Source organism: Helicoverpa armigera, chromosome 10, assembly GCF_030705265.1.
Source record: "Helicoverpa armigera isolate CAAS_96S chromosome 10, ASM3070526v1, whole genome shotgun sequence".
NCBI lineage: Eukaryota > Metazoa > Arthropoda > Insecta > Lepidoptera > Noctuidae > Helicoverpa > Helicoverpa armigera.
The window spans coordinates 7,968,121-8,032,872 of record NC_087129.1 but is presented as its reverse complement, the minus strand read 5'-3'; the positions used below and the strand labels follow the sequence as shown (position 1 = coordinate 8,032,872).

General features: G+C 37.8%; 4 protein-coding genes across 13 annotated transcripts; 1 reads left to right on the top strand and 3 right to left on the bottom strand.

Annotated features, from left to right (window-relative positions):
- Positions 1-30,834: 30,834 nt before the first annotated feature.
- LOC110378446 (splicing factor YJU2) lies at positions 30,835-33,828 on the bottom strand. Its single transcript, XM_021337705.3, has 5 exons — positions 33,701-33,828; positions 33,404-33,616; positions 32,955-33,129; positions 31,855-32,032; positions 30,835-31,224 (listed from the first exon to the last, which is right to left on the bottom strand). Exons 1-5 carry the CDS (start codon positions 33,722-33,724, stop codon positions 30,882-30,884), a joined length of 933 nt encoding a protein of 310 aa, XP_021193380.3. The 5' UTR covers positions 33,725-33,828; the 3' UTR covers positions 30,835-30,881.
- A 1,726-nt stretch (positions 33,829-35,554) lies between these two features.
- On the bottom strand, positions 35,555-44,222 carry LOC110383216 (trichohyalin). 4 transcript variants are annotated; one of them, XM_064036593.1, is made up of 21 exons: positions 44,048-44,222; positions 43,531-43,664; positions 43,257-43,319; positions 43,147-43,182; positions 42,826-42,964; positions 40,091-40,183; positions 39,666-40,018; positions 39,308-39,527; positions 39,034-39,164; positions 38,823-38,953; positions 38,570-38,723; positions 38,310-38,492; positions 38,109-38,224; positions 37,782-38,020; positions 37,575-37,711; positions 37,275-37,393; positions 37,077-37,194; positions 36,825-36,941; positions 36,308-36,415; positions 35,890-36,098; positions 35,555-35,712 (listed from the first exon to the last, which is right to left on the bottom strand). In XM_064036593.1, the coding sequence occupies exons 1-21, from the start codon at positions 44,082-44,084 to the stop codon at positions 35,694-35,696; spliced, it is 2,856 nt and encodes a 951-aa protein (XP_063892663.1). In that variant the 5' UTR covers positions 44,085-44,222; the 3' UTR covers positions 35,555-35,693. The 4 variants fall into 4 exon arrangements, 3 of the variants coding, with proteins under 3 accessions (XP_063892663.1, XP_021199652.3, XP_063892664.1); XM_021343977.3 differs by having other exon boundaries at positions 36,810-36,941; positions 44,048-44,215; XM_064036594.1 differs by lacking the exon at positions 36,308-36,415 and having other exon boundaries at positions 36,810-36,941.
- A 135-nt stretch (positions 44,223-44,357) lies between these two features.
- LOC110383214 (cilia- and flagella-associated protein 58) lies at positions 44,358-51,337 on the top strand. Of its 3 annotated transcripts, none has more exons than XM_021343969.3 (20): positions 44,358-44,556; positions 44,821-44,927; positions 45,982-46,053; positions 46,395-46,508; positions 46,626-46,718; positions 46,939-46,980; positions 47,090-47,159; positions 47,262-47,365; positions 47,461-47,647; positions 47,732-47,880; positions 47,954-48,084; positions 48,176-48,326; positions 48,467-48,649; positions 48,738-48,853; positions 48,936-49,183; positions 49,262-49,386; positions 49,463-49,584; positions 49,852-49,963; positions 50,152-50,391; positions 50,600-51,337. In XM_021343969.3, the coding sequence occupies exons 1-20, from the start codon at positions 44,523-44,525 to the stop codon at positions 51,335-51,337; spliced, it is 3,138 nt and encodes a 1,045-aa protein (XP_021199644.1). In that variant the 5' UTR covers positions 44,358-44,522. The 3 variants fall into 3 exon arrangements, with proteins under 3 accessions (XP_021199644.1, XP_021199643.1, XP_063892662.1); XM_021343968.3 differs by having other exon boundaries at positions 45,952-46,053; XM_064036592.1 differs by lacking the exon at positions 45,982-46,053.
- A 74-nt stretch (positions 51,338-51,411) lies between these two features.
- LOC110383215 (myosin-7) lies at positions 51,412-62,396 on the bottom strand. 5 transcript variants are annotated; one of them, XM_049840880.2, is made up of 20 exons: positions 62,240-62,395; positions 61,053-61,169; positions 60,551-60,636; positions 59,217-59,282; positions 58,838-58,934; positions 58,439-58,545; positions 58,050-58,233; positions 57,745-57,893; positions 57,474-57,595; positions 55,205-55,361; positions 54,855-55,037; positions 54,534-54,649; positions 54,345-54,453; positions 54,101-54,263; positions 53,869-54,008; positions 53,602-53,720; positions 53,313-53,430; positions 52,530-52,736; positions 51,783-52,023; positions 51,412-51,536 (listed from the first exon to the last, which is right to left on the bottom strand). In XM_049840880.2, the coding sequence occupies exons 1-20, from the start codon at positions 62,376-62,378 to the stop codon at positions 51,514-51,516; spliced, it is 2,643 nt and encodes an 880-aa protein (XP_049696837.2). In that variant the 5' UTR covers positions 62,379-62,395; the 3' UTR covers positions 51,412-51,513. The 5 variants fall into 5 exon arrangements, with proteins under 5 accessions (XP_049696837.2, XP_021199649.3, XP_021199647.3 ...); XM_021343974.3 differs by having other exon boundaries at positions 51,436-51,536; positions 51,778-52,023; XM_021343972.3 differs by lacking the exon at positions 51,412-51,536 and having other exon boundaries at positions 51,579-52,023; positions 54,101-54,251; positions 54,357-54,453; positions 62,240-62,396.
- Between the last annotated feature and the right edge of the window lie 2,356 nt (positions 62,397-64,752).

Genomic DNA, 64,752 nt, shown 5'->3' with positions numbered 1-64,752 from the left:
GGTTTCTATGAAGTATTCGACCGATTAGGCACGTAATAAAGTTCTTTGTTTGGACGTGGACGGACGGCGAGCTAACGGGAGAGTAACGTCCTATGGGAGGTACGTTATGGCATGGCGCAGGTAAGGCACTGGACACTGGTACATCCACATAGTTGCGGCCAGATCACGGTGGATCACACACTTTTTGCCGGGCGGCCGGCGGCGAAGGTCGGTCGAGGCGAGCCACGAGCGATCTAGCATTCCAACCGCTATGAATGAATAGTCGCTCGACTGGTCGGCTGGCGCATACTAAGTAACTTCAGATTAATTTGACAACAAACATTTAAGTTGGCAAAAACCGGAATGTTTGCCGGCAAGGCACCCGCCCCGTGGGAACCGCCGGCGAGCCGAAACGTTTGTCTCCGATGATTGTCCGATTAATAAGTACCTGCCCATTTAACGTTCCGTTTATTTCTCGCTTTTCATAGCGTGATGTGAGGCCAATTTGCCTTACGATTTTCTGACACGACAACGTATTCGGACACGCAACTCGGCTGGTTTTAGCAGGATATTTTTGTCCTTCGTTGAATTGCATGTTTCTCTGTTCAATAGATTCAAATATCTTTGCGGTTCATTATATATACATACATACATACCTACTTATACAAAAAGATGTGGGTCTAATTGAAATTCTATCTAAAGTAACTCAAGAATGTCGTGCTGTTAGCGGTGAGCTTACAGCAGCGATACCATCGCAGAACGCTAAACTTTTGAAAATGTTTAGCTATGTTGTGTAGTGTGCAAACTGCATTAGATCTTCTTCAGCGTGAGTTCACAACTGGTCTGGAGTTATTATCGGAGAGAGGGGCACACTAAACTGTAGGAATGTGTGAGCACGAGCGCGGCGGCCGCGGGTCCTACATTGACGCCCGCCCACGTCTCACAACACTGATGAGTTTTATTGCTACATCTGAATAATTGAAACACCCAAATAGGATTTCCGTTGAAAAGTACATACACTGCTTTAATAAGATGTGCCTAGGTAATGAAATACATCTCAAGTAGTAAGTTCGTAATGTACTCGTTATGTCGCGACTACAACGACCAGACAGGCTCCAAATAACGCCATTTTGAGGCTACTTTGAAATGTAGTCCAATGTAATCCAACGAGCTAGCTTATTCTTAGTATAATATCCTTGATCAGTATGTTGATCGTAAGATTGTAAGATTAGTGCGTGAGTTACCTCCACTGCTGACTGTTTTACGACATCCAGAGAAGCCATTGTTACGATGGTGATCCAAATGGATACATTTTATGATTGAGACAAGGACACGACATTGGTACACCACAACTTTAAAATAACTTATGGCAAACGAAAGTCCGTAAGTATTTAAAAAGATCTGCTATTTGAATAAATATACCGTTAAAAAGTCTAGAAGAATTTTTTATAATTTCTAAGCTAATCTAAGTAGTAAAATTATAAATGCTAAGTTTGAAGTTGAGGATCTTTAGGCAGATAAAAATATATTTCTTAGAGATGTATCACATTCTAATCGCCAAAAGACCTTCAAGCGATATCTTTAAATTGCCGAAAATTTTCCAGAATCGATATAAGTACATGGCTTCATTAATTGCCATATATCGTGACTTTGAGTTCATAAATATCTATTGATCGTCCTAAAGCGTAATCAGATACATGTCTACCGGAAGCGAATGGTTATAACTTATAAATTCCTCATATCATGTCAGTAGGTACAGCCTTGATGTGTATGGTGATTATGTCACGGGCACACCATGACATATTCCGAAGACGTATGCCATAAAAAACTGATGGGACCTTGACAGTTTGCGTTTTCCTGGCTGTAGACGAGATGGGCTAGATTGGAATGTAAATGCTATCTGTGGAGTTTAGGACATTATATTTTTGAAGAGATTACGACTATGCCAACTTTGATGGCAATAACGAACATATGAAACAGGTAACGAAGAGAGCTAGTTAAGTGGACTTTGTTTTTAGCTGAGATTGTTCTTTAAATCAGGCTCTCCTGTTGTATCATCAGGGAAATTCGAGCTTTCCAGCGGCTAAATCAAAGACGAGATTGGATTTGTGGAACATAATTTTCTTTTGTCTCAACTGGAGAATCAATATTATAGGTTTTATGATAGTAAAGGGTTCTAAAATTATTTTTCCCACAATCTAAGCAACTGGTAGAAGAGCAATGCCAGTCGTTACAACCTGTCGTAAGGCTCTACTCGTTATATCGTTGTAGACGGCGCAGGCGCAGGCCGCTGACGTCACTCGCCGTTGGCCGTTAGGGCAGGTTCGAAGTTTAAAACTCGCATAACGTCTGCCTGCACATTCAACGGACCAGTAAAAGCTTTGAGTAACTGTCAAATTCAAACTGAATTGTATCCCATTTTCTTTTAAAGTGATTTTTGTTAAGCTAATAGCAAGTAGGTTTATTTATGAAAGCTTTTGGTTGGCAACGGTGAAGTCAGTTTGTACATCCTAGATAGGTATTTCCACCCTAGCCTACGGATTTTATAGATGTTTGAGATTACGGTTTCTCTTACCTAATCAATTTGGCCAAGGTAATCTCCAAGGATAACAAACAGGTTTAAACCTAATTGCATTTCATCGATAAAAACAATTTTTTTAATCAATACCGAATTCAGTTTACACTGACGTTTTGCCGCACTGGTATCACGATTAGATAACTTTTCAAATGTTTATACCGCGGTATCTATGGTTTACGAGGAGGCGCACCTATTTCACTGCAATTGCATACTGGGCTCTATGCCATTGGTTATTTCCCCGTTGATATGAAAATGCGATAAAAACATAGGGGCTGACGAATTCCGCGAAAATTTCGAGTGGGTCAAGTGGGTGCCGCCTGCACTGACAGACTCAACAACAAACTTGAAATCACTTCGTTTAGCAGTATTTTACATAACATCGTTATTGTACCGTTACACAAATCAATTGGTTTCATCGAATACATAGGTATTTGAATTTTAGTTTAAAAACATGTTAGTAACAAACTTGAATTATTATTTATCAAGGGAAACCACAAGGTTGGTGCATGGTGTTATTGATTAAACATGCCATGAAACAGTATTAGGTAAGTCTATAGGTACACAACAACCATATTTTTAATATACTCGTCTAATTTAATATCCTGTTTAATTTTTAGCATTATCACCTGAAAATTTTGCGTTTTTACCTTCCGGGACGTAACGGTTAGATTAATGGCAAAATTAAGGTACCTGAGCTTTTGGATCACGCCGGTTACCAGGCTTTTTAATCTATCACTGATAATTGATCCCAATCGCTACAAGGAATGGCTTCAATACTTTAAAAACGTAGGAGTGTCGCAAGGCCACACACAATGTTTTTATTCATTTGCCTATATAAGGCGATTTATATCGTTGGCATCTTATATATATATGTCAAATTATATCTATGTTTGTGTCGTAGGTATATGACTATGTTTTGTCGACATTCTTCTAAGATGAACTTGAATTGAGTCAGGGCTAAAATTTGCCGGATTGGTTTTTTCATTACGGTTGCCGGTGAGATTACAGATTTCAAGTAACAATTTGCCAAGCACGTCAGTTATCATCTCCTCGCTGTAATGTTGGTGGTGAATAGTAAAATAAAAGATCCCAACAGCTTTGTTCTGCGATGGATTAGTGTGGATTTGACTTCTTGTGAAAGGAAACGACTATAGTTTTTTAGACCTTCGAACTCCGCCAGTTTCGATGTAAATCTAGTCTAACAACAGCCTTTGTGATTACTGTCTAAAGTTAAGTACCACGACGTACTTTCAGTTTTCAGGCCACGTCGACGCCACACAGCTCAGGGAAAGTAAAGTCACTCTTACATTCTGTTGTAATCTGATATGAAACATGTAACGCGTCATTCCATTTAATTAGAGATATAAATTACATCTCCGATAGCACATCGTGTAATAGTCCAACGAAACTATTTTAGATTATCTGAGTTATGGCAACTGGCAAGCACATGCCTAAATGTTCAACATGTGACGAGGTTCAATGTATGCTGTGATGTGTAATAAAAAGCTCACTTTTTATACTAAAACTTGTTATAAAGAGTCCATATGTTACGAACAAGAGAACATTTACGCAGGATGATTGCTTTACAAAGTGCTTGCCCCCGCGATGCGACCCTGAACCCGCAGGATTGCGTTTATCTGGCGCTGGTATCGAGGAGGGCCACGGTTTCGGCAGATGCCTGTCCAAACACCGCTGATAACTTTATGGGAGTAGGTACAACATTGCTCGTTACCGAAACATTGTGTACAATGTATGTGAGCTACCTAATCTGAATAGCAAACGAGTGTGCACTTTGTCGTGTTCATGGCACCAGGCACGCCCAAGTAAGCGAACGCATTTCTTTCATCTATGAAGTATTTAAGCTCCCTTTTATTATTATTGGCACATTCAAAATTAGACTGAAAAATATCTAATTACATTTGCGTAAATATAGCTCCGATGACGCAGATTTTTATTCAGTAATTTCAGAGAACAATAACACTTTGCTTTTATGGTTCACAATGGGATTTAGAATCGGATTCCCGGAGAAATTCGACAGTTTATTCCAGATTAGACGCCCCGCACCCATCAAACCAGTTCCAATCGGTTCGTTGAATAATAAAAATGGCCTCTATTTTGGGAACGTTGCGCCTTATCGGGCCTCTCTCAAGTTCGCTTCATAGAGAGCGGCGACCCTCGGCCGTCTGGATACCAAGTACCCGCGTCTACGTGACTACCACTTCCTTACCAAATGTAATTAAATAATGCTCACGGAAACTTACTCTCACTAAACTAAACACGATGTTTCTTTAATTTGCGACATTGTGGTACAACTCAAAGTTATTTTCCTTTTAATCTCTTTTCAGGCTCAGCTTCAGGGACACCATGTAGAAACAACAATGGCAACAGTATTTATTTTATTATTTTTCCTCTTTTTTAATAGCTCGGAACAGATTTGATTTGTTCGTGAAATGTACATAGGTATGAATGTATCACGTAAGTATAGTGTATGATTGTGGAATCCTTTACAGGATTGTTTAGTTTTGATAGTTGATGTTCTCGTCTTCCAGTAAGCAAGTTATGTAATATGTTCCACAAAACACAGATCGAAATTGAGCATTCATGAAACAGATTCAAACTTTTATTATTCGTGTATTCATGCTATTCGCGCACAGTGAACTCGCAAAAAAAGGTTTTGCTTAGTCGTTCATGTTTATTAGTACCGGTGATATAACACGATGTTCTGTGGCATTGGTCTGTGTTAGGTTTGTTGTACCAATCCATTGATTTTGATTCAGAATTGTGTGTGAGTGTAAGTAAGATGGCGTTTAATCGTTTTGTGGAATCCCTAAGGCATGTCATTTAGCGGGCGAGGCGGCGAGGCGGCGAGGCGGGCGTGAGGAGCCGCGTAGCCTCGCGACGTGGCAATGACTCGCGGGCCTTGAGGCGCTGGCAGACAACCGCGGGCCCCACGGTCTGGCTGCGTAGTCGCCTCTCGTCAACCAAGCCGTAATAAACGACGTGAATCGCGCAAGCTTACGAAATCCGGTTTATCTAATCGAGAAAAGCTGGGTCACGTTGCTTATTCTTATTCTGATAGAGTGATGAGAACTATATGGATATGGTTGTTCCAGAAAATTGGGTACCATACTTTATTATTTATCTTAGGTTAATACCTACTTAATAAATTTATGGGACTGTTATCACGAACTATGAATTTACTAATTAATATGCATAACAGTTACATTAATTTCTTTGTGGATGCAATTATGTGTTGAAAGAAAATTCTATAATATGGGATCTGTTGGTGGTGACGCCAACAATTGCCAACAAACCGCCCATTGTAATGTGTCGGCAAAACTCAACACTGAAATACGGCGAACGCTTATCTTGCCGGCAATGTCGGTCAAATACTTCGGCCGAGCATAGGGGCGTTATCGTGAGCATAAATTCGTACTCGCGTTAGCTATATTTATCCAGTCTAATTATTTAATCATATGGCATTTTAAAATTATATATTTTCGGTATATTAAACTTAACTACATTGTTATACATGAGATTTTGTAAACCTTTCTTTGGGTGATTGACGTTTAGCATTGCGATATTAAACGATGGATGGTGGTATTTGGACCAAGATTGAAGTCACATTTCTTCCCATTCTGTGATTGTTATCAAACTCTTCTGTCAGTTAACAAGTTAAACTATGGTTCGCGCAGGGGGTTCACTTAACATAAACTATCTATCCCAACATTTTGAGGCTCGGCCTTGCCCTTCTCGGAATACCCAAACAAAAACAATACTTTACTGATGTTTCGGATCAATAACTTTCAAAATTAAGCGATACAATATGAAATAACCAACAAGGATTTAGTAAGAAACTTTGTAAGGTCCCAATGTCATTGTATAAAAACAATACACGTTTATTTAACTTGGGAAACTGACCGATGTAGCTAGCCGTGGCATTTTCATGTGAAGTGTGCTAAATTACATTAAATATCGCTAGCTATTTACAATGGAATGTACAAGCTGCTGTATTTGGATGTGTTTTCATCTGCCTCGTACTGCGATAGCCCGCAAAAAATTAAGTTTCTATAAGATAATTCATGCAAGGTAATTAATTAAGAGCTATTAATTGTGGATTCTCCTTAAACATACTGAGAACTGGACTACGTGGCGGAGCTGAATGTCTGAGAATGCGCTTTCGAAATCGTGCTCTTCGATTTATGATATTGATTCCGTTGTTGGCGTATCCCTCAAAGGTGACATTGCACGAGAAAATACCGTAGAAATCGTCGACGTGCGCTCATGCTGCTGCCATGTAGACACATTCAAGTTCACACGTTACCACCGCACGATGCTACACCTTCGTGACAGAAACGACAGCTCGTTAATTTAATACGTTGAATTGGAGGAGCAAAAGCTTAATTAAAATAATTTTATAGAGGCTCTTGTCAATGCTACGGGCAATAAAAAAGGAACAGAACATTTAAAACATCTGATTATCAATGAACATATTATGATGTCATCGTCATGCAACTAAAGCCCGAGTACCATATCGAGTAAACCTCCGTTTAAGCTGATAAGACTTCCTATATTACCGGGACTGATTGTAATATCATCGGTGATCGTTATCAGTAGTTGTATCATCTGTGTTCCTGATGCGGAGACTACGGCGACGCGAGCCCTAGGTTTATTGACCTAAGATTAGGAGTTAGGCAAGGAGTGTTTCCTGTGGGGTTAAGAGTGCGGGCGCCAGGCGCGTCCCGGGGCCCGGAGAGCGGGGGCCCGGCGCGCGGGCACGCGGCTCCGCGCTCGGTTCGCACGCCCCTGCAATGAGTTTTAATTGAGTTTGACCGCAGGAAGCAACGGTTACGGTCTACGCATAGGGTGACATTTCTTTACGACCTATTGTAGTACAAGCTCGTTAACAACATTTTTTAAGTATTTAAAGACTTTATTGTATTCTTTCATTTGTATTTCAAAGACATTATCAAAGTTTAATGTTGTCGTTTTTATTCCTACGAAGTAATGAATTGATTCAAACGACTGCTTTTGTTTAATTCTTCTTTGTGTTCACTGGCATTGAAACTTGTGCTCGCCACAAGTTAAATAGACGATCTTATATTTAGTAAAAATAAAAAACTTAGATTGCGGCGCGCTGTTTTTTTGTTGTAATGATACAGTTTTTATTTATTTTGTTGTGTCTGTTAAAATAACGAGTGTTAAAGTAAGTCTAGTTATGTCGAGTCACGGTCTATTCGCAGGCGGCATGGTCACCGCAGCGCGGGTGTGGACGTCAGGCGTGCGCTTGCGTCGCTTCTGTCACCGCCAACAAATTGCTTTGTTTATGGGCTGTTATTGAAATGTGCCTAATACAAACTGCACGAGGTGGAGGCCTCGAGATCTGGACCGGACCTTCCTTTAGACACACGTTTCACATGAGGCCTTGTAACGCTTGCAAAGGCCCGATTTGAAATTCATTGCTTACTTAACTAAATATTCGTAAGATAGATACGGAGTCAGTGGCCCGTTGATCACATATTTTTTTACATATATAGTAATATTGCACTACTTGCGTCAGCAATATTATTATATTTCATGTAATGAAATTTTTATTATGCATTAGCTTATTTAAACTTTTATGCATTAGCTTCATCCAGCGATAGCGAGCTCCCCGAGGGAACTAATTCCCACATCCGGAGAAAAATGTAACCTATATTTTATTCTGATACATAAACTATATTAGGTATTGCAATTTTCATAAAAACCCATTCAGTATGTTTTTTCGTGAAAAAGGATCCAGACATCCAATCGTATAAACTTTCGCACTTGAATAGAAACCTTATTTTTATGTACCTACTCGGTATGATATAAGTAGTACCTAAGTACACGTGTAACTAATAGTTACTAACTAAGTACTGAATCGTTATAAGTTAAATTAATTTCCCATTTTTAATTAAATATTTCGATAAACCAGGCCAGATAGGAGTTAGTGCCAAGCTACGATTAGATATGAACTTTCCATACATATTAATGTTAACAACTGAATACCTAAAACTAGAATATAATCATAGAGAAGACGAAATCCTACATTGATGCGTTCTTTACGTTCGCGATGAGTAACTTTTTTATACATTTGCCTCTTAAGGTAGGTAATACCGTATTTTTTCTCACTTGTTTGCAGAAGAGGTACTGTTAGTCAAGTATAACCGCAATTACGCTGTAGCTACACAAAATCAAGGTAGGAGAGGAGGAAAGAACAAAATCTTCACTCCCTGTTCAACCAACTGCAAAGAAGGTTTGTTTCGAAGTCGAATAAATCATATTCATTTATTTGCATTCCATAATGTGTGTTACAGGTGGCATACAAGGCTTAAGTCAAGTAGGGCTTTACAAATACGCAACTGCGACAGGATGGATGTATTGTACCTCTGAAATAGGAAATTTCTAGTAGCAGCTCTCTCCCAACGAAGTACTTACCTAGTAACTTTTCAGCAAAGTTCTTCAGAAATATTAGGTGATACAGCAGTTTTCCTTCCGATGTTACGTCACTAAAGCGATTCAAAGCCTGCAACCATATGTGGCTGTAACAAGCTGGAGTATGACTAACATACGAACATAAATATTGCTAGCCTTCAGTGTTCAGGACAATGAACCGTGACCAGATGACAGATGGCGTCCAGAAGTAAATACCTCCTCCTAGTGTGTATAAACATATTGTACTTATTAAGAAGCAAGTACTTAAACATGTAGCTCACAATATATTTATGGGCGCCATGGGACCTCTTCTGGGTGTGCGGTGGGTGTATGCTATTAAATCATAGTGTGGAGCGTTTTTTGCGGCTGTAATTGGATAATATTGAACAGACATTTCTGCTAAGCGCCTCTTACATAATCCCACTGGTAGACGTGACTGGACTGGACTGGAGTGACGCAAGGAGCAGAGTTTATTCGAAGTTGCCAATCAAAGATTTTCATTTTCAAATTCCAGATATAGGATTATCAACAAACGAATTGACATTTTAGTGGTATTTCTTGTATTCACTGTGAAAAATCAGAAACCTTAATTTATATAATACCTATCATTATCATGCCCCTATTTGCTCACTTAATTTTCTCATAATTGAACTGTCTCTATGTATAGAAAAGGCATATCGAACTTGCATGGATTTGAACTCGTCACGGCAAATCAACTAGGCCTTAACTCAACTAAGACACGACATCATTGTTCCAGTTTTCGCAAATTCCAGGAATCTACACGACCAGTAATTTACAGTCGCAAAAGGACAACCGCTCTTTGATTTAGATTATTTGTTAATTGTATAATATTTGTTGGACGATATCATCTAAAACGTCTAAGAGCAATGTATTGGGTATTATTCCTGACCAGGAGTAGGTCAGTTATACTTTCCTAAATTAAAACAGATAAGACTTGAACTTATAACCCTTGGATAGAGATGGTATCAACATGCCATTGTCACATTTGTCACTAAAAGTAATTTGTTCAGATACAGAAATTGCGATGTAAATAATTTATTTTTTGTGGTGTTATATTGAATAACCGTTGCGTTATCTGGATGTTATTTGGTATAAACAGTGGAGGCTGATGTCTGATATGGTTGTTGCGCGATTTGGGCGCGCGTTGTGCGAGCGCGGGGCCCCGGGCGGCGGCCAGTGCGCCGGCCCCGAGTCGTGACAGCCGTTTGTTAAACTAATGGCGCACAAAAAGAAAACCGCCTTCCATTCTTCCATTAACTCTGTCCAAGTGTGCGACTGTTGACTCGGCCAATTTGCACGCGCGAATAGAATTTGTCTAAGTACCTATTTCTATTGTACCACTTGTTATTTCCGTCTCAAATAAGCGTTGTCATTCGCTTGTTCCACGGTCTCTTAATGACCTTTACAACATTATCCGGCTTCATTACTGAATAGACGACTCTATTCGTTGATTAATTGGTGTTAAGTTTTTATAGAGCCACTTAGTTTCATGATGAAGAAATTAGCGAGAGATGGCGCCATGTGCTACGTCGCGGGGGTCGAGGGTTCTGCACATGTAGCCCACGCGACACATCGCTCGAAAAATGGAGCCGCGATAAAAAGCAGTCGGTGTCGGCGGGCGTGAGAACGACGACACGTGGCCTCGCACAGGCGCGAGCTCATTCATGCATTTGATTCATAAATTGTATGCGTGTTTTAAGGGCACACACGACAGCTCGACACCAATCCGCTTTACGACGTTTGATGAAGTCAAGAGACAGTGTCCAAGTGTCTGGGCCGCACAAACCTGTAGGTCGAAAGTATAATAAAATAATAACAAAGGGAAGATTCCTCAATAATCATGCCGACTGAGCATTTATGGTTATTGGTGTGGGGAATGCAATCGTTCGCGGCCGATCAGCGGCTGCCGCGGCGCCCCGCTTGCTATAAATCAGGGCCGATTGAGGTCGAGCCGGACGCGAGTTATTTTTAAAATTGCGTGCACAATATTATGTGTTTAGGTGGAATATGATAATTGCGTCGGCGAGAGAGGCGCCGTAAGCCGACACCGACGATGGGATTACAGAGCGCACGCCGCGACCGCCGGCCGAGGCGAGCCCGCGGCCGCCTGCCTCGGGCCGCCCGCCTCGCGTCAACACGCCTCGTTACAGCCCAGGCAACACATATCAATATAGCCTTCATTATTTACCTGCGAACCATTGCTTCAGGATTCTAATACGGTTGTAAGGAGTGTTTTTGCTGAACACAGCGCACGTCAAATGCTGCGCAGTGTGTACACACTGCTTATGAATCAAAATTGATTGAGGCAACGTCTATAATTTATGTTGGTAGCTTTAAATTCTACTTACATATTCTTTTGTTATGTACAACAAGACAAGCATGAAACTGTAATTTTCACAAATGGTTAATATTGAAAAGTGGTGTAAAAAGCCCCGCCGCTGATAAATTGGTACAAAGGAATCTTACCGAATAATCATAACAAAGCTATTATAACAACTATGAATAATGGTCTGATATTACAAATTAACATAATATTTTTTGTCGCCTCCTTTGGTGGTGGCCGCGGACAGGTACAAGCTATGAGGGTGCAGAATTCTTTGAATGGGCATTCTGGTTAGCCCAACTGTAAAGGATTTTGGACCGTCTACTCGTTAGAATAAGACTTGGAGTATCTTGAACCCAAATAATCTTATTTAGGAAGAATAGAATGTGTCGATCTATTTGGTATTGAAACTTGAACTTTAAGCTTAAGGTGCATTTTAGAATGCAGCGAACGAGGTGCGAAGGTCGACTAAGCTACTATCAATCAGCAAGGCGCCATTGAGGGTTGGTCGAGGCTCGTGAGAAACCGTAAACACTTACCCGCTTTATCTGATAGAGATTTTTTTCGCTCAGCTGCAGGTCCAGTCAATTAATGGATTGCGCCGTTATTTGGTTTATTTTTGTTACCGACGCTGCTTAGCATTAGGACACGAGACTAATTTATCTGGAAGGGTTTGACAGGTAAGGCATTACCTCGATGCAGATCAGACGCAGGACCTCATCGGATGGAATTAACGTCTTATCACTGATTTTATAATAAATGGAACGCATATCCTTCTTACGTGCTTCGTTATTGTGTGCGGCCCTTTTGATACATTGTTAACGAGGCATCGCAGGCCTCGTAATGAGACGAGGAAGCAATTCACTTAGGAGTGTAAGGAAAACGTGCTCCCATGGATTGAATTGTTCACTTTTATTGATTTGTAGAGCCGTGAGGTTCTAAGCGTTTTAGAATTGAAGACAAATATTTGTCGGGGTTGTGGTCTGGGCGGTCTGTCGACGCACATGTGCGCATAAAAAACTGTGTGATGTGTGCAGTGTGTTCGGTGCTGTGTGTTGACAGTGCGCATAGCTGCGACAAAGCGCTGCGCCCGCGCCGCCGCCGCCGCGCGACCACCCTCCCCGAAGAATCCCTCGTTATCATTTGAATAACTTTAAGTATCCAACGTAACATTAAATGAGACAAACAACAGCCTGAAATGAGCCGAAGTTTTAATATCTATCTTTTAATATTATTCAAAATAAAATATTCTAAGGCTGTGTAATTATTCAAAGGATTTACGAGTCGCCGCATGCACTATTGTTTAATGATATTGCTACAGGAATGTTTAGGAACCGGTTCATGAAAAAAACTTGATGGCACTGCGATAGTAGAAGCCGTGAGAGAAAGGGTTATCTAGTCTTCCATTCCATTAAATATTTATTTTGGTAGGAAAATGCGCCATTATTTGTCCCAGTACGGAGACAGTGATGCTGTAAACATTCTTAGATGAGATACCGATGTAGTGCACAAGCAAATCAGTAAACTATGGTTAGATGCAATTCCTCGGTGATATCTACACTGAAAATAGCGTTGAAGTGTACATAATTAACTTTTTGATTTCTAGTTTTTTGATGAATTTTCACGAATACTAATTACTGTTCGTTTTTGTTGGTACATGGACCACTCCGTTCGAGAAAGCTTTATGGGCTTAAATCCTAACTTTTCCCAATAGTTCCATGTGAAATATTCTGAACTGTTATTATTTACTAATAAATTAGGTATCGTGTGCAGGGGTGTAGATGGCGGTACACAAACGCACTAATATTGTTTACCTAATGAGATGTGTCGGCTGCACGCGATCCATTCTCACGACCCAACGTGGAAGAAAAAAAGAAATTCCCAAAATTTTAACGCAATAGATACATTGTCTCTACATAAACAACGGTTAAATTTCACCGAAAAAACATTCGGCTGTCCTAGTGTGGAGACGGATTACAAAAGATTTTGTTATTGTTGCTCAGCTGAGAAGCACGACTTCTGAAGGCTAAGTGCACTGGTCATTACAGTAAAAACATAAAGCGATTAACTTGGGTAAAAAGATGAGAGATAAGCAAATTTAGTTTTTCCAAAAATAAGTTTTTGAGTCAAACAACATTTGTTTGTTTAGTACCTGATCATGAAATTCTAAGAAACTTCTGTTGTAGCTCTTTTTGTAAAACGTAATTATTATATTCGGCAGTAGACACACATAAGGACATTGTTAGTAGCAAGTAAATCTATTTAATATTGTGTTCACACAAGCCGTCTCCATAGCATCTCTGCCACCATTATCTATGGAATGTTCATTCGTGGACGCACCGCACTTTACGCCTTCCCTCAAAATTGATTGCTTATTCTCCTTTTGGCTGCCTTTTAACAACTATAAGGCCAAATTGTTGTGTAAGTTATTAATTAGCCTCTATCCCAATTGATGGGAATGCTACAAGTCATACATTTGAAATTGTTAATTGGACATTGTAATTTTTGTTGGGCGATGTGACCTGAATTGTACAAAGCTGGGACACATGAATGAGTCAGCGTGATACTATTAAATTGTCATGGTATGTCCGACTGTCGGCACGATATTTCATGTCGTCTAATTGATAACTGTCTTATTACTCTTTGAGCCTACACATTTATCATTGTTATTAAAAAAGGTCGCACGCATTCGGAGTCGTAAAACCCCGTTTTGCTGGTGTTAATTGAAATACGTATGAAGAAATTTCAACTTTGCTTTCTCTTTATTATTAGAGTACAAATAATTTTGAAGGATTCGAAGTTATAAAGACTGAATTAACTGCTGTTGTTTACATTATTAGCTTGTATGCAATGATAGTGACTTTAATCTGAAATAAACATTAAAAGGGCTATGTCGTGCTAATCTGCATCTGCGATATTGTCGCTGGGCCGAGACAAAGCGGGTACGATTTCGCTCGCCTCCCAGCTTCGTGCGTAATGCGGCAAAAATGTCGCCGCCTTGTAATTAGCACTAGGCTCCCAAGACACTACACAAATAGAATTGCTCTCTTTATGTTTCTCGTTACTTGTCACACCAAAGGGGCAATGTACTGAATGAAAACTGGGTACCCCGGCCGAGACGGGCGCGCTGTGCCGTGAAGTGTGGGTCCCGGCACCGGCCGGCCACCGCAATTATGTGTGCTGACGGACAAATTACGTGAAGTGAGTCGACCGATACTGTGTTTATCCAACAACTATTAGTTTCATTATGAAAGCTGCGGTAAAGTGTCTGTCTACGCGGATGCGCCCGGTTAACACGACGTTGTCGTGTAAGCTCCCACTTTCTCAGACCAAACATCCTTCGCTATGAGCAATGTTTATTTATTTACGAACGCAGTGGTTCACAATAACGGCACAAGTAAGATCAATAAATAAATCCATTCCTTGTAATTCTCACAGTTGGGTCGCGTCTCCAGTGCTGAACCTCATTCCATTGAGCAGGCGTCACGCTCGCGCGCGCGCTCGCGCACGTAAGCGCGTCTCCTTCGGCGGCTTTGTGTGGAACCGCCCTCGACACACACTTCTGAGAATCGAGCTCGTGGCATTTTTTAGAACGCATAATAATTTGATCGGGAAATATTTATGGAAGGGGTGGCCGGACGCGGACTAGTCCGACGAGTCAATTATCAGCCACTCGCACCATCGTCGGTCGCCTGAAAGCCGCGCAATGGGTGGCTAGGCTGAGGTTAACCGATGTTAACTTACAATTTATGACGTAGATAGACGAAGGGTGGAATTTCACATGATTTCATTCCCTTTTTTTGTTAATGCCCTATATCATTATTATCGCGTATAAATAAAGTTTTTATACATCCGTCAGTGAGAATATTTTTTGTGCGCTAACTCTAGCTACGTTGGTACCTACCTCGATTTTAGGTTCCTTGATATAGAGTGCGAACCTACAACTTTTAAATAGAAAGAGTTAGCTAATTTAAAAACTTAACTAACTATAAAGTCGCTACATATTCTATGAATTCATATCCTCCAGGCAAAACAATGTCCTCCTAGATTATTATCAGTAACTTTGTATCCCACCCAAAACAAAAATGTGAAAGACTGCCAAGTTCGATAATATGGGAATGCTTCGCCTATAAAAGAAGTGAGATCTGAATAAGTACCAAGTTCCATACACATACCTCAGTTAAAAATAGTTACTTTTTAATGATGTTACTTGGCAAGTTTTCATACACCTTGTTATAAACCTACTAAACGCAATGAATCAAGTATTTAATTTTCTATTAAAACTTGCCAAGTAATCATCATTAAAAAGTAACTATTTTTAACTGAGGTATGTGTATGGAACTTGGTACTTATCAGATTCATTCTTTATAGGCATTCCTTTATCGTTCAGTCACTATTTCATGTAAATTTTCTATTGAAGTTTCATTTATCTATCTTTTATATTATATGTTTCTTACAAAGAAATGAACTAGATCATGACTAGACGTTGACATGTTATCATATATTATGTTCGTTAAAGTTACACATTCGAAAGTGATTCACACTTGGCCGTTTTCAGATTTTTACTTTACTTTGACTAAATACAAACCTTTGTACCATTCGAAGATATATTATATAAATATAGATAAATTTAGTTCGTTTTAGTTCCTTAGGGGTATAAATTTACACCGGGTATAAAACACCTTCATTATTTTGAAACCGACTCACACTTGGCCATTTTCAGATTTTTCCCTTTACCTTGACATAAAGACCTACCTCCATGCCAAATTTCAAGTCAATACGACCATTGGAAGTGGTCTAGGTTTTTGATGAGTGAGTCAGTGAATAAGTGAATCAGTGTATAGTAAAAATAGCGATTTTCTGACGTCAATATCTCAAGACCTACAATAGGTATATTAATGAAATTTTGTATTTTAGATCAGTGAGGGGGTCTCAACAGATACTAGAAATTTGATATGCGTAAATAAAATAGATTTTGAGTTACAGGGGGGTCGAATTTGGCCCGAAATGGTTCGTGTAATATAACCCACGGCCGGTGTGTCGCCTTTTTTGCTCGAACTTGGCGGACACACTGCCGTGTGTCTAGATCAACGAAGTCCGAACGGTTTCGTAGCACGAGTGCTACGAACTTTTGCTACGAGATTCGTAGCACTTTGTTAGCACGAGTCTCGTAGGCCATCAGAAGAAATGAGAATCGCATGAAACACACTTGATTGACACAACCAAAAGGGTTTGTTAATGATTTATTTGTTTAGTAAGTAATTAATTAACTGAAATACTCGACCCTCAGAACGTCTCTCCATGAGTATACTATCTAGCATCTACCGTCCTAAATATATCAAATTGTGGGTATGTGTGGGCAAAGTCTTAAGAGTACTATCATAATAAAATCATACTTGCATTCCCTGTAAAAAAATAGGGAGGAGTAGGACACATGTTAAAACTGACATGAACTTAATCTAAGTCAATTTTAGTACTTGTTTATGTGTATCTATTTACTTGTGGCATTTTGTAACAGACATCAATGCAAACACAGTTGCACTAAATAATATATGTACTTAATATGTATTGACAAGCTAATTGTTATTCATAGTTCTTTATTTTAAGGGTCATACGACTTGAACTCGTCAACTAATAACATTTAACTACCAACATTACTGGAACTTACAATAGGTAATTCAAAATGTTAATGCCACTACCTAACCTAAACTACTGCCACCTTCATTCAAAGGGGATGAAGGTAAACTGCAGAAAAGATGGCTCTAAAGATAAACTCGGTCATTATTGAAATACAATAGAATATTACAAGATAACTATCTTTTTGTATTCATCGTGAAAGCATTAAAATAAAAATGAAGCCGAAGCTAAGTTAACAAAGTAATTAAAAAGGGTGCAACAATAAAACAATGGGTGCGCATGTTATGATGCACATTACAATCGTTTCTGCTAATTTGTCGCGGAGGCGGGCGCGGGGAGGTTTCCGGTGCATATGCAAGACAATGCTGAATGGACCCATTAATAGCACAAGTGAATGAGAGCGTAAGCACATGTGCCGCCGGGGACCCCACGGAGCCCACCACATGCCGCAAGACATTGTCTTATGCAAAGGACATTACGTTTCATTCAATAATTTGTGACTTGTGACCGATTTCGAGGAAACCACGTTTTATGCACCGAAATGTTTCCTCGAACCGTTCCGTTTCCTTCCGTTGTTTTTGTGCTTCGAACGGTTTTTTTCAAAATGGCACCACTGTTGAACTTTTAGCATGTGTGACGTTTTAGTTTATTAAGAATACATGACATAAATGTATCCATTGTTTATTTATAGGGAATTCTTTAGTCTGTCTGAAGCTTATCTTATCAATAGGATGTTTACAAATCGGTCTAGCAGTAGCAATGCTATCTAGTGGTTAACTGCATCTAAGTATAAATTGTATCTTGAAATTGTAGAGGTAAGTAGCTGTCTGTTTGAGACTACTGGGGGAATAACCACTACCAATATCGAGATCTGCTCTCATGGATATTTGCGAAAAAGTGGTTATATTCAAGATTTCACGTGATGGAAAAAGACACTTCAGTGTTTCTATTAAGTATAACAATATTCCATAGGGATCACCAACCACTATTTATAGTCATAACAAAACCCTTTGAGCTACTAAACTCTGTACGTGTATGAACGTGTTACTTTAGGATTATTGTTCTGTTCACTCGAAGATGGTTTCGCTTCCTGTGCTTTTCACTTTTTGTTTGTCTAAAGCATAACGCGCGGACGATACCTGCAGGACAATAGTCAGGTACCGAGCCGTGGACAATTCGTCAGCTCACTTACGGACAGTTATATTTTTGTTGGTACTACGACTCGTTGGCGCCAGATCTCCCATTCTATTGTACTGTCGACTATTATGAAAGACTGGACCAAAGATGATGGTCAATTGTCACAGGTACTTCCTGGGAGGCATTTTTGTAAACACTGTGAATTGGGAATTCCGCACGTTTTGTTTCGGTGGCGCTTCATTTAACTTGGATTTCACGGTTCCGAGTTTGAGACATGAGTCCGCAAAACTGTCCTATTATAGCAAACACTTGTTGCAGATGCATTGTGTTCAAAACTGAATTGGTTGTTTTCCTGCGTTGGATATCTTGATAACATGACAATTCACATTATGTTTGCACATATTTCGTATTGAGTTTATCAATGCATCGGTGGCCGGATACGCACCGTCGCGCCGCCTTCTCGACTCTTATCTAAGTACACTCAATCAGCTCTATTAATATTTAATAATGTCTACATTTTCTGTAGCGGCTAATAATTGGCGAATATTTCACAATGTGCGAGACCCGCATCGCTAGGGTTGCTACATAATGACTTAATTGGGTTGTAAATAAGGTCAATGCAATGATCGGTGGTGATATTTTTATGCCAGCAAATAGTGGTCACGTGTCGGGAATTCGCTACAATTGCCTGTCGTGCGGCACCCTAATCAACTGAATGGGGCCTGGAATGATGTGATTATTATGTTACATATATCTGTAACACAAAACTGTTTAATGTTATAGGGGTGACATTCACACGATCGTCAAAGTTAACTGGAGGATATTGTGTTACAGTTTTCGACATTGGGTCTATTATTCGATTTATTTATTTTATTTATTTATTGTTTAATCAATAAGCGAAGTCACCAGAATAAGTTAGCGACCAAATGGCGCCCCTTCCTTGAAGGAGCGCATTAACTAAACGGCTATGCGCAATTCAGATTGCCGTATCGTGGGAACATCGCGGCGTATTGACAGTGATACGTGAAACTGACAAATATATGGCGGGTCAGAGTCTCCTTGAAAGCATCCATCGTCTGTATTCAGTAATATGTATGTATTTTAACATTGATTACGCCGACATTGATATCATTATATTATCGACAAAATAAGTTGTCACCTCATGAGCGTTTCACATCACCTAGTTCCCATGGACGCAGTGTTGCTTTTCCCATGTAGTTATCATTGGGCCGTCACTCCATAGGTCAGTGTTTCGATAAACAAGTGAACCCTATGCATTATGTGCGTGCATCATGTTTAGATATTGAGTTAATATGGTGCTGGTGACGTAACCACCGGACCCAGATATGTGTCATCGGCATCACGCAACACGACATGGCGAACATTTTATCATTTGACCATTTTCGTAATTGTACTTGAATTCATTTGTATCTTATAATTTATTATCAACAAACGATTAACTACCTACTTACCAAAGTTTAATGGGTCATTAGATCTTTCATAAAACTTAACCAACGTATGAGACGAATAAGTGTATATGTATCATCAATATCCATATATATAAAGTTGTGTCTAGGTTTAAACTTCAGTCATAAGTTCAGCGTCTGCGAGAAAAACAACAGGAGCAGTCTCCCGGTGGTGGATGCGCACACGCATACAAACACGTAACGAAATAAAACGTTGGAGACAACATTCCCGACAAGTGGCGCGGCGTATTACATGTATATTTGTGTTATAAATTTTATGGGCCACGCACGACAACTGTTTGCATAGTCACTTGGAATTTTGTGAGCTGAACCTCACCTATGTTCTATTTGATACATCCTAAATACATAAATTAAATTATCAAGCCAAGCCAAACACGCACAACACAAGCCTTTTATGGAACAGAAGTTATCAGCCAACTGATTCTTTTTATTTTATTGTTAGAATATCTTGAGAGAGTTGTTCATTATGTTTAATTAAATAATGGTTGTTGCAGGGTGATTCTGGCTGCATAAATAAACACTAGCTCTGCAGGAGGTCCCTCGTTGATCATTTTTCATAGAATTAGTCGAAGTTTACGTGTACATGTGAGCTGACTGCTCTCTAGTTCAATAACTAATAAGTTTACACCACAACCTGAATTTATAATCTAAATATGTAAATAAGTAGGCAAGTTCATGTGTTTTATCTCGCCTCGTTAATAATATGAATTTATTTTCGATTTGCGAACACGTATTATTATTTATCTTACATAAGAAGTAGGACCGGATGCTTTTTAGAACATATGTACTTATATCTGCTCAGCTAAACTTTTGAGTCTTGGCTAAGGACATTAATTGAAACGCAATCATACTTATATATATGTTGAAATAGTTACATTTATACTACGAAGAAGAAAATCTTCATCAATTTAATATACCTACCTAATAAAGGACCCGGATATCACCAAAAGGCCACAATTTAAGTGATTGGAAATTAACATGTTGTAGTGTACACCTTTGTGTGTAGTATTATATTATGTTTTTTACGAAAATACAGTATTTACATAATTTATAAATAAAAAAATAATGAGTACCTAATTCCTAATAAACACTCCATGTTTTGCCACTTATGTCCCTGAATGTGAAGGCGTAAATAAAGCATTGCTAAAGGGACACTTACGTGATGTAATTGGTTTCATTTACCTTTACGCCCATCGAATCGTGGGCTATTGAGGTAAAGGAACCACCCCGCCGCACAATTGAGCGTGGGAGCAGTCGCGGTGGCATTCACTAATGGACGCTCCAAATCATCTTATTACTTTTGTATAATTGTCCACAATTTTTTGCACTCCGTACGACAATGAGATTACCCGTGCCACACAAAGGCGACGTCAATACAATCTTTGCACTTTTTGCCGACTCAGAAGACATTTTTGGGATAAGTATATTTATTGCTAGCAAATGATACTTTTTATATTATCCTTGTGGCATTGTAGAGGTCACTCCTGTTTCTTATTCCAACTTTTCTATGAAAACACTACAAGATCAATATTCTCTCAGTATATTTTGGCATAATAAGAAGCTCCCCCTGTTTGCATGGAAGTATGCCAACGCAGAGGTTTTCCTCCGTTCTTTGTTATCAGAAAAGTTGGTAGAGTGAGAAGAGTGGAGGGCAGTGTGGGGCGGGAGCGCCACCGAGGCGGCGCCCAGGGCGAGGGTGCAGGCCACGGCACCAGGAATGCGAGTTCGCCAAGTATCACACGCCCAACATGAGTTGGATCTTTTTTAAAAGGGCGCAATTCCTGGAAGCGTCTCTCGAGCGGCCGGAGGCTGGCGCTCGGCGGCCATTGTGGCGCGGCCGGCTAGTTTTGATCTTATTGTTAATGGGACGCCAAGTTTTTTCAACCGTGTTCGGAAAAAAGGTATCATAAGACCCCAGCGGAAACGTTACGGACCCTTGTGAAGTAAAATGGATATGTTCTACGAAGGAGGTGTTATTTTAATCGTAGGTCGGCTTTGTTGTTCAGGAATGTAGATGGCCTGTCATAATTTTAATGGGCAGTTTCTCAGACATTCTATGAACCTGATGGTGCACACGTCCTGAATATTCATCAGGATTCTATACTGCAACCGAGCTCATACACTGGAATGTAATCATAAGTAACTATCTGAATTACCATTTATTGTAATAACATAGTGCATTATCAAAACATTGAAAGATTATTATGAACCTAATGTTATTAATAAACATATCACGTGAAAGAAGTGTTGAATTTCACGATGATTTAACGTACTCACAATAGCTGCTTTATAAACTTTCACTAGACTAATACTTACGTGACTGTGTAATAAAGAGAGCATCCAAAATATTGAATAATGGTGCGTAGATATGCGGGTCTGAATGTTCACCTTTATTTATTTATCTTTCCCAATTCTGTGATCAATAAACTGGCCTTTTCGTATTATGTGCAGCGAAACAATAATGAATGCGCGGTACCAACTCGCAGTATGCGGAGGCCACACACGATGTGCTTTGTAATGACATAATTGCAGTACGCCGCATAATAAACATTTTAAGAGTCGCGAATACGCGTTTTATATAAAAATTATCTGGCTATGTAGGCATCCACGCGAATTGACTGCAGCGTTACCAACCGCTCTTATAACGAGTTCAGATTCAAAAGAGATCGATTTTGGTGTAATACTTATTCACGTCTGATAGTGAGCGCACTTTTTGTGTAAAGATTAAATTGAATATCGTTGGAATTTAATTAACGAATGCACTTTGATCGGATGTTATCGAAAAATGGCGTTCAGCTATCTCTTTATGTTTTAAAAGCAACCTCACTATCACCTATGACACATATTATAATTGAAATAATATAATGTTTTGTTTTACTTGAACGCCGATTTTGTGGAAAAAATAAAACATTGATAACACGTACTTACATCATACCGCACAAGATGTTATTCTTGGCAGAAATTCTTCAGAACAATCACGTTTTAGGTCTGCATATCCACATTATCCCCTAGGCTGCATTCCAACAACAAAGTGCAGTAAGAATGCGGTTTAGATGCAGGCAGTTTGCAAGGAACAACTGCATGAGAGTATTAGAGCAACTGCAACTTGTCTAGGAACGATCATACGAAGGATCTATGTACGTGCTGAACTGCTGAACGTTTGCATGCAAATTGATTACTTTATTAGATACGACAGTGACTCTTTTGCACATAATTTTCTAATAGGCCTGATTACCCCCACTGCATGATAATTTTCAAGTTTGGCAAGGAACGTAAAATCTTCTAGGAATACTGAAATGAAAACGCCAAGACATCGTACTTATGTAATCTCCATTGTTTTCCAATTATTAAGTCAAACGAAAATATACAGCTTTCCGTATGTTGAAAAAGTACTCTCTACATAAATCAGCCCTCGACGCGATATTTTTAACACTTAGCTGTTAGAAGTAATGATAAATAATTACAGAGAGCTGTAGTTTATAGCAACATTTGTCTGGCGTGTGGTACCTAATTAAAGCGGTAAACTGCAGTTCTGATACCGTAGGAGATAGTTCTCCTGATCCCGTTACCAAAAAGATATGGGTGGATAACTTTTAACCAGTTATTTATACTAAAGGGCATGGCTTTATTATTCTTAGGACCGAAAAGAATCTCAATTCAAAAAAATTGCTTATAGACGTAAAAGTAACTCAATTTCTTAACCCATTTTCAACAGCATGAGAGGCACGAAGCAAGGCGAGATCGTAATTTACACATAACCGATCCAGGGAAACAATCCCTGCTATATTCGACCGTCCAAATAATCTGTCTACACCCAATTTAGCTTTACCTTTACCAGAGGGAATGTAGTGAACCTAAGGTATTAGATTCAAACCCTAGACATGATTTACTACTAGTTTCACCCAGATGATGACAGGAAAATACACAATATAACAACAAATTATATTTATCAAGACTATCAGATTATACTGTATCGAAATGTAAGTATATCTTGGTATGCAGTCGATAATATTTGAGCCTTTGTATACCGGTTTCAAAGTTGGACCGAGGATTTGAATGTCTCGAAATTCTTATAACGAATTCTCAACGTTGTCTCCAAGAGAAAACTGTGTCTTCTGCCTAACTGTGATTTGGATTTCAACGGACAATGGCCAGATACGCCAAGGTCAATGCGCAAAATATGGACCTTAACTATGGAACTTATTTTGCAGAAATACCATGGGGACACGAAACCTTGACGTAAGGAACGAAAAGGACATACACAAATGAAGTAATTTCGATTATTTACACGGTTAATCAAACTGTGATGTCGCACTTTTTTTAATACAGCTCGGGGCTACACTTCCCATCTCGCTCGCAGGCAGAGCATAATGAGCGGTTGTTAAAATTATGAATGGAACATCTTCCGAGAACCGTGCTTGTGTGCGAGAGTAAGCCGATCGTTGAACACTGCGTGCACGCACACTAACGAACAGAATTCTTATCGAGGCGGCATGTGTGAAAGCCTGCTTGCCTGTACTATCTGATGCTTATTTGATTTTTATTCTGGAATATTCTCTAACTTACCTGCGTACCCTTTCTCATATGCATAAAAGCAATCATATCATATGATTCAGCGAAATCATTGTTTCTCCAATATCACCCTGAGTGGACAACTGCTAACCGTCATTTATCAGAAGTAAAAATGTTTCTGCTTGTGACTTTAATTGCAAGTTTCCTGAAAATTAGGTATGTGAAATGCGGTAGAGTTACCTTACGAAACATATACTGTCGGCGAAAAGAAAACAGTAACAAACATTGATCCACTAATAATCGTATAAGAAGGATTATGTTGTCAAAACGTGCTAGTGTGCGTTTATATGAAGGAATTTTAAGGTCCAATTACGAGCCGCCTTCCATTAACAACTTTATTTATAGTGGGATGAATAACTTGCGGCTTTTTAATCAATCATGAGGGGTACTAAGTGGCATCCGGTGTGCAGGACAATTGTCCAATAACTGCTGATCACTACGGTATAAACTATGCAACGATTTTAGTTCAGCTTGAAATAAAATATACGCGCAGACGCACAACGTAGCTCACTTGACCCAACAAATGGAATGCTGTTCCGACTAGCCCTTACAATAACAAAACAAAAAAGGGTTCTGAAGGCAAAATCAGTTAGAAACGTCGATCATTTATTAATGATTTAAATGACATTCGATAACTTTCAAAAGTCAAATGTTTTAGTAAAATATTTTCGAGCGAGTCAAAGAAAATATGATAATGGTTAAGTCGCGTAGGGAGGTCTTTCTTCGTAATTTCTTTGATTGATAAAGGTGAACCTACTAACCCTATGGTCGGAGATAGAATAAGATTTTGGTTTCTGTTAACGTGTGTAAGTAGCTGTTTCGCTATTTGGAAGTCTTTGCGGGTCGTCTAGAGCTGAAATCACTCGCATCAGTTTTCTTAAAAGAGTATACTGTTCAGAAGGCAGTCGCTCTGTATACTCTAGAAAGGACTACTACGAAAATATTTAGTTCGTGCTGTAATAAGCAGACATATACTTTAGTTTATAAGAATAATTTGTTTGGTCATCCGGTTTAGATTTTGTTTTGTATTTTCAAGAAGGGGATACCACTAAGTATCACTACATAGTTATACATAGTAAGAAAAAGCTTTTTCTGTCCCTGTGACCCTATGTCCTTTCTACGGTTAAATCTTCAAAACTACGCAACCGATTTTCATTAGGGATTTTATCAGATAGGGTGTTTTAAGAGGAAGGTTTATGTGTATAATACATTAGAGAAATACTAATTTGAGAAGTTACCTGGCAGGAAAATAAAACCGAAGGTATATTAGACTTATTATTTAGTAGATACCTAAGAATTATAACATATCGAACAAAGTCTAAAAGTAGTACTTAAAAGTATAATAAATAAGGTGCACACGTGAAATTTCACATTTCACGATTCACTTATCAGCATATCAGCTGAAAATGAAGATTATGCAAGAGATTAAAGTAAAAACCCTCAGAATCATTAGAATAGATAGTCTATCGTTGGGAAATTATCGTCCAAACCGGGTTATTTATAAATATCGATTAAATAAATATAGATCATCATTAACTCTAACATAAAATTTTATAGAGCTCAGAAAGCAAGAAGATCAAATAGTTTATAATAGATCTACGAGCGTCTCTTCCAACAATTTATCACAAGTAACTCAAAATAAGCTTGCTGTTGCAAGCAAAGCTATTTTCAGTATGCGAAGCATAAGAAAAGATTTTTGTTGAATCCTTGATTTTACAAGTCGAAATTCAAGGATTTTCGTGTTTGTTTTACTACGCGATAGATTGAGGATAAGATTAGGAATAACATAATTTCAACGTCAGACACAGAAGGCTTAATTCAACGGTATGAAAGAAATCGTGTTGTTACTGAAACTTCCAAGCGTGGACTGCGAGTATACTGTAATCGGATAGAAGGACCAGAGCGTAGCAAAAGAAAATCTGTTCATTATGTTTTCGGATGATTAGTCAAGATAAGGAACTCGTAATCTGGTTCCACGTAGATAGTGAAATCCGCCCCATTACCCGGGCTCGAGTGGCCAAAGGCGGCCGACCACCGCGCCGCTACCGCCGCCTGCGCAGCGCTCGCCCAAAAAACACCCCGAGACGTAACATAATATTTCCCAAGCAGCCTTTTATTTATTAGCCGAGCAAGACGCGGCGCCGCGACAACTCTACTTCCCAGAACGGAACATCGACGTGTCGGCACAAAGCCGTTACACATATATGAAAAAACAATATTTATGTCGATGAAAAAATTGGGATACGAAGCGTATTTATCTGAGCACCACCGTGAGCTATGCGCTTTTTGTTTAGACCCGATTTGCAGGAATCCGCAGGTACCGCCTAGCGTGGAGAAAAGTATTAATTTGTTAAATGACGACCGAGGGGCGTGGTCATTGGATGTTAACGCTAGTTAGCAACCTCATATTATACGCACTTATGTTTTTTTAACTTGTTAATGTTTACTATTATGATCTCGACATGTAGGGTCTACTCAGCACACTAGGATGGTTTTCACGTCTATAGAAATACATTTACACTTGGGCGCACATGCACGCTACTCGAAGTGCGCTTTACGGTTATATGAGAGCAAATGCTCATGAACTCGTACACAATATGTGCTAGATCTACAATTATATTATAATCTATTGAATCTATGAATAGACGCAGAAAATATAACAATGCCTTTTTCTAAGCACCGCTCTTAAATCAACTTGAAGGAGGAATCAATATCTATGGGAAAGTTACTTTCCAACTGGAATATTTATGAGGGACAATCTATAATAACAAAAGAAGAATGCGTTTCGCGTACAAATACTTAATTATATGGCACAATAACATCATATTAATTGAGTCTGTTTTCAATGACTAAAACCAAAGTTAAATAACAACAATGAATACTATAATACTAATTTTGTATTTGTCCATGCAAAAAGCTGCATTTACTTTTTTCTATATAGTGCGCCATATTCATTTCATCCCTTAGAATAATTATATAAAATAAATCAGCCATCCCTAGAAACCATAGAAAAATAACAAAGCTCCCCAAGAAGTAAATTATAATATCTCAAGCGCAAGATGAGTTTATAACTGAGTGGAATGTTTTATCCTTTAGTAAGTTTCCCATGTAATTGACTTCATTAATGGTAATACCTACGCATGCCATTTAAATCGTTTATCGCCAATGAAAGGCACCCGTTGAACCGGTTTTATAAATAACAATAAAAAGCATCATCTTTTGACTATGGCCTGCGTTACATTTTTGTGGGCTATTTTTATCCGTGATGGTAAGTATACGCAATCGAATTAGAATATGAATCATGTGAATCTTACTGAAATGGAGATCCTGTTGTTTTGGAATAAAAACTGTACGTCTATTGACAAACTTTACGTCATCTGAAACTAATGGGGGCGTAACGTCTGAATAATGGCGAGTACACACGTGCGTATATGCTCGATAAAATTCGTTCGATTTGTTGGGCAAGTACGATCGTAGTTACCATGCATATCTCAAAATATTCGACGAGTCGAATGAAAGATGAAACATGCTCATCAAGTCGGTTCGTAAGTGTGTACCCCTACCTTAAGTGAGAACACAAAAAAGTCATGTGCTAAAATAGGCACATGCAAAATTTTGAGAGACAGTGTAGGTTTTATTTATAGACAGACGATGTTATCGTTTTTAAAATGAATATTGTGTCGCGCCTAGTTACTGAATGCAGTATGAGTTTACAGCCAGTTAATTCTTGCAATTTAAATATATTTTGAAAGTTAAGAAATAATTTTAAATTAACACTACAGTAGGTATGTATATGGTAAGGTTAACTAACATAGTAAAAATTATAAATTTAAAAAAACCCCCGACCCAAAAAAAGTACGCAATAATTATGACAAAAGGTTAAAAACGCTAAACCCTATAAAAAGCAAAAAATAACTTTTAACACTACGTAAACTAAATTTTGTCGTGTCGGGGGACCGCTCTAATTCATTACTTTAGATACTTGTTTTTTTTTAAACGAATGTTGTAATTAGGTAGGTATCATTTGATTTATGTAAGTATTTATGAAGGTAAAAAGCGGTCCCCCGACACGTCAAAATTTAGTTTACGTAGTGTTAAAAGTTATTTTTGCTTTTATAGGGTTTAGCGTTTTAACCTTTTGTCATAATTATTGCGTACTTTTTTTGGGTCGGGGGTTTTTTAAAATTTATAATTTAATTTTATTTCATGCTTTTTAAAGGAGCTCCTTAATTTTTCCTTCTTTCATTTAATTTATTTTATCTTAAGATGGGGTCGCTATATGCGATCTCGGCCAAAGGAAGCTGTTTAACAATCCTCATGACAAACTGGCTCTGGGAGAATTGCACAGATTGAGAAACAATAAAGATAATTAACCTTTGGACATTCTAGATTTTCAGCAAAAATATAAATCGGTTTATCCGTTTCATTAAGGCAGTTCAGGGTTTCATCCGCCACATCCCATTTCCAGCATCAGGTTCTCGTCAATTAGAAACATGAAGAGAACTCGTCAAGACAAATTCAACGAGCCCAAACTCGATTGGTTTACTAAAAGGCAGTTCAGGGTTACGTCTCCTACCTTCGTGCCCTAACAGCAGACCAGCTCAGTGGTTCCAAAAGACATTAGTGTTTCAAATTTCAGATCCCACATATACTTGCAAGTAAACTGAGCGTGTAACATTCCTATCACATCTAGCAAACGAGCTGATGACCTTGAAGACCTGAACCGATTTCCACCAAACATAGCTAAGAACACTCCCGACTGACATACCTTTTAAACAAAAAAAACCGCATTTCAATCGGATCATCCGTTTGGGAGCTACGATGCCACATACACACACACACACACACACACACACACAGACACGTCAAACTTATAACACCCCGTCGTTTTTGCGTCGGGGGTTAAAAAGTCAATTCCACCGTCAACTAGTCTCTTTGGAGATGATCTATCAATCACATCTGCAAAATATTTGGCTTAATGGGTTCCAATTATGTGGGAAAGACGGGACAGATAATGACTGACATCTAGGTAGAACTATTTATTAAAGTTTTAGTGAGGAATGCCCACCCATTAGCAATCCTTATTTTGACATATTATTAAAACAGAGTGTTCTTCTTGTTAAACTACCTAATTATGATGATTCTATCGGGATAATTTTGTCTTCGTTCTTTGACTCAAATTGATGTTACATTACACGGCCGGCTATCGAAAACGAAGAAAATTATTATATTCTAAAGAATACAAGGAATTTTAACCCGTGAACTGTAACAAAAAGGTTCAATTTCAACTTGTCTATTAATCCTAGTATAAGGTCGTAGTTCACCTGAGCCTACAGAATCATACCCTTCGAAATATAAGTGATAACTTACTTATAACTTAAGCGGCCCTATCCTAAAATTCCTTGATATAATCATTATTGTCGTATAACACCTACACTGTTCCAATCTTCGATCAACAAATGCATTGAAAGGCCTTTTTCCAATCAATTAATTCCAAAGCCAGGTAACTCGTGTTAAAAGGGATGCAGCTACAGGTTGATCCAAAAGTAAATAATTTATTCCTATAGTGATCACAATACCTGCTGGAAAAACTTTGTTTGACTTGAGGATTTTTCTGAGAGATTTATGTTAGTGCCTAATGAATCAAAGGTTATAAGTACCTATTAGGATTGAATTAAGCTAGTGCATGTTTGATAAAAATCTAACCAACTATTTAAATATTTAAGTTTTTATCGATTTATAAATAGGTATTGTGTTTCGTATCTTATTAACAAATTAGGTTTACTGTCTGTTCGGTTCTCGTGTACAATAGGTAAATGCAAAAACGAAAATGCAAAGGTGAACATGCTATTATTTAAATTGAAAACCGACTCATAATGACGGGCTAAACTTTGATCAAGATAAATTAGCTGAAATCTAAGGAGGAAAATTGATTATAAAAAGATAATTCACCTGCACTTATAAACCTAAAAATATCCGACACCTACTGGCCGTTATCAGCGACCGCATAACTCGAAATAGGTAAATAAGGTCAGTGGCAAAAAGGACACACCCTGTAGATGTAGGGGCCGTCAAATCAAAATAAGAAAGCGCCACGTAAACTGGCGGAGTGAATGCACTTGACACCGTAATAAATAGAAGTTGCGTGAACAAAGGGCGGCGGGGTTGCGCCGACCCGACGCCGGGCCAGCGGTAAGCCGATTGTCATCCAGACATCCACCTAGCAGTAATCTCTTTTGGTTGCAATGCCGATACATTAGATACGTTTTTTCCCGTCATCTTTTGATGTAAAATGTATTTTATAGAAGCGAAACTTTATTTTTGTTTGGTTCACACGTGTCAGGTGATAATGACTTTGACTTTAGGAGATAGCGAAAAGATTTACTTTTGTTAGGGAAAGGAATTGACATGCTTGTTAAAGAATGTAAAATGTTATAGAATGTTGTTGTGTTTACTGTTTATAATTTAAATATTTTTCTGAGCCATTGCACAATTTTTTTTTTGGTCTGTACAAGTAAAAGTGACCACTCTATAGTAGCTAAAATTATTTCCCCGAAAAACCTACAAGTAGGTACAATATCAAATCCAAAAAGGGCTTTAAAAATACCGAAAAAATTTGGGTCTATGTCAATAATAAACATGAGTAAATTCCAATCCTATATTTGTGTCAAACCTTACTTAATGAACAAGCTCACTGCGAGTCACTATCACTGCCGGAGTAGCTCGCTAACAACGACAGTCCCGACGGTTTAGGAGTCACTTCACTTGAATTACTCTTACTAGCTACTTCAGTACTTACACTACTCGTAGAAACTTTCGTCTCTGTATCTTTCTTACTTCTCACTAAGTTCGATAAAGCAGGTTTCTTAACTCCTATGCTTTTGTTCCATGATTGTTTCTTTTCAACAGTTTTCTGCGGTATGATTTCTATTCTCGAAGACTTCGCTGGAGGCCCGTCGTCTTCGTCTTTCACTTCTTCAATGATTTCTTCGGCAATCACCTTTTTTGACGATGGATTGTTGAATTTAATCGATCTGAAAGTTAAATTGAAATTGTGGTGTAATTTCGACAAGATTACAAGTTGTATTGTCACTGTGAACTGAAAATGCGAAATGATAATTGATACCTAATTATGATAGTGTTAACATTAGGCACGTGTTTTCAGGCCCCGTAAACCAAGATACGAGAACGGGCTAAAAGCAGAGCAAAGGGCAAAACCTCTATCCAGTAGAAAAAGACTATTTATTCAAGCCAATCGACAATCAGGAGGTATTACTCCGATTTCAGGCCTTTGAGACTGCCTGCAAGGTCTATTTTTGCATAACGATGTAAGTTTAACCTCATAAGTTCAGATGGAGAAAAGCCACGCCATACTTTACAGTTAATAGAGACTTATTACGTCTATATTAGCCAGCAGAGATTCTTAGTGCTGCTTTGTTCTCTGTTGTCTGATTGAGTCACACAGTGTCGCTAGTATAGCAACCCGAGCGAGTGTTGTAAACTCTTTGATTTAATGCGCGTAGTTACATCCATGTACGCCTGAATATTAAACGTTGCGGCGATCTACTAGCCCACACTATCACTTTAGCAGGAATATTCGACATAACATAGATTTGTAAAATCTAAACTACATTCATTTTTATTAATTTTAAATGTTTACTTACTTAATAAACTCATCATCCTCTTTCTCCTCTCTGGCCCTCCTCTCATCCGTTGTCTCTGGCTGGTACTGTTTGAGCATGCCCTCATAGTCTACCGCGTGCTGTCTCCTGTTCAACTCCTTTAATTCTTCCAAGCTTTCTAGTGACTCTATCTCTTGTTTAGATTGCTCTGTTCTGTATTCTGAAATCATTTTATAAATTGTTATTAGTTATCCGTAACAGGACTTTGAAATCATGATGATTTTAATATAGACATGAATCATTTGTTGACGGTAAGTATATGTACCTATTGTTAGAATAGAATAATGGGAGTCTAGACTATTTTATTACCTGCTAAGGTGCTTAAGTGGTTCTGTTGTACCAATTATCAGATTACAAAACATACAAATAGGTAGACTACTGATTTCTTAGAGTAGGTAGCACCGTGCAATTAAAAACTATACTATTACTCTGTTTTGCTAATGGGCTTAAAACAATTTGGTATTATGTACAGTTATCGGCACGGATATTGAGCCCTGACCTTCACCTGCGCAGAAGCGATTTACTGCCTTATTGCCTTATGCGTACGGGTGCGCAAAGCGATCCCCACTCTTCCGCCGAGAGCTCAATATCCGTGCCGGTAACTGTAGTTTTAGGTATCTGGCAGGAAATGGATTTTTAGAAAAGGATTTTCTATTTACATACTTAAATACAGAGATGCAATAATATTGTAACTCTTTTACATTTTCATGTAATGAAGATCTAAAGCGAATTTCGCTTATGCTAATGTGTGTGTTTTAAAGCAAGATTCTTTTATGTTTCAATCATTCTAAGGCTAATAAGACGAGATTACCATACTGCCAACAGAATAACCAGCAGCTATATTATTTGAGCAGTAAGAAATGACTATCGTATTTAGTTATTAATTTGTTATTTTTATTTTATTACTGTGTTGTTTCTGGTTTTCTCTTGTGTGCCAATGAAATCATTCTTCTTTCTTTCTTTTTCTATTGTAAGATGCCAGAATTATTCATAAATTGGTTGAGGCCCACCCAGTGTCCATGCACTGTAATTACCTCATACTTCACCAAAAAAGCCATTTATCAGGTTAACAGAAGTTTTACCTAGTAGCTTCATAGGATTATTAGCTTCTTCTTCTTTCTGTTCTTCTTCCTCTCGCTTAGCCTGCTCCTCAGCAAGTTTGAGCGCCATGAAGTTCCGAGTTGCACCTGCCTCTATCTCATAGTCTGTGTTCTTTGGGTCCGTCTTAAATGATATCTCTTGTAGGCACCTTGTGCACTGAAACATTATTCAAAAAGTATGATGTACCTACATGGCTCATTACACTCCTAAAGTTATTTACTATAATACCATTAGAAGCGGTTCAAGAAGCGGAATTGTAAATAATGGTAAAATATAATTGGTAACTTTGTACTTTTAAACATGAGTAATAATTCCGTCAGCGGGTCATTCTAGGCGGCGGTTGTTTATACAGATATTAACTGGTTTAATGTCTGTAAACAATGTTAAGACAAACGATTGTTTATGGCTTACTTATAAAACTATAACTTACTTTGATATAAAACCTATAGATTCTGATACCAAGGTAGTCTTCATTTTCAACATCCTCCTTCCTGGCGTTGAACTTCTTTCCCTTGTAAATGTACTCGCCGCATGTGGCGCAACGCATATTGAAGGGAGCCATGAGTCGTACGGTATACTGGCGGTTTTTCGCCAATTTCATACGAGGAATCTTCGACGGATCGAAATCCGGAGGATAGTATTTCTGCAAACATTACAATAACGCTTGTTATTCGTAGTACTGTGCAGTTTTAACACATTGCCTTAATGTTAAATAACGTCTACTTACATTTAAAACTTTTCTTTCCGACATTTTTAGGCGCTAAACTATTAAATTAGGTTTATTTTGTAAATAAAACACGTCGCGTTGCGACACGATTTAGTGACATTTGGCACTATTTGGCAGTGACAATTTGGACGAGATGTCAGTGAACCACAGATTATAAATAGCAGTGAGTTAAAGACGCAGGCCTCGTACAGCCTAGCCGGTAAGACAATATGGACTATGCGTGTATCTTTTATTTCGACGAAAACGATAAATTAAAAAGCACTATTATCAATGCGAGATCATTTCGGATCATCCACTCGCATCTAATTTTGTTTGTGTGAATCTGAATTCATCTCAGTAGCCTTATTCGCTAACTCCACTGACAGCTCGCAGATATCATCAATTGGTAAAGTGTACATCAGTAAATTGTCAAACAGCTATTTTCTTATTCGCTAACGCCAGTTACCAAATGAGATGACGTCATCAGCATCGACACAGGCTGATATCCACCATGACTCATTTTGACAGCGGTTTCTGTATCGATAAACGTTATATTGCGATTCCGTAAGCCCAGTGGACATCAAATTGATAGCCAATGTCATTTTTTGAAATACACTACAAATAGCAGTGTTTTATGCCTCATCACTGGGATGTCTATACTATATTGTTGCATCAGACATATTAGAATTCTCTAATTTTGCGATTCCAATAGAAATACAAACCCTGAGTCGTTTCCTTTATTTTTTGATAGTGTTATTTTCAATTGTATTATTTTAATTTGTTTTATCTTTCTTTGTGTGGAATAAAAATTTCGCGTGTATTTTTGTTGGCATTTGTGGAATAAGAGACAAAACGAAGTTTATCCAGAATCCAGAAACGTCGTATGCGAGATTGCAATAATTCTCTGGATTTACGGGAGAAGGAATTCATGGCAAATTTCCGTATCAACAAATCAAGGTTTTAGCGAGTTTCGGCAGAGTTACGTCCGTTTCTGCAACGTGCTCAACAAAACACTGCTGTTGCAATTAAGCTAAAAGTAAGAATTTATAACGTAAAAAGTTAAATAAATACCAATATTACATAATTTGATGTTACTAATTTGCAGCATGTCTCAACCTTCATTTAGTAAGTGAGGTAACCGATGCTCTCAATGTATGGGACGACCTACTCAAGTACGTAAAGTTACCTTCCTGTAGTGTACCAATTTTTATTTTGCATGCAAAACATAGGAATCTACGTATCAAAATATTGTTTACGTTGTTAAATTTATAATAACTACAATACTCACAATATTCTCAGTTAAAATGTTGTTCAACCACACGGAATTTTAGACACCAAGTTCACACACAATAGAAAGCAAATACTGAATTTTACCGCCACAGATTGTTTTTAAATATATAACACGCTGAAAATAAAGCGTTCTCCCAAACGTAGTAATGTAATGCTAATAGGGTATTTCCTACTTAGCAGTATTATAGTCGATAAAAAAATAGAGTTGTCAAGTTGTCATCGTAGTTTTGGCGTCAGCAACCGTGTAACGATATCCACCGATATCCACTTCATGCGATACAGAATACCAATGTTTTGAACTTATAGGTTGACATCAAAGTTCCGATGACAACTGAGGCCAGTTGACATCTGAGAATTCGAAAGTTAGCGAATAAGCCAGCAGATCTCAGTACTTTTAGAAACATTTTTTTAAACAAAGAGATGTTCTGAATTTGGATATCTGTTTTTTATATACCCAACATTTTCATCGTAGATAATGATAATCAATCATTGTATAATAATTGTTATAAATAAATATTGAGATAGATTGCTTCATCAATCGCAAATAGCTCGTCAGATTATGATTATTAAGGAAACGATTATATGTAACGTCATACAAAATATCAATTTATTCGCAAAAATCGAATCGACCAAACTTATCACAATCAACTGACATTCACAATTTCACCTTACAGGCACTTAAAAATTTTATGCGACGACACTATACTGAGCACGTGGATAGCTTTTAGAAGAACAGGAACTTTCTGAAAAAAATAATAAAAACTTTAATGAGAGGATGTAATAGGAAAATTACATGCCTTACCTAATTTTCGTTGTATTAAAAGTAACTACTTGTCTCTAACCTAGCCTTAAATTATTTATTATAGAGTCCCTTGAGGCAGAGTCTCTAGTATAGTGATCTCAACCTACGCTTATCTCACCGTTCTCGTCGATTCCCACTAGCAGCGAGCTCGTGTTCAAGCGCGGCAATCTTCTCCTCGTGCCGCGTCCGCTGCGCCTGCGCACGTCGTTGTTGCTCCTCAAGCGCCAACACGATCTTCTCCAGTCGGTGAATCTGTTGTTGTTTATTCTCTAAAGTAGCGAACAGCTCCTGGATCTCTTCCGCTTTCGCTGCTATCTGTTTGTTCACCTGGGAAATGTTAAGGATAGAGACTTCAGTTCCATTCAACATTAGAAAAAAAAACCTTGTAATTACAGTCAAAATTCAAATCAGCCATAGACACTGCTCTGTTTGTACAGTAGTCCAAAAAGGGGGGGATTAACCAACAACCAAAATTCAAATGAGACCCCGCGTGTCGCAGAAATTACAATAAAAAATGATAAAAAAAGTCGTCTCACTTCATCAACGATTTTCATTCGGTGCTCAAGATCTTGTTGCAACGCGGCCAGCTCGCGACTCTGCTCAGTCTCTTTGTTCTTCAGCATATTGATTAACTCCTCGCGAACCTGCATTACTGACTAACTTATAAATCAACGCCAAAATAATACAATTATTCAAAAACAACATCTAGGTACTCCAGACTCCAGATCTGGAAAATCTTACATGCAAAATTACATTCAGCGAAATAATTATTTTAGTTTTAAGAACAGTTATATTTTTGACATTCAGATGATTTATGTTTCATCACTTTTTCTAAGATAAACTCGTCGTTTGTATTAGATACAAAATAGTTAAGTTTAGTTTTAGTGTAGGAAATTGGATGCTGAATACGCGAGATTTAAATGTAACTTATAATCTTCACGTTCCAGCTACTTTTTGCTACGCGACTGCCAAAACTCTAGAATCGCCAACGTACTAGTTGTGTTACTATAACTATGATTGCAAGAAGGACCTAGTAACCTTTATGACTCTTGCCTGGGCACGTGAAGTCTTGTCCTGTTGCTCGAGTTGTTGTTCCTTCTGCACCAACAGCTCTGATAACTCTTCGTTTCGGTGCACCGCTTCGAGAAGGCCCATTCTCAAGTTCATGATCTAACAATAATTTCAAATTTCAAAACTATTGACAGTAACTGTTGTATAATCACGGCATGTTTTGAATCATAAACAAAACATTTGCGTTGGTTGGTCTTTCACTATTGCACATGAATCTATTAAATTAGATATTACCTCCTGTTGTAAGTCCTGATAGCTGATACCATTGGGAGCCTCTTGACAGTTGGCCACGGCGCGATTGTGTGCCTGCAGATCTCGTACATATTGTTCATATTGAATTACTTTTTGCTCGCTGAAATGTGGTTAGCATAACATACATTTGACTATAAACAATTATTGGTGTCCTATTCGCTGTTGAGTTAACTTACTTACTTCAATTTAATATTTTTTGTTAGTTCCCTTATTTGTGTTTGCATTTTTCCTAATATTTCTTCCTTGCTCAGAAGCTCAGCTGCCAGTTTCTGCTGCATTCCTACCTTGTTCTCGGATTCCTGAAATTCATAAAAGTTTGCAATCAGAAAGTCATAAAATATGACAAACGTTTATAGCAACATGTAATCACCTCACTGGAGGAAAAAAGTTATCTGGTACATAAGACTGAAAGAAAAAAGTTGCAGAGAATAACTAATGATCCTGACACGTAAATAGCAATATAGACAGAGCAATAATTACAGTTATCTTAGTCAGAGTTTCCAAGAATCGCACTTTCTCCCGTTTGCAGGCAGTCACTTCATCCTCAGTTACGCGTAGACTATCTTTAGTGGCCTGCAGTTCTGCCCAGAGATCCATTTCTCTTTCAGTTGGTAAATCTGGAAGCATTAGAGAATTTAGCAGGTGTGATTTTACTACTTGCCGGTATATGAAAATAAAAATAATTACCATTAGGATTAGGTTTAGTATTTTCCATTTCAGTGATTTTAGCTTTTAATTCTTCAATATTATTTTGGCTCTCTACTAGGGCAGCCTCGGCTGCCTCCTTCAGCTCAATCTCTTTTTGTGTAAGTTTACGTTGTTCTTCTAAATTAGCCTTGAAATCTTTGAGCTGGAGCGTTAGTTCTTGTATAGCTGCCTTGTGCTGAGTTGTTAAATTTTCTATTTGGTGTTTCAGATCTTGAATTCTGTAGAAATAAGGAATTGTATCAGTAACACTATGAAACAATAGCCAATTCTTGAATATCATCGCATATTAATATTCATTGTACATACTCGTTCTGTAGTGTATCACGTTGTTGAGCTAATTGACTACTGGCTACTTCTCCGGTCTTTAACGATTCCTTTAATTTCCTAGCACGGGCTTCCAACTGCACTTCCCTTTGACGACTCTAATAAAATTAGATAATAAAAGAGCATTAGTAAATGTCGTAGTTAAACGATGTGTGACTGTCGTAATGTGTAATAGTGACGGACCTGGTCTTCCAGCGCCTTCACAGTGCCTGTGAGACTAGCAATGCTTGCTTCTGCCTCACGCAGTTGCCGGTCCATCTTAGTAATACGGATGCGCGCTTGACGGAGCTGGGACTCTGTGGTCGCCAACTTCTCTTTAGTAGCGACCTTCGCTGAACGTTCTTCCTCCAACTCCCGACGCATTTCCTTTTTTAAATAAATTACTTGCAATCTAATATTTTTTATACAATGACTTGTAAAATTACTTGTTTTGAAATACTTACCTCAGTAGACCTGTTGCGGTCAGATTCATTGCGGGTTTCCTGCAATTCACTTATAACGGCAGAACGTGTTTCGAGGTCTTGTCGAAGTCGTGCTATTTCTCTCACCAACGATTCTCCGACAGCTACCAAAGCACTTCGTTCTCGACAGGCTCGCCTTAAATATGATTGTGTTATTAAAATAAGAAAAATACAAAAATATAAAAAAAAAACGTAACTTGTTTAGTAAGTCATTTCAATAAATTATTATAATTACTTGGAGAGTTGAGTGACAGTGTCAACCGCTTCATCAGCACGGGATTTCAGGTCACGGAGAGACTCGCAAAGTTCAAGCCCCTGAGCATTGTATCGAGCAATACGCTCCAATGATTCGCCATTACCATTTTCCTACAAAAGTCAACATTTGGTATTAATATTAATAGAAAATCATCGCATGATTATCAGGATTTTAAATTAATAAAACTTACGCTTCTTTCGATGAGCTCCTTGACCCAATCAATGATCTCTTGTCGCGCCGTAAACGCCTGAAGGCACAGATCGGCAAAGCAGGTAGGTACGTTCGCAACTTTGGAGTCAAGTTCCGCAAGGGCACATTCATCTGTACAAAACCAGGAATACTTTCTATTTGATTTATTGATAAGGACCATTTAAAACCTTTCATTTTGTTGTAATAGTTTTACAAACAAGCTCTTACCAGTTAGCTAGGGAGACAGATATATATCTAGAGAATATATATATTACCAATAGGAAGGGTCGTGTTGATGAGTTCGACCGCGCCATCAGTAGTGGCCGAGGCGACAGCGTCGCGACACAGCTGCGCGACCTCGTCCGCTGTCCAGTCCGCTACATTGAATACCACTAGTTCTTGTAGTTGGATCCCCTCGCCGCAGCCCGAGACGCCCTCGCGAGTCATGCGCTCACGCATTCCACGTAAACTATCGAATAGTTCCAGTACTGCTTGCTGCAAAGTTTTGATTACATCGTTACGTGTTTAACACATTTTTTGATTGTTAAACATAAAAACGTTTGGGTTTAGATATCAATTTCGAAGACCAATATCTATAAAAAGCAGTAAAATAAGAGATGGTGGTAAACGAACCTGCTTCAAATCCAATTCCTTCTTCATACGATGGAATTGCTTCTGTTTTGAGAGAAACGTTGATTTAATATCGTCTTCATCTTTGAATGAACGTGTTGGACTGTTAATGGACGCCGGCGACAGAATTCTAGAACTTGGTGGGACGTTCAGAGATGGAGTTCTTGGACGAGATGGGTTGGAGTGGCGTTGCGGCGTGTTGGGCCGACTGCTGGGAGTGCTGTGGCGCTGCACGGGGTGCGCCGGCGTCGTGGGGCGGCTCGGCATGCGCGGCGTTTGTGGACGACTCGATTGTAAGCTTCTAGGAGTCTGGGGGCGGCTATGCAAAGCTGGGGTTTGCGGCCGACTTTTAGATTCTGAAAGATTAACCGTCAACAATAACACTCACCTGAAGTTCTTTAAAATATTGTGACTCTTTAATACCTTACCGCTTTTGCGAGTAATATTTTGCTGTAGTGCATCAGGTTCATTTGTTATGGGTTGCTGTACTTCATTGGGCTCGCCATCATTATTTTTTATTTCTGAAAAATAAAATAAAATAACGATAAGAGCATGATTACAGTATAATAGCAATAATAATGGTGACCTAGACGATTGTCGGCCGCAACTGGTCCTTAGCCAGCTGCGCAGGACATATTATAGTGCACAAGCTTCTTTTTCGGGACGGCAATTCGACACGACCGGAGAAAGGTCAGGCGCAGGCAGGCCCGCCGTAAGCGGGCGTGCAGCGCGTGCACCGCACGCGGGCGGCACGTCCTAGGGGGCGGCAAATCGAGCGACCTATCACGTACTATTAAAAAATACAATATCTTTTTACCAATTATTTGATTTCAATATTTCCGAACACAGCAATAGCGCTAAGAATATTACTTACACTGCCGGTTTTAGTTACATTTGTTGATCATTTTCAAAATTAAAAATTATTAAAAACGATTTAAAACAAATGCCCTGGGCGGCACTATTTAGGGGGCGGCAAAATTAACCCATACGGCAAAATTAAACCATAATTACGTAATAAAATATACGTATATACGTAATATTTTTACTAAAAATAGATGAGTAGATTAGCAATAAAATTTCAGAAAAACCGCCCTCGCTTTGGTCGTCCCCTATCAATTTTGACGGGTTCATCCTTTGCATCCCCAAAAAAATTCGCGCTAGCTGCGCTCGCGCCTCCATGTCAGATATCGCAGTCAGTAGCGGTTTTAGGGTAGGGCGCGGTTGGGCGACGGCCCAGGGCGTCAGAATGTTACTCCTATTTTTGTTTTAAATTTCATCGAAGATTGCAACTTACAAGAACTGTATCCAAATGAATGGATAGCATCAGGGCCATTTTAACCTACGGTGCAGCGTGTGTGAATAACCCGGGCGCCGCGGGTTCAGGGGCGCCCAAGGCGAATTTGTGTTTAATTCCGTGTTAAATTTGAGAAATTCTCGAAGAAACACTACTTTTATGTCCCAAAACTCAAAAATTTTCGCGCTCGCTTCGCTCGCGGTTTCCTTGCTTTACACCTCGATTTTTTAACACATATAGCTACTTTTAATGTCCCAATTCTCAAAAAAAAACGCGCTCCCTTCGCTCGCGGCTTCTTCACTTCACAGTCGCTTTTTATTATATATGTTTAGTGATCCAAAACACAAAAATTTTGCGGGCTTGCTTCACTTTACAGTTGTTTTTATTTTTCAAGATTTTTTTAGTCTACCTTAGCAAAAAGGGAGCGTCGTTTTTAAGTTCTTTAATTAATAAGAAAGTAACTTCTAGTTTCCATATGAACTTTCTTATTTACGGTAGGTACTACTTTAAGTCCCAAAATTTTAATACATAGGCGCCATCATCAACCAAGAGTTATGTACGGGAAAAATTTTAAGTAATTTTTGTTTTGAGTTCTAAAATATTACAAAAAATTTCGCGCTCGCTCCGCTCGCGCAATCAGAAGACATATTCTAGTGTTTTTGCATTCACCAACCAGCAATAACTTATGTACGATTGGGCTACATTTTACGTAATTTTTGCTCCGACTTGTGTACTATAAAAAAAATATTCGCGCTCGCTTTGCTCGCGCAATCGGTATCTATCTACATACGTCTCTATTTTTCGTATGGGTTTGAATTGCAGTTGGAGGGCGCCGTAGAAATCTCGCCCAGGGAGCTGGTTGAGTTAAAACCGGCACTGATCGCAATTTATCTTTGTTTAATTGTTGTTGGCATTCAATTCCGAAAAATCATTTTTCGCGCACGTACGTTATAGCTTTTTGTTCATTTTCGCTTTTTGTGGTATGTTTACTTCATGAAAACACTTCATTTCTGTGGATATCTTACTTTTTGACTTTGCTTTGTTAATTTACAGTGGTTTTTATTTGTTTTGTGTCCTATGACTAAATAAATTTCGCGCTCGCTTCGCTCGCGCTTCCTTACATATAAAATATGTCTCATGCGTTGACTTTTTCAACGGGAAACCCACCAAAAACCATTAATAACATATTTTACTGAAATTAAACATTGCTATAAATATTTAAGTTCGTTAGTTTAAGTTACCCATAATCTGTTCTAAGCACTTTGATATACATTATGTTGGTACCTACCCATTAATCACAATCTTTCAATACATAGGGGCCACTTGGGTAATTATTGCACTGCATTGATGCCCTAAGCAATTGCTTAGTCTGCTTATGGGCTAACCCAGGACTTCTTAGGTTACTCTAAGACTTGAGCATTTCAAGTAAATGAAAAGTTATGTGTAATATATGTTATGTACCTATTGCAATATTTATTTATCCAAAAGGAAGTACGTTTTCTGCAATTAGAGCGGTGCACGTACATATTTTTTTCTGTTGGACAAGTAAAATGGATATGAATGGGCGGGTGGGTCTGGACCCCCTGGACCCCCCCCCCCCTTATATATTTTTTGACAATAATATGTAGTCGTAGGGCGGCATAATCGGTTTTGCACGCGGGCGAACAAACAGCTAGCGGCGGGCCTGGGCGCAGGACCGATATTTACTTACTCTCCGATGCACGGGTGTATCAATCGTCAACATACAAGATTCTGAAACGATTTCGGCCCGACCCAGGAATCGAACCAGAGACCTCATATGCAGCAGACCACTAGATCAACGTGTCGTATATATTATTACTGTATAAATAAGTACGGACTGTGACGTACCCAAGGGACAATTTTCATTGATGTCCTGAAGGTTCACAGCACCACCATCGTAGACAGCTTGGTCATCCGACGCTTCCTCTATTATCATTACCGAAGAGTTCTCAATAATATAAGTGTCAGGTTCTATCGGTGGCGCGATCTAAAAACAACACTCACAGATAACTCATTTAGTATCAAAACCACAATGTTTTGCTAAATGATCGTTGCCAAGAAGCGATCACACATTTTAATTTTCTCTCATAAAAATTGCCATCACACTGGAATAAATTTTTATTTTCTCATGGGGGTCGTACCAGTGAATAGTTAGGTATATCTACTTACACTCTCCAATGGTTCGGTATCAAAGCCCCCGTTCGCCTATAAATCAAAAAGAAGAACTTAAGTAAAAGAAGCCACGAGAAGATGTCTAAAATGTGGTCAATATTTATTACCTTGACATCAGTCTTGGAATCGGATTTTTGGGCACGTTGAAGAACTTGAGGAGAACTCTTCCCCTGCAATTATTCACTTTATTTATCACAACATGTTAACGCTATCTCACGCATTGGATACCTATGTATTAAGAATATTACCTTCAGTAAACTACGATAAGTACCCTAAGTACCTATAAACGCTGTACCTAAACTTCTCAGCAAGAAAGATCGAATATCGGTCGCGATTTCCAATGCTGTGTAAACTTATAGATCGTCGATTAAAAGATTATACCTTAGGACAAGTAGACATCCGGGTCGGCGATTGCCTCTGAGAAGGCAGGGACAAGTTTCTGTTAGTGGCATTGCGAGCAGCGCGCGCGGCGGAGGCAGCTGTAGGCCTCGGCACCAATCGAGGAGTTGTGCCAACTGCTCAAAGTAAATTAACATTACACAAAACATTTGACATTAACAGCTGTCGACTTGACACGGGAGTCTACGGAAAGGCTTAAGACCTGGTGCTTTATAAGATGCATATAACGTAGGTCAAGTAAGTGCGTCAGTTGTGTACCAATCTCTTGATTTGGAATAATGAACCATCCGTCACCTTAACTGCAAAAATACCTATCGACAAGACCAGCCCAGCACACCAGAAAGTGCCGTTGGAGGATTTGGTCAGTGGGTCGTCTGATTTTTTTCAGAAACATAGTTTTTCAACTTCTTATCACATAACTTTTAAACTAGTGTTCCTCAATGATCTGTAATTGGTAATCGAGAGAATACCTTAAGTCAGTGATTTATATGAAACTTACAAGGCTTATCCTTTTGCGATTTCGCCGCAGTCGTCATAATAAACTCTACAGCTGAAAATTGGTGTATAGAAAATGTAAAAGAAAACCTCTGGAAATTTTGATATTTTGTTAAACTATTTGCGTGATCGGTGATGATGGACGGGAGTTCTAAATTTGAAATTAGACAGAAAATGTTTTATGGCATTTGATTGCAAAGAAAATAACATATTTAATGAAACTTTTTGGTCATAACATGACAAAAACCTTTTTTCAAACAGAATAACAATTTGATAGGCAGACGCCGCAGCTGGCTGGAACATTTGCCAAAGTGTTCTTCTTCTTCCAAAACTTAGCTACACACAAAATGAAAACCACAAGTCATTTACTTTTGGAACGCATTTGATAAAATTTTTGTACATTGTATTATAATAATCTTAAAAACGCGTACCAAACTGCGTTCCGAGTTAATATAAAATTGTAAGTTGTGTTATGAAACATGTCACTGTTGGTGACCGAGGAGCCCAGGCAAGGTAAAGTGGCATCATCTTTAGTCATGATATGAGGTTTTTATCCAATTTATGCAGGAGTATGTGTATAAAACTGTAGCTTGTAATAATAGTCTTCTTGACTTGTATCTACGCAGTTTTTTTTAATTGTTTTCGTTAATCAGAATCTTCGTTAATTCTACTTGTCTAATGCCTTTGTATTACAGACAGCCTGAAAACAACCTATAGAAAGCATTTTCCAACATGTGTCATTAATGAACATTGACTGAATATTTCAAAACATTACAGACGTTGAATCAGCGAAAGGATCGATCAAATGTCGCATTCCGCAAAGATTGCCCCCTGCGCGGCCCAAACCACCTCAAATTAGACCCAAGCCTATTGCTGAAATCGCGGTATACCAATTCTTTTATTGTATAATATATAATATAGTTCGTCATATAGGTACTGCACGGTGTAGCGGTCATCATCATCATCAGCCAATCGCAGTCCACTGCTAGACATAGGTTTCTCCAAGTGCACGCCACTGAGATCGATTTTCGGTTTCTCGCATCCAGCTACTGCCAGCCGCCTTGCGCGTCTTGGTGTAGTGGTCGCATAGTGAAAACACAAAGGAGTCATGACTGCTGTGTGCATGCATGGGTTTGATTCCCAGGTCGAACCCAAATTGCTTACGCGGTGTCCTGCGTGAGCGACGAACGCGACGCGACGCGACGCAACACGACGCGACGTAATGCGACGCGATGCTATACGCGACAGATGTCCTACGTGATTTTGGTCATTACTTCTCAAATCATGGAGAAGTTGTGTTACAATTTTGCTTTAAAGTTCATATTTAAAGTACAGACAGCAACAATCTTCCAACTTGTTTGTACTAATAAACGATTTCTTTAATATTTATGTTTTTTTTGTCCCACAACAATCAACGCTTCTGAATAGTTCGCGGTGTCGCGTCTGGTCGCCCTCAAAACAAGTACGCGTTACGTCGCGTCTCGCCGCAGACTGTCACATAGGCCGCATGTAGGGAATTCCTTTGAGTTGATCGCGTTCGTCGCGTTCGCAGCGTCGCGTCGCGTCGCGTTCGTCGCTCACGCAGGACACCGCGTTAGGAGGCTTTTTAAGAAACTTTCTCAGAGCAGCCTGGAGGTAAGGTGGTGGTGATACACCCGTGCATCGAAAAATACGTAAAAGTCGATCCTGCTCCTGATATGACTCGGGTCCTTTCGAATTCATTATAATTAATTTTTTTTCGTTATTGAATAGACAGTGGATATGTATGCACAGATTAAAAAAAAAAGTGCAGGATTAAAATCTCATCCATGTCAGTATCTGATGGCATAAGTTTCTCTTCATTTATGATCACGTAATTGATCTACTTTTCAGAATTTAGGTATATCTTATGCTATTGTTTCTAGATAGTTCTTGCGAGGGAGTTACTCTTTGTTGCAGAGATCAAAATTCGATGCAGTACCACCCCAGCGATGTACGGGCAGAGGCGCGGTTCGACCACGTTCCGATGAGGTTTTTCCTACTTAATATTATTTTATTTGTTTAGATGCCCTCATCTGATCTAGGTTTATTGATAATATAGGTTTTGAAGATTTTGTTGAATATTTATTTGAGATTTATATTTAACATCTTTTTCTTCTGAGGGCTCTTCACTGCTGTAGGTGACTCGGTAGCTGAACTTGAATTTATTTTGGTCTATGCCAAGCGAAGCAGGTTTCAATGCTGAAAATACTAATTCACTCACTTCTTGCGCCGACCAAACCTTCTTTTGCTCCTTATTCCATCATAGAGGATAGAGAATGTTAAAAAAAAAAATTAAATCAATTAATCAAGAGGAACTCTTCTGTTTTCAGTCGAGGCCAAAATCTGCAAATCGTGTGAAAGATGAACTGGGTATAGGAAGACCAGCGCATAGCATGCCTCGTTCGGCCAGACCTGACCGCGAACGCTTTGCAATGCCACTTAAAGTATGTGATGCACATTGCTATTACTTTACTTAAATTACATTATGTGCCTTGATAAAAAAAAATACACCTACTTGGCTTGAGTAACTTTAAAATGTTTGTTTCTTGTTTGTTGTATAGAGGCCTTCCACGATACCTAAGAAAATAACAGATCATGTCCAAGCAAACAAAACTGCAAGGGCGGTTATAACTGTGCCTCTCAGTGGAACGCAGGTAACAAACAGTTTCGGAGAAGGGAGATACACGGGGGGAAAATCCATAAATATGAATTTATAAATAACCAAGACGTACCTACTGAGTGATTTTCTCCCTGCAGCCTAATTGGTTTACAGCTCCAGGAAAAAAGATAGCTAAAACTTATATTTATTGTAGTTCATTTGGCAAGTGCTTTTGGATATTCCTAAGTACTTTTAATATTGTCTGATATTTACAGAGAGCTCCGATGAAGAACACTGGCAATGATTTACCAGATCAGGTGAGAAATTCATACTGTTGTCATCAATATCTACATATAGTATGTTTTTGAATGAGCATATCTTGACAACTAAGCCTTCTTATGTTGATGGCCCTTTGGTGTTTTTCAGGAAACTATTCAAAAACAAGAACGATGTGAGGATTATGATGATTTGGATAGTACACCGACAGTTGACAAAGGTAACTTTTTGTGTTGAATATCAGTCATCATTGTTCTGATTTAAACAATAGTGATACAATTGACAAAACTCATTGTGTCTCATTATTTATTAAATTTTTCAGATTCGTTGTGTTCCCGAAGTGATAAGATGACAAAACTTAAAATAAGTTGGCAAGAAAACATGGTGCAGTTTGAAAAGATGAAAAATGATCTGAGGGAGCGCCAGGTTATATTTTTTTGTTGCAAAACCATGAATAGAATTTTAATTTAATAGTAGGTAAAATTATTTAGTTAATCTTATTTAATTTATCTACAACACAGAAAGCCATTATGGAACTTTATGCACTGATGCGAAACACCCATCAGAAGATGTCGATGTTGGGCCAGAAGGCAATCCTCCCGCCCTCGGAAGATCTGCGTATCATGAACGTTGCCAAGTTGACTGCAGAACAATTGCTCCAACTCTGTTCTGTCAGACAGCCGGATGATAAGTCACAAAAAACTAAAGGTAGGACTAAAGACAACTTATATGGATGCGTTTATTGAGTAACAGTTGTGAAAATGACCAGAATTTAATCAAAGATTTTTGCAGACGGTCAATCTTCAACAAAAACCCCATTAGCAGTCGATATGAACAAACTGTACGGTATGCCATCGAAACTGGTTGCCACTTGCGAGCAGACTCTGTTTAAACGAAAGGAGATTATTGATTGGTTTGAATCTTTGAAGTCTGAGGAAAAGGTATACACTGTCTTAAATTCTAGACTTCCTCTGATTTTAAGACATACAATTAACACTAATATCTGTTAACCAGGGTATCGCTATGCACAAACTATCCAAGAAGATTAACGAATTTAACGCAGAGAACGAAATGTTAAAATGCTCCTTAGATCAAGCGAAAGCAGAATTCGTTAAGGAACTGAATGAAATAATAGAATTCATGCGGTGAGTATTTTAAGAAATTCGACTGAAAATACTCTTTGAGAAACTTATCCGTCTAACTAAGTACTAAACATGATAAAACTTCTGTTATTAGCAAAACTACAAATGAAACAGTAGCTCTCCAACTACGTACAGAAGAACTGACGTACGAAATATCGGATCTGAATTCGCAAAACAACGATTTGCGAAAACAAATTCATAATTCCGATCACCTGCGTTCGCAAACTAATAAGAATAAAATAGAGGTAATATTATAGATGTCTATATGTATTTTTTGTTGATAATTTTATTCAAAAATGTACATTTTATGTAACCAAATATGTTTTATTATGCCAACATCCAAGCATAGTGAGGATAGATTAAGACAGTAATGTTTATTTTCCAGGAACTCGAAAAGGAACTAAAGGAGGAAAGATGTAAGAAAATATTTTTGCGCGACCGTTTGGCTAAAGCAGAAGGTCAAATTAAAATGAACGGGGAGCGAGCATCTCAATTAGAGGCAGCATTGGAACAGGCTCGCTCGCAGACTCGCACATTGGAACGTACCATTCAACAACAACATGAACAGGTTAGAATAGATTGATAGAAGGAGTAGTGCGAAGAAAATATATGTATTTCTTTATTATTTTTGCCACCATATTTTCCTTGTGTTTCAGAACCAAAAGTTACAGACTGATTTCGATAAAGAGCTAAATGATTTAAGAGAATCGATTAGAGAAAATACAATGCATTTGGAAGAAATAGCAGATGCTCGCGAAAAATTACAAACAGAGTACGTCTAGGCAACTTTCACATAATGCTTAGCGTGTTCAATAAAATTGATAAAAAAACTAATTTATTTTAAATGTTTATAGGAAAGAAGATCTAGAAAATCGTCTTGGCGACCTATCAAAGTTCTATAACGAATCTCTTAAGAGTATTAAGCATGATATGAATATAAACGTAGCCAAGCTCATTGAAACCGAAAAGAAATACGAGGAACAATCAGAACACAAGAAAGCTTTAGAAACTAAAGTGGAGACATTATGCTCGCAACTTTTGGAAGCGGAACTTCAGTTGAAAGATGCAACAAAGGAACTGCTAGATACAAAAGAACAATTGAGTAAGTTGGTTACATAGCTAAAACCTGAAACTGTAACTGTAGTGTTGACGAAAGAATGTAATAAACGCCCTGTTTTAGGTCAAGCGTTAAGCTGTGAAAAAGAATTACTGTCTACTAAGAGGGATTTGGATATAGCAGTTATTGAAATAGAAGATTATAGAACAAGACTGGCTGAACAAAGTGACACCCTAAAGGAATTCGAAGTAAGTACAGAAAATGTTTGTATTTAACGCAAAGGTTTATGTGGCGGTTGTTTAAAAACGTGTAATCTTTGTTTAGAACAACTTCAAAGAGTCTATAAGTTTGGAAGAAAGTCTGAAAAACAATCTAGTGAATAAGGAGGAATACATTGCGGAGCTTGAGAAGAAACAGTCTTTGCTTGAACAACAGCTACACGAGAGGTAAATTTATAAAGTGTAGTTAAACGCAATAATCTTCGGAACAGTGGTTATTATTGTATTAAAGTAAATATATACCTGTGTTAAGTACGATGTTATCTATCTATACTATGGTTAAAACCCGAAGTGTGGCTACAGCAATGTGTATCCGGCCATATGCGGCTAATTACGGCAGTAGCTATAGCTAGTACTCTTATACTTTGAACTCCAACATATTGCTTTACACAATTTAACAAATAAATAGAAACTCATGTATAATTTATTTCTCAGTGAACGTAAAATGGGATCATATGAAGAACAGTTAACCAAGCTGAAAACTCATATCGCAGAACTGCAGGACGATTTTGGTGAATTCGAAAATTTGAACGAACTTCATGAAATGGTTTGTGAATACCATTTCAAAGTATTTTGCCCAAACAATAATCAAATATTACTTTTATCATTTGTTTCTTTAAAGATTTATTTATTTTCTTCCAACTTTAGTAAATAGGCACCTATTTAGGTACTCATGTTTTACGTACGTTAGATAATGTGAGCAAATTAAGTATCGCATTATTTTTTCCCACTCAGGTAAATCAACAACGAGCTAAGTTGTTAGAAGCAACTAGACAGAATGGAGAACTCGCTGAAGCATTACAGAAGAAAGATATGGAACTGGAGCGACATTTGGACAGTTTCGCAGAACAAGAACAGCTGCTAGAACAACGAAACGGTGTCATAAAGATGTTATCAGGAAAAGACGAAGAGCAAACTAATATAATAAAACTATTGCGCACCAATTTGGAAATGAGAACTCAAGCGGATATGGATGTAAGTTGTAGAAGTAATCGCTAGAATCTTGAAGAATGGTATTGTATTTATTTACAAATATGAAACATTACCAATTGCTATCAGTATCGTATTAGTTCGTGAGTTTTAAGCTAAAATATTTAACTTATTAGATGTATATGTATGTAGGTAGGTATACCAAATCCTGTTCATCTAATTTCATTTGACACTTATTATTTTTTATCAACAGTTGAACCAGCAAATAACTGAGAAGAATGCTGAGATTGAGGCTCTTATTACAAATGTGGAAACGAGGAAACAACAAATTTCACAACTGGAAAAAATAATTTTGACTTTAGAAGACCAGACGCGAAAAGCGAGTTTACAGAGAAGAAAAGATCAGGATAAAATTAAATTGCTTGAGCAGAAAATAACAGAATACGAACAATACCACTTGGAGAATAGACACATTGAAGTGCCTTCCAATAATTTAGACAGCTTAATCAAAATTTTAGAAGATGAACTTGGAACTTCTTTAGAACCGACGCTGCATAAGGAACATGACTTCACACCCGCGAAAAAGAAATACTTAGGTGAGCGCAGACGAGAAAAACTTGAAAATATTGAATGTCACAAAGGTCAAAATCCTTCCATCCACGAAACACAGCCAACAAAAATTGTCATGAACAATTTTAAGACTTACATCACAAGCACTGACGAACAATTTAAAGGGGATACCCTCGATCGCAAAAAAGCTATTACTAACATGGACACACAGAAATGGGTTCCTGCTCCTGAGCCCAACATTAACACGTACGGTAATACCACGATCAAAGACAATAACTATCCGCCATTCAGAGGACTGCTGCCAGCTGGTAGTCACCTAAAAGATAATTTGCTGTCCAGAAATATACAATTGTTAACGAGCAATCAGCTGCGTGATGAAAAAAAATGTAAGATGTTTAAAATTGCCGGCCATAGGCTATGAGTGTGTCATGTTCTGTATCGTTTGTGTTGTATTGGTTGGTTTATACGCTACTAAAACTTGTCCTATATTTAAGAGAAATAAAATTTTCTTATGTGTGACTTAAATTACACAATTTATTGACATAATAACATGTAGCTCAACTATTAATTTTAAAAGGTGGTAGCGTCATCTCTCATTTATATCCAAGAATGTCCTAAATCTGAAAAAAGAAAAGACTAAATTAGATGTTTCGTATTTTTTTAATAAAAAAAGTAGATAGCAATAATCTTAGGAAGAAATGGTTTCGTCGATACAAATTACAAAAATTGGGACAGGACATCTTCCAGATATTATTTCATCTTAAAATAATTTTTCAATTTTTATTCTAACTACCCTAAACCTATTAAATTGAGTACAAACACTGTTATTCCTAAATACATAAAAAAACATTGGGAGAATACCAAACTTGGATTTTTGATGGGGTTTAATACAGAGGAGTCGGTGGTCTCGCTCTGGGAGCGCAGTATCTCTCGCTCGAGCATGGCGCGGCGGCGCTCGAGCTGCGTGCGCACGCGGCCCTCGCGCTCCAGCTGCAGGCTCTGCGCCAGCACCGCGCTCTCCAGGCGCAGCACGCGCGCGCGCTCCGTGCGCAGCGCCGTCCACGTGTCCGCCGCGCTCGCGCACACCGACGACAACGATCTCGACACCTACTCAAAGTATACATCTCTATTATTATTGTCGATCGAAATCGCAATTGATTCACATAGCGAAGCCCCTGAATGTTGTATTTGTACCTACCCTGCTCGGGTACCTACATATTCTCAAAAATTGTAAACTTCTTTTTAACAGGGAAATACAATAATGTAAAAAAAATATCGCATGTACACAGTACTCTCGCAAAATCATTGATGGTGGACCTACAAACTGTATTTGCGTCATTTGTAAGGGGCACAAATTTAATAATCTAAAATATAGAAATGAATCGCAAAATGTGTTGGTAAGCGCATAACTCAACAACGCCTGGACCAATTTGGCTAATTCTTTTTTTTGTTGTGTTTGTTATTGTCAGGAGACGGTTCTTATGAAAAAAAAAATAGGGTAAAGTAGAGAAGTCAGTTGACGGGAGCGAAGCCGCGGACAAAAGCTAGCAGAGAAATAAATGAATCAGAAAGCTTTGACGGAGGTAGGGCCTCAAAGTTTGCTGGAAGTTAACCTCCGCCTGGCCTGCTTCGTCTAGGGGCGCCGGGTCGCTGCGGCCTTCGAGAAGCGCGGACAGGTCGCGGCGGGCGCGGATCATCCGCGCGAACAAATCCGCGCAGCGCTCGTGCCGCTCCAACATTAGCGCGCGCGACGCGGCTGCCGTCACCAGAGCGGTACGCTCCCGCGACAGAGTTTCCACTTGCATATGCAACTCCAGCAGCTGTTTAAATCAGAAAGTAAATAAATACTTAACATATTCTTTTTGAGTGGGGTATTTTTAGAGACAATAGGCTAGTTTCCTAAAAAATAATAATTAGATTGTAGATTGTCCAAAATTAAGCGATACGTATTTTTTCTTTTTTAAATTGGATCAGAACTTGTTAAGATATAGCGTGTTAAAGTTGAGTATGACGTCACAAGTTGCTACAATTTTCAGAACACTGTGACGTAAAAGGCCCCCACTCCTAATTTTTGAAGTTCCTAATCTTTGTCATTTTATGTTTAATTAAAAAAAGAAAAAATACGTATCCAATATTTTTTGATTATCTAAAAAGCGGACTAAATATTATTTCATTATTTCGACCCTGGACACTACCCTATTGTTGCAGTGAAAATCCAGTGTCCCAAATTTTAAATCTTATTTGTATTTGTCAAATCTCTTATATATTTCCAACCTTATCACAACAGTGGAACGTTAATATTCGATTGCTAAAATTTGTCAGTTTCGGGTAGGCCGTATGTCTTCGCACCTCGCATTGCACATTTGCACCTAAAAGGGAACCTCTAAACACTTTACCTCTGTATGCAGTTCTTGATACGGAACTTCTTTTGCATAACCATCATAGTTCCGCAAACGTTTCACTTCAAGACGTAGAGCCGCTAGCTGGTTCTCATACTGTGTCATGCTCTGTTCCCTGTACGTAAATATTGTGAGTATTCATTGTGGGTGTTATATATGTACATTAATATTTTTCTAATTTATTTTAAAAATCTCTAATTTTACAAAACCTGGTTCGCTAACCTTAAAGTTTTAACTTACATCATGCATGTATGAGTCTATCTAGCTAATTGAAAATTTTACTCACATCAATTTTTCATTTTCTCTTTGTTCTTGTATGACGTGTTGTAGTTTGACAATCTTCTGTTCTCTATCTAATAATTCCGTTGCAATTTTTTCTTGAACGTTGTCCGATCCTTCTCCTTGCTGAATTTTAAAGTATTATTTATTATGAGCACATGAACTGCTACTATAAATAAAGAGAGAGCTTCTTCAAAAGTTGCTGAATTTTCCTAACTTATCTACTTATAATTCAGTAGGTACAGTTACATTAGCTTCTGTCAATTTAACTTACCGCAATCCGAGACAAAGAATTTAAAAAGCTATCTTTGTCAGCTCTACTTTGTCTTAGTTCTTCCTCTACGCGAGATAAGGCAACTCGAGTCACTTGAAGTTCTTTCCAAATCTCAGTTTCTCTGTCGGAAGGTTCGCTCTCTGCAACAGGCGAACTCGTTTAATTCGATTCGTTAAGCAGCAACCGATACTTTTTATAATTCCATATATAAGCGTCCATGCAAAAACCTGACCTTTCGAAGGTACATATTCAAGGCATCGTCGTCGCTCCATATCTACGAGCCTCACGGAACGTTCGCGTAAAGCCTGTAATTGATCTTCTAACTCTTTGACTTTGGCGTCCAACTCCGTCACACGACTCTCGGTAGCTGCCTTGACTCTTTCCTGAACAGAGAACTATGTTTAATCAACCATCATATACCCATTCAAGCGATGGTCCAGAAGCTCAGAATGTAACATGACCCGAATGCTTAGCACCTGTTCCGCTACCTTCGCCTGGAGCGACTCGGCGCGAGCGCGCTGCTCAGCTTCTCTTGCAGAGGCCAATCTCTCCGCGTTTTCAGCCTGCTCACGTAGCTCCTTTACCCTAAAAATTACATCAGACAGCAATTAAATAAATGCAAAAACGTATACACCATTTTTATATTATACGCAAATTTAAAAAACCTGAGTTCCAACGCATCTCGTTGCCGGGACAGTGTTTCGATAGTAATTTCTCCTGTTTTGGAAACTTCAAGTAACTTCTTGGAGCGCGCATCGTAGCTAGTCTCCCGATGACGATACTGAAAATAAATATACAATCGTTTATGATCTTTTTTGAGTAGTCGTCTAAGATTAATGTCAGTTCTGAAAATGTCATTATGAAATCTCTAACTGCAATAAGTGTAGGATAATATGTATAGTGATAACTGATCCCTTAGAATGGGATCGTAATGTAGAGTGTTACAACTTCACTGTCTTATGTGTATGTTGTGCGAGTCTGTTTACGAGTTGCTCGAGGTCTTTGTGCTTTTTGCGCGCCGCCTCGAGCTCGGAGCGCGTGTCCTTGAGCTGGCGCTCCAGCGTGGCGATGCGCGCGCGCGCCACGCGCAGCATGCTCTCCGCCGCCGACACCACCTCCTTCAGCGCCTCCCGCGCCGCGCGCTCCTTCGACAACTCCTCGCATACTGCCTGCTGACACATACGCACATTTCAATAAACAATCTACATCTTCATAACCATTAACATTATTACATTCTATTGTTTCAACTTCACGTGCTCATTTTTAAAATACATCTAAATTAGGTCAACTAGTTTTGAAACAATGTAACAGATGTGCTAGTACATCGATCAACGACCTGATAGTTGGGCCTATTATCCGACGTTGGTCCCAGTTCTTTAAGTTCGTCAGTATCTTTCTTCGTTACATCTTCTAGTTTATGCTGCAGTATCATGTTCTCCTTTTGTAGCCGTTCAATCTTTTTCATCATTGTATCTCGATCGACCCAAGGAATCCTTAAAAATATTATATTGAATTAATTGTATTGAATTAATCGAGTTACGAAACAAATAACATTAATATCCATCTAATTTTATTCTTACGTTGTCTCTACTATTACCCAATTCTGTTAAGGGAATGGTCTTTATCAATATACACTCTTTTGCAAAAAAAGCGGGCACCTATGCGAAATCTTAGTTTTAAGGACTTTACATGTATTTCAAAGGGTTTTAATGATTGTAGTATGTTTCTAGCATCAAAAGGGTTAGCCAAGCATGCGTGAGAGTGTATTCTAAATTTGAATTTGGTGCAATTACTAAGAAATTGGTTAAACCTTGTTTTGGACTAATTGCTGGCAGAAAGTTCGTCGGCGTTTTGAAAAGTTTTTGAAGTTATTTTCAGAAAAATGATAATGCAGTTTTAATTAATGATTAATGTACCTTTTTGTTAGATCACAACTTTTTGAAAAACTATGCGTATTTGATAAAATTTTTACCTTCTCTAAATGGGCTATTCGGATGATTGATGGCAATGTTAAGAGTTTCGGTATTTTAGTGTAAAGCGTTCTATTGTTTAGATATTGTACCCACGTGTTTTAAAATATCGCTTTTTCGTAATTAAACACTATTTAGAGGAGTATCAGTACTTCGGGCTGCGACAAAACCAATTTAAAGTAAGCAGTGCCGATCACAACTCGTCTCCTATCGGACTTTGACATTTTTAAAAGTCTTGAAATTCTACAAAGTACAGAAATTGGCGCATAGAATGTGAGCACGAGGTCTTAAGGCCTCGTAATCACTAATTTTTAAACAACCCCGTCTCTTGGGAAACTCCGTAGACCTCTGAAGATCTATGGGTCTGAGCGTTCAAATAGCGTGTTTTCGTCCCACTGACATTTTATTAAATAAACTTGCCTGCACCGAGATTTTCTGGCATCTACAGCACTTTCCTGCTTAAATCATAACAATAATTGGCTATCTGCTCATTCCTTAAGAAACATACGTTTGGCCAATAATTTTGAATTCTTGACTCCCTTTCAGACAAATCATCGTTTAGTAACCCAATACCTATGGAGTTATCGAGAGCTTCAACGCGGCAATAATTTGACTTTTTAGATAGCTTAAACCCTCCTCATCATTTTTCATGTGGTTAATTTTAACATTTATCACAAAATTTGGTATTTTTTTAATGTCAAAGTCCGATAGGAGACGAGTTGTGATCGGCACTGCTTACTTTAAATTGGTTTTGTCGCAGCCCGAAGTACTGATACTCCTCTAAATAGTGTTTAATTACGAAAAAGCGATATTTTAAAACACGTGGGTACAATATCTAAACAATAGAACGCTTTACACTAAAATACCGAAACTATTAACATTGCCATCAATCATCAGAATAGCCCATTTAGAGCAGGTGCAAATTTTATTAAATACGCATAGTTTTTCAAAAATGTTTTGATCTAACAAAAAGGTACATTAATCATTAATTAAAACTGCATTATCATTTTTCTGAATATCACTTCAAAAACTTTTCAAAACGCCGACGAACTTTCTGCCAGGAATTAGTCCAAAACAAGGTATAACCAATTTCTTAGTAATTGCACAAAATTCAAATTTAGAATACACTCTCACGCATGCTTGGCTAACACTTTTGATGCTAGAAACATACTACAATCATTAAAACCCTTTGAAATACAAGTAAAGTCCTTAAAACTAAGATTTCGCATAGGTGCCCGCTTTTTTTGCAAAAGAGTTTATAAGTACTAGCTTTTGCCTGCAACTTCGTTCGCGTGGAATAGTGACTACCAGCAGATTTTTGATTTGACCAATAGATGGCGCTATATGTCCATTTTTTTTTTTTGTAATAAAAACTATCCTATGTCCTTTCTCAAGTTTCAAACTATGTCTGTACCAAATTTCACACAAATCGGTTCAGTAGTTTAGGCGTGAAGAAAAGACAGACAGACAGAGTTACTTTCGCATTTATAATATGAGTTTGGATACAGATTTTAACTCGTGGGCACCAGGAGCTAGGTAATTATTATGTTAAAAGTAAACTAAGCATATACACGGATAAAAACTAACCATATTCAACAAAAAAAAACGGTCCAAGTAAATAAACCTAATACTTACTTCGCAAGTTCTAGAGAATAATTTATTTTAGCCTTCAAATTCTCCGCAGTACCAGCCACCATTCTATGTAGCTTTTCTGTTTCATGATCAAATTCAGTGTTCTTCGTTTTCCATTCTAAATTCTAGAACAGAATAATTCAATCAATTAAGTACAAAAGTATTGTGTGGAAAATGCCTAATTGATTGTTATGGGAAATTCCCGTTATGAATCAAGCATCAGCGTTAGTATCAAAATGGCGGTTCCGATGTTTGATTACAGGAGAAAACTTACAGTAAGATAGGTAGCCCGATCTGTTCGGTGCTTGCCCCTCAGAAGATTGAGTAGTTCTATTCGTCGCGCCATAATCTCTGCGCTAACCGCCAACATCTCTTCGGGTATAGGGTTCAATTGCGCTGTTATTTGCTGAAGAACATGTGGACCTGAAGCAAGTAATAGTAAAATTATTCATTTTGGATAAAGAGCGTTTCTTGAGGTTTTACTTCTCTCAAATATAGAATAGAATTATTTTTATGAACAATGACTTGGCACAATAGGACTTGACATCTTCAAAGTAAGTTAAAATATTCTCAGCTCACCAAAAAGTCCGGATATTTCAGAATTTAACGGCATTGCCAGGTCGTCGCGAACTAACATAAGCAGGTCATGTGCCGGCCAGCCGCTGACCGAGAGCACGCGCACTTCGCCCATAGACTCGTCAGCATGCACTCCCGCCCGAGCTTCCAGCTCTTTGAGCTGCGCGAAGTTCTCCAACATCACGTTCTAAGCATAGAAATGTGTATATTATAATATTTATACACCTTAATTGCTTACCTGGAGTTGAACAGGAGTTATCTGCACTGCACGTTGGCTGTCCTCGATACAAGCACAGCAATCATACACTTATAGGTACTGGTACTGTTATTTTTTTAGTTTATAAAAATATTCATTATGTCTTCCATCTAACAACAGGAATAAAATGACTCACTTGTTGAGAAATTAAACCTTTGCGCATTTTCAGGAACTCTCGTTTTTTCGTTGCTAAAATTCGCATCACTTTGGTCAAAACACATTGAGGCATAACCAAATCTTTTTCTGTAAAATAAAACACATACTTAAAGGTACTTAAAAATATAGCCACAATATATTTTAAACAGTCTATATACACATTATACACTCATAAGAAGATTGCGGCAGCACACTCAGTGTAACGATATTACCTTCATAAAAAAATATAGAATGGAAAGGAGAATTTCATGACGATGAATGCTAGCAGCTACTTTTCAAACAGTTCGGTTATCTTAGAATTGAGGCCCTATTCATATTCATATTCATATTATTTATTTGCAAGAACTATTAAAAAAATATCTTAAAAAAGTTTATTTACCAGGGTCACTCTCTGGTGGTATGTGAAAGGGTTGCATTATCCCGTCAGGTGCCTGTCCGCTTACTGGTGCGAAATGCTCTTGAGATTTCTTTTGCGTCTATTTTGTAATAAGCAATAATTTAAACGAACATTTGTTAACACTACAAGAAGCAGTATACATATTCCTAGGAATTCTATATACCTACTGGAATACTAAGGTAGCATTTTTTTTTAACTTCATGCTTGTTTAGCTATTGTAGTTAAACTAAAGAGAATAAATAAAAACTTTGGGAAGTCGTTTATGGTCACGTGTTCAAGTGTCGGTCACTTACCAATGACCAGTCACCCAATAGAACATACCTATGTGATTAGTTCTAGATTTGTATGAACAAGAACTTACAGCAGTGCACGGGGATAGACTCTGGCATCTTCTGTCCGCTGCCTTATTCTTTAAATGAAGTGGGCTCTGAAAGATATTACAGCATGGGTTTTATTTCTTACTACTTATTTTACTTAATAATTATTTAATTTGATTACATTACAAGAATGTGTTGTGTTTTACTAATAAAGTAAAATTTAAAAACATATCTTACAGAACGCTATGAATAAAATTATACATAAACGTTTTGCAGAAAATAAACTGAACGTAACAAATAACATACTTATTATTAGGTACCTGTTCGATTTGCTATAGGTACCGGTATCGATCAATTTTTATATTCGCAACGGTTATAGAGAAAAGCCACAAGAATTCAATAAAAAAACAAGAGCAATAGTAGGTACGTAAACCTTGCCAAGTAACATTTTACGCAAGTTTTAAATATGATAGACCATATGTCTCAGAAAGCATCCCAGAATTAAGGTCACCGGTGAAAAAATGGGGCTCTAGTCTGTCATTATTAGGTACCTGAGTGACTTGTTACTGGTTTCAAAAGTTTGTCTACATGTATGAATGTACAGATATACACACATTTCTGAGAATACAATCGGGAATCAAAAAGAGTTCTCCAAAACATGCACAAGGCATCCTACATGTCAAATCGAAAATAAAACGATGAATGATTTAGGTTCCATTGTACATATGTACTACCATGGTTGTTTCAAGTCCATATTATAACTTCTGCCAGTTATATTAATCCTTACAATACTTTAATAGCAAATAGTAAACCAACGAATAGCACTCACTTCAGCAAGATGGTATCAATGTCAATCTAGGGTAAATACACCAAATTATTAAAAAAAAACAAATGTGAAATCAAATGTAAAGAAATTGCTTTCACTCGATTTCTATACACAAATACATTTATAAGAAACTGAGAAAGTGTGTATATCAGCAAAAAAACTAGTTACCTATCTATTTAACTCTATTTTGTGGTGTGATGGAGAAAAAGTGCATCAATTTTACAGTTCAATTTATTCGCCAACACACATGGCAGGTACAACCCTAGTACTGTTGTGAAGCTCCGTATTTGCAATTCAACATTTTAGAAGTCAAAGTTCTCGGATGAAGAGCCCACAACACAGAGGTAATCTCGAATTTCAAACTCTTTGTACAACAACCTTATAACTCTCGCACTAAACTGAATTATTATCATTTTTACCCAATTACCAGCAATTATGATATCATAGGGATAATATTTATCCAAAAACATAAGTTGAACTACAAGATTCATAATAATTGTATTAGCAGTTTCTCTGTTCTGTCGTTTTTGATGTAAAGTAACAAAGACTCACTCTAGGCCGTGGTGTGACGGGGCTGGCGGAATGTGCCCTCTTGGCGATAGCTCTCATGGGTCGTTTCTTCACACCGCTTTCATTATCTAAGAAAATAAACACCGCTTATATTAATGCTATCTGCTTATCAGCTACTTATTTAGGCGTTGACTTCAATGCCCTTACGCAGTAGTAGTTCTTATAAAAATATATTAATTTGTCGAATATATTTTCAAACCGGCTTAGAAATAATTATTCTATTTAATTTGTGTTATATTTCTATATTTTTCAAAAATATCTCAACGAAGTCTATCTCTGACAATAGACTGAAGATGAATGTGGGTCTTATGGCGGACGCCCACTAAGCTGAACGTGTAAATAAGCATCCGATTATTCGATGTGATAGATCTGCGTTCACCACTAGGAATAGCAATTCTAATTTGTTTAAATTAATATAACAATAATTTTATAAATTCTCGCAATAGTAGTGGATATTAATAGATAATAGTAATTGAAAACCTACCTAGTGATAAGACATCTTTCAATAGGTTGGCCAGTTCTTTCTTCCCCGGCGAGTGAGCGCGTTTTGTGGAACACTGAGGGTGAGATTGTGCAGTTTTCGGCATTTTTTCGGTGGTACCTATGTGATGATTTCAAAGTTATATGACTGTTCTAACAAATGAGACTTGAATGAGTACAACAATGTTGAAAACAGTGTCTATTAACTACCGGATTAACAGTGAAAGAGCATAGTGTAAGGACAACAGGAAATTTGGATTGAAAAAGCCGAGAAGTCATGGTGTAGGTACTCAGTAGGAGACAAGTATCTAAACACAAAAATTCTGCTTCGGAGAAAGTATTATTGGGTATATTAATTCAAGCAAATTAGAATGACCTATTAAAACTTATTTTATAATAACAAACAACATCGAAGAAGTAACAGTAATCACCTAAGCATATAAAAATAATATTACTACAGAGATACTTAAGGTTCCATTCAGTAAAACGTTGGAATAACCTTGGGAGTACGTCCCAGCTATCTTTGTCCTCGGATAAGCACACGAAGGCAATATATTTATAATCAGTAAGTATGCGAATATCTGAACGTTAAAAATCAAGGTAATCGCAGAAGGTTACGCTAGTTGTTTACTCGCAAAATTATATGAACTCGTGCAAACATACTTTAATTGTTACCAGTAGATACAAAACTGTAATGTTTGAAAAAAAAAGCTACAATAATAATTTCAACATACAATTTAAATATCCATTGAGCTGAATAAGGGCTGACCTTTCTATGTATATAATAAAGGATGGGCTCGGACGAAATTTGGTCGACCAGACGCGACGCGCGACGGCCACGTTTTGATAAGATGCAAAAACTATTCGTATTACTTTGAAATAATTTTTCTTTAACTAATTATTCTAAACTAAACTTACTAGGTAGGTATTATTTTCATATCATTATTTTTTACAACGTGAAAACACAAGATGGTGGAGTTTTTCAATCGTTTCAAGCGAAGTCCCGTAACACTTTCAGTAAGTAGGTACGTTACTAAATCTATTTTGCAATAATAATGAATATTTTCTGAATGTAAGAGCGTCTGAGCATAAGTTAAAACATTCTCAGTGTTAGAGAGAATTGTTTTGTGTCTACATTTAAAGATTATAAGCCGATATTGTGTTTTCATGTGTTATAAAATTTACAAATACCTATTACACCGTTCGCTGAAGGCTGCGATGCTTTCAACATTGTGCAATATTTTTGGTATTTTTGAAGACTTTTGATATAAAGATTAATAGACTTGAAAATTTTGTCAGAATCACCTGGTTTGACACATTTTGCCACCATATTTCCAAATGATGTCCAAATTACATTGAAGTTTGAAAAGTTTCTATTTGCAAAAAAAAATATTTGTCATAAACTAAAAAATATTACACCCAAAAGAAGAAAAAAAAACTTTAGTAAAAAATAAGCAACTTGATTGTTGATAGAATAATATGTGACGTGAAGTGGTGATAATACAATCACAAAATATCCTTGTGAGATTTATTGTTATTTCAGTTATTGGTGTTAAAAACAACTTATCTAATCCCTGATTGCCCTGACCGGTTTTCTGATATTAATGTTGCAATTGAACAAATAGTTGGATGGAGGTGAGAATGGAAATAAATAGGTACACGTGCATGCCAAAGCTGCTGCTAAGAAAAAAGTGCGAATAGACCAGGTTCTGGACGACATGAATATTCTTCCATCATTCAATAGATCATGATTCAAGCCCATAAAGTCGCAAGAGTTATCCGAGAAAGTATCAAGAAGGTCAGCATTTACAAAGGCTTAGATAGTGTAGGTAGAACTCACAGAAATCTATTAAGTTATAGTTATCATATTCTGTAAAATTTCAAGGCATTTTTCTAAGTCATGTAGGTGATGTTGCAGTAGCAGAATTAGATAAAAAACAAAAACAAAGCTCGAACTAGGTCACTGAAAGATATGCAGCAAGTGCGCGCTTGATTTATAAATATTTTGTCCCCAATTACATTAAAAATATTCATGAACCACAGAAAAAAAATCTATTCAATGTGTTAAAAAATAAAACCGATGTTTGTTTGCGTTGTAAAGGCTACGAAAGAAAAAACCTACTTATCCGATATGAAGAATTCTTTTAATGTTGGGAGTTGCAACAGCCCCCACGGTGACATATTATGTCGTTATTTATCCAGGTACGAGAAGATTTCCGGGACGCTGTGAAAACGCTAAAAACTGGTGTTCAGTAAATAATCTTCACTCATGAACATTTTTCACACGTTACAAACTAACCTGGCTGTTAAAATCATCAACAAATTGTATGATGTCTTAAGTTATAGGTAATCACGCTTTTCCTCCTATTTTCCTTCATGAAGGATCTGAAATAATGTTTTTGAACGCATTTTGCGTGGGATGCTTTTTGTGATAAACTCACATTGGGATTTTAATGAATTTTCTCGGTAATAATGAGTTATCTTTGAATATAAAATGTGTAAACCAAGCACGTCGAAATATTATCACATGAGTAAAAAGTTTTTTTTTTTACATTTCCTCATAATCTAAGGATTACTAAATAGTTACTGACAACAATTTAAGTAATAAACTAATAACAAAGGATTAAACTGTTATCTTTGCCCTAATTGTGAACGTACTTATGAAGTAAACATATTGAAGGAACTTTTGTACTAAATGCTTACTTTTTTCCATTATCTACACGCTTAACAATATTTTCATCAAACATTATAATGTAAGTAAATACTTAGCCAGCAATTTTTCTACGAGCTTTTTCAATATTTTTTAACCGACTTCCCAAAAAGGGGAATTCTCAATTCGGACGTACGTTCTTTTTTGTTTGTTCGCTCAAGGCACCGTCGATTACCAATCGATTTGAACAATTATTTTTTTGGTTGAATGGGTATACTTCTCAAATGTTCTCATTGATCAGGTCTAGGATCTGATGATTGGAAACCTGAGAAATCGAGGGCATCTTACGAAAATTTTGGGCATAGGTACATGGGGTAAAACTTGACACTCAGATGTAGGTATGTCTGATAGAGCTGCGAAACAATGACCGTCTTACCACATAAACTTTTTAACGTCAGTTTAAGACTTAAAAAATGACAAATTATGACGTTGACATATGGTTCATTTTGGAGCCACATTTTATTTTTTGACAAGTGTAAAACAGTGGTTAAAGTTTTTGTAGTAAGGCCATGAAAGTTTAGAGCTGACCTGAAAATGAAGAAGAAAGAAAGTCAAGGGCGTTATAGATTTATTTTTTTTTGAAAATGTCTTATCCCTTCTTAAATTTCAAATATTAAATCAGCAATGGGTTCTCCCACTGTTGAAAGCTTCTCGCGTGTTGCAAAGTGATTTGTTCTGCTCTACATTTATTTATCAAACAAATCCATTGATACGGTTGGTATCTACTGTATTGTCTGTATTTAATTGTCATGAGTGCTAAGCCAATGTCCTCTGCAGTGGACTGGTAAGATATGGTGTAAACATGCAATACAGAACAGATATCAAGATAGATTGATTTTCTATAAAACACGCGCAATAATAGCCTTAGGTTTTAGCATTGAAAGATAACATAAGATTGCAAAATTGTTAAATTCAAATTAAGTATGTATTTTGAAATCTCATTTATTTTCTGAGAAGAACACATTCAATTTTCTTGTTCTGAAACGGACTCTTA

Coding starts and splice junctions, on each gene's coding strand:
- LOC110383215 (XM_021343971.3), bottom strand. CDS start 62,378: ATGGTGGCAAAATGTGTCAAACCAGGTGATTCTGACAAAATTTTCAAG. Junction 58,234..58,438: donor AAGGTTTAATTTCTCAACAA/GTGAGTCATTTT, acceptor TTCTATGCTTAG/AACGTGATGTTGGAGAACTT. Junction 54,264..54,344: donor AGGCGAAGGTAGCGGAACAG/GTGCTAAGCATT, acceptor GATTAAACATAG/TTCTCTGTTCAGGAAAGAGT.
- LOC110383216 (XM_021343977.3), bottom strand. CDS start 44,084: ATGACGACTGCGGCGAAATCGCAAAAGGATAAGCCTT. Junction 38,493..38,569: donor ACCGCAACAGGTCTACTGAG/GTAAGTATTTCA, acceptor TATTTAAAAAAG/GAAATGCGTCGGGAGTTGGA. Junction 36,942..37,076: donor ATCAGGACTTACAACAGGAG/GTAATATCTAAT, acceptor AATTATTGTTAG/ATCATGAACTTGAGAATGGG.
- LOC110378446 (XM_021337705.3), bottom strand. CDS start 33,724: ATGTCGGAAAGAAAAGTTTTAAAT. Junction 33,617..33,700: donor CGGAAAGAAAAGTTTTAAAT/GTAAGTAGACGT, acceptor TAATGTTTGCAG/AAATACTATCCTCCGGATTT. Junction 33,130..33,403: donor TCTATAGGTTTTATATCAAA/GTAAGTTATAGT, acceptor ATAATGTTTCAG/TGCACAAGGTGCCTACAAGA.
- LOC110383214 (XM_021343968.3), top strand. CDS start 44,523: ATGTCACTGTTGGTGACCGAGGAGCCCAGGCAAG. Junction 47,160..47,261: donor TACACCGACAGTTGACAAAG/GTAACTTTTTGT, acceptor TAAATTTTTCAG/ATTCGTTGTGTTCCCGAAGT. Junction 47,881..47,953: donor CTTTGAAGTCTGAGGAAAAG/GTATACACTGTC, acceptor TCTGTTAACCAG/GGTATCGCTATGCACAAACT.